Source organism: Arachis hypogaea, chromosome 17 (assembly GCF_003086295.3).
Source record: "Arachis hypogaea cultivar Tifrunner chromosome 17, arahy.Tifrunner.gnm2.J5K5, whole genome shotgun sequence".
Classification (NCBI taxonomy): Eukaryota; Viridiplantae; Streptophyta; class Magnoliopsida; order Fabales; family Fabaceae; genus Arachis; species Arachis hypogaea.
In genome coordinates, this window is record NC_092052.1 from 33323301 (window position 1) to 33386774 (window position 63474).

The 63474-nt window shown below is 35.3% G+C and overlaps 1 protein-coding gene and 1 long non-coding RNA gene across 4 annotated transcripts; both read left to right on the forward strand.

The window, feature by feature from the left end:
* The first annotated feature begins 50606 nt into the window (after positions 1–50606).
* Positions 50607–52314, forward strand: LOC112767338 (uncharacterized). 3 transcript variants are annotated; one of them, XR_003184870.1, is made up of 5 exons: positions 50607–50989; positions 51055–51117; positions 51261–51399; positions 51858–51976; positions 52297–52314. It is a non-coding gene; the product is annotated as an uncharacterized lncRNA (long non-coding RNA). The 3 variants fall into 3 exon arrangements; XR_011875126.1 differs by lacking the exon at positions 52297–52314 and having other exon boundaries at positions 51255–51399; positions 51858–52174; XR_003184867.3 differs by lacking the exon at positions 52297–52314 and having other exon boundaries at positions 51858–52174.
* A 707-nt stretch (positions 52315–53021) lies between these two features.
* Positions 53022–54368, forward strand: LOC112765172 (uncharacterized). Its single transcript, XM_025811049.3, has 4 exons — positions 53022–53080; positions 53542–53662; positions 53795–54016; positions 54125–54368. The coding sequence occupies exons 1-4, from the start codon at positions 53058–53060 to the stop codon at positions 54317–54319; spliced, it is 561 nt and encodes a 186-aa protein (XP_025666834.2). The 5' UTR covers positions 53022–53057; the 3' UTR covers positions 54320–54368.
* The last annotated feature ends 9106 nt before the right edge of the window (positions 54369–63474 follow it).

Consider the following 63474-nt stretch of genomic DNA (forward strand, 5'->3'; position numbering starts at 1 on the left):
CAAGCTCTAATTCATGCCATTCTGAAGAATGAGTTTATTACTGATGATGAATAGTGAACATTATTGAAGATTATTGAACTGTTATTATTATGAGTAATGATTTTTTTTAGGTTTTTCTGTTATGAGTAATTTAGATTATTTTGTTGTACAGTAATTATGGAACTGTTCTTGTTGTTCACATGTTGTATTTTTTTTTATTTAATTATGAAATTGTTCTTGTTGTGTTTATTCAGTATTGTGTTTATTTAATTATTCAGTGTTGTATTTAGCTTGATCAGATTTGGCCTAGTGCATCTGTGCGTGTAGGAAGTGAGCTATTATCTTGTTGTCAGAATTTTTCTTTTTCTTTTGTCCTAACTCTAAAGATGATCTTGAATTTCAAATTTATTATTAAGTTACTGGATAAGTAATCAACATATATTATATATTGTTATAATTATGAGATGATCGATTTTGTTGTCATCACATGTCAAATCTGTCTTATGAAACTTTATAGTATGATTCTATAAAAATATGAAAAGAATCAAATTTTGTGGTTCATCTTATTCTTATTTCCATTCTCATTTATGTTTCTATCAACCATCCCACTTTGGCTACTTTGCACCAAATGATAAAGAGCTTTTGTTTGAGGGATGGGGATGATTTACATTATTTGTTTACCTGAAAGGACTTTGATATTGCAAACATGTTGACTTGTGTGTTTCTTAGCTTTCTTTTCCTTTATTAAGTGTGCACTATGAAGCTTTGCATCTTGTCCCTATATTATGCTGCTTTATGATAAATAATTGTTACTGAGAATAACATGTTATTTTTCTTTTGATAGTTTGTAATATTATCTTTCACATCTTGTCCGTAATTTATCTACATATTTTTAACTTTGAATAAAATCTAGTATATATATTTTGTTTTGCATGAAAAACTCAGTACAAGAAAAAAGTTGGCTAGACTTGACATTATTTTGGAAGAGTTCTCAAATTGTGTTTTGTGTGGAGAGGTCATAAAAACTGTCCACTGTCTCTTTTTTCAGATGCAATATTTCATAGAGTATTTTGGGAGTAGCGTTGAAGCAGAAAAAGTCTGGTGTGGCTATGGTTAGGGAATGCTTTGTCATGTTTTAAAACATGGCTAGAACTAAAAATGCCAAATAAAGTAAAAGAGATATGATGCTTTGTCTTTTATGCTATAATTTGATGTTTTGACATGAATCTCACTTTCTTTGTATGGAACTTTGTGAGTGTAAAAACATGAAAAGCATTATTAGAGTTTACATTATGTTATTTTGCATGTTTGATCTTGTGTTCATGGTGTTATGGAGCAGAGTTTTTGTAATGTTATGATTGGGTTTATCTATTTTTTTGGGGGGGAAAATGTTGGACTGGGTTTCTTGAGGGATAAATTACTGCAATATGCGGTATATGAGAGTTTATAGGGAGGGGAGTTAAAGGATAGAATATAAGCTTGATACTATATTGAATTTTCTGTTGGTGCAGCATAGATTGAGATTGGAGAAGTATAAGAGAGATTTGCATTCTTTGCAAAAGAAAAGGAAAAACTTGCAGGCTGTGTGGAGCCCTGAAGGCAAATTAATCACCATTCCTGTAAGTTAGTGGAAAAAACTTAGTGGAAAAATTATAATTAGTGTTATATCTTGTTTCTAACTTTTTTGTTTCGATTTTTCTTATTTACAGGAGTGCTGAAATGGTGACCATATGCTACCTTGAGGGCTCAAGAATGTTTTGATGCATAGAGACACTAATCTATGTTAGAACTTTTATGTTTTGGTTGAACTTTTATGTTAGAACTTTTATGTTTTGGTTGAACTAATCAATGTACTCAATAGCTAATGTTATTTTGTTTCAAGACAATTTTAGCTAAAATGATCTTGTTTGACTTATGTATGTTTTTGCATATCATATACATGTAAACTTGTTTATTAAAATCGTTAATATATTAGTTAATTTAAAAAATAATTTAGTAAATTATGCATGTAATTTGTAATAAAAAAAAGTTACAAAATAATTAATTTGCTTTCGTAACTAAAGAAAAAAAATGTTACAAAATCATGTTATATTTTGTAACAAAATTTTTTGATAGGAAAAAAATTGACTGTCACAAAAAATACCTTCAAAATCAAAATTTGTTATCACTTTTGTAACGGTTTCTGATTTTTTGTATTAGAAAAAATTGTTACAAAATATGGTACTGAATTGTAATAGTTCCATTTTTCGTTACAAAAACTTTTTGTAACGGGACTTACTACAATGGACCATTTTTTTGTTACAAAAAACTTTTGTTTCAAAATTTTGACGTTTTGTAATAATATTTTTTGTTACAAATACGCCTTTTTCTTGTAGTGATAGCAGTGCGCAGTGACGGACCCAGAAAATTTTAGGAGTGGGGACAAAAATATATATACTAAAATAAATTTTGTTAAACATTATTAAGTATATGGAAATATAAAAATTTAAAAGAGTTAGTGAACACTTTCGTTTTTAAAATACTATTCATTATATGTAATTTATAAAAAAATATTTTTTATTTTTTAAAAATTAAACTTAAAATATTTTAATTAAATTATAGATAACTAATTATCCTAACTAATTTTTTTTGTACACATTCAATAATAAAAGATTGAATCAATTGGTACATTAACGCCTAATGATATACTAGTATTTATAATTTGAAACTAGAATCATATATAAATACTAGACAAATTAAATTTGTATATGCAGTGACAGACCCAGAAAATTTTAGGAGTGAGGGCAAAAATATATACATTAAAATAAATTTTATTGAACATTATTAATTATATAAAGATATAAAAATTAAAAAAGTTAATAAATATTTTTATTCTTAAAATACTATTCATTATATATAATTTATAAAAAATCATTTTAATTTCTAAAATTTAAACTTAAAATATTTTAATTAAATTATAGATAACTTGTTATCTTCACTAATTTTTTTATACATATTTAATAATAAAAGACTGACTCAATTGATATATTAGCAACTAATGACACACTAGTATTTATAATTTAAAACTAGAATTATATATAAATACTAGAAAAATTAAATCTATATATAAAAGTATGTTTATATAAAATAATATAACCTTAATTTACAATTTTTTTCTTTCTTTTTTTTTAAAATAATTAAATGTGTTATATATTTTTTAATTTAATTTTGATATAATGTTAGATAAAAGATTTTATTCATCTGTTTAATTATGTATTGTAATTAAAATATTTTGTCTTTACTATTTTTAAAAATAAAAAATACATTCTAAATTAGTAAATTAATTAATTTATTTTAAAATTTTATATGCATCACAGGTATATATAATAGAACAAAAGATAAAAAAAATAAGTAATAAAGATGAATAAATTGAGAATAAAATAAAATATATAAAGTCATGAAGAGAAATATTAGATTAATACCTAAACTATAATTGTTTGAATTAAAATTTGTAGTTGAAAGTATCAAAAAGAAAAACAATAAAATTGGAAGATACATATAGTCATAGAAAATTATATAAAAATAAATAGAGAATTTAAAATTTACTTTTTGATGAACAGAAAATAACTACTAGACAAGGAATAAAAAAATGTTAAAAATATAAAAATAAAAAAAGAGTTTAAGAGAATAAAAGAGTGACTGTATAAAAATTAAATTTAATTAGGTTAAATAATAGTCAAAATAAAAAAAATTAATATGGGACTTTCGCCAATTGAGTATAATTTATCTGTAGTGGGATCATTTAAAATTTAAAGTAGAAATATATTATTATATATAACTATTTTTTGTAAAAAAAAAATGAAAATCCAGTGGGGGCAAGTGCCCCCTCATGGCTCTTATTGGGTTCGTCCCTGTGTATATGAAAAGTATGTTTATATAAAATAATAGAAACATAATTTATAATTTTTTTCTTTCTTTTTTTTTTAAATAATTAAATTTGTTATATACTTTTTAATTTAATTTTTATATAATGTTAGATGAAATATTTTATGTATCTCCTTAATTATGTATTGTAATTAAAATATTTTTTTATTATTATTTCTAAAAATAAAAAATATATTCTCAATTAGTAAATTAATCAATTTATTTTAAAAATTTATATGCGACATAAGTACATATAATAGAACAAAAGATAAAAATAAGTAATAAGAATGAATAAATTGAAAATAAAATAAAATATATAAAGTCATGAAGGAAATAAAAAAACTTAACTTATAATAATTTTTCTCTCTTTATTTTTAAAATAACTTAATATTTTTTAATTTTTGTACATTATTAGTTTAAATATTTGTATATATCTAGTTAATTATGTATCATTACATAAAAGAAAATAATAATCTTTCACATTCATTACGTGAATAATTATAAAAAAAATAATATAATTAAATGATTACGTATAAAAATTTATATTGTCAATACATCAAAATTAAATTATATATTCTTAAAAAGTTACTTTATTACTAATTACAATTTTCAACTATTGATTATTTTGATTATCTCTCACAATCTCACTCAATTAAAAAATTCATTTGTTATAATATTTATGGTATTAAAAACGTTTTTAACTAAAAATCTATTACAAGCAAAATCATTTACGAATTAAAATAAAAATATTATATAATTTTGAAAAGTTAGAATAAAAAACACCATATAATTTATAATAAAAATATAATTAATAAATTTTTTATTTCAACTAATTTTTGAAATAAAAACACTAATAATTTCACTTATATTTAAAAAACTAAATTTCAATTTAGTAATTAATTAATTGCTTAGTTTCAAAAAATACATTTTCACTACTTATTATTTTTTTATTGAGTTGATTTAGTTATTTATTTATAATTTTGATACTAAATTAAATTTAACAAGATAAATATTTTTGCATGTTAAGTTTAATAAAATAATTTTTTTAACATGAAACTAAAAGAATATTATAATTTATTATGGGCAAAAACAATATAATAATGGAGGCAAACATTTACATTCATATATAATCATTTGCTTTGCAAAATTTTAGTGGGGCAAATGCCCCCTTAGATTTCAATGTGGGTCCGTCCTAGCAGTGCGATAGAATTTACCTTTAAGTTTTAAAGACACTTTTTGGTCACATATAAAATCAGATGCACTCCGCCATTTTGACCAGCCTGCTTGGATCCTATGATTTACATCCTGTTCAATCTCTCCATTATCTTGTATGATGCACGCAAGATACTTAAAACTTTTAATTTTTGGTAGGATGTTTTCTCCAATCTTCACCTCTATATTAGGGTATTCCCTTCTCAAACTGAACTTACATTCCATATATTCCGTCTTGCTATGTCTTATGCGCAGACTATACACTTCTAAAGCTTCTTTCCATAAGTCTAACTTCTTATTTAGGTCTTCCCTTGACTCTCCCATAAGGAAGATATCATCGGCAAAAAGCATGCACCATGGCACAGGCTCTTGGATGTGCTCTGTGAGTACTTCCAAGATTAATGTGAAAAGATATGGACTTAAGGATGATCCCTGGTATAATCTTATACCAATAGAAAATTTCTCTATCACACCACCTTGAGTTTTCACATTAGTTGTGTCCCATCATACATGTCTTTAATTGCACGAATATATGCGATCCTTACTCTCCTCTTTTCTAAAACCTTCCATAAGACATTTTTTGGCACCCTATCGTACACTTTTTCCAAAGTTATGATAAAATAAAAAAGAAAAATTTTAAAATAACTAAAAAAATAAAAATATTATTTTAAGCTTAATCTTAAAAGACTAAATATTTTTTAGGTTAAATAACATTAATAAATCAAGTGGAATTCAGTATTACCTGAAAATCCTAAATAAAAAAACCTTACGAGTGCATGTCACGTGCACAAATTTATATTTAACTTCTCTGGTACTAAATCGAATCAATATGATTCAAATTAGTAGAAGTAAAGGCAAATCGAAATGGGTATCTTCGATTTATAAATGAATAAAATTCGATACAATATAAATCGAATTAGGTTGTTTCGATTTAGCTTGATCACCAAGTAAATCAAATTAATCTGATTCAATTTAGTATTATACGGCATACACATAGTAAGTCGACAAAGCGGCTTAAAATTAATAAATACAATTAAATTAAAAGTAGTAAATGTCAATATGCTGTATAAGTAGTAAGTCAAATCAACCTGATTTAGTTTACTATGTATATACTGTATAATACTAAATCGAATAAGATTAATTTGATTAACTAGGTGACCAAGCTAAATTGAAACAAAGCAATTCGATTTACATTGTATCGAATTTCATTCGTTCATAATATATATCCTAATTAAAGTTTTGGCTTACGAGTCAATTCATTAACAATCGAGCCTATTTTCGAAGTTGAAGCTCGGGATACTAGAAGCTCACGACTGAGTTAACTAACAGGAATATAATATATAATTTGTAACACCCTACCATACAGAGTCTTATGCTTAAGTCATAATTCAGAGATGGCAAGGTATTACGACCTCTAAAACAAAAATTTAGTACGTATAGTAGTATGAATAATTGATTATAACTAGGAGCCTTTGTAGAAAAAGGGGTAAACAAAAACCGTAACTCGAACGCGCATCACTCCGATCGATAACGTAACGAGCAAAGGATAAGCTAACGCAAGATCATATATATAAAGAGTGTCAAAAACGGGAATATCAAGACTCAAAATCCGGCTGCGAAGATAACCGGTCCGAGCATAATAATATATACATATAATAAAATAAGGAAACCCCAAAGGAAACCCAAAGGGACACAAATACATACAACCTATTCTCCAAAATCCCCTCTAGAAGGAGTCATCACAGTTTGTATTATTTAATGGAGATAAAAGTATCTAAACAAGATATATAAACCAAAACAGAGTCCCAAGAACAAAGGATCTTCGCTAATCCAGAAGTCTCCAGCATGCCTCAACGAGAAGCCTCGCGTCCTGCATCTGAAAACCACAAAATCCGCATGGGTGAGAACCAGAGGTCCCCAGCACGGTAACAGCTTCCACATATATAATACATAATAATAGAGGAAAGCCAAAGGCAATCCTAGAACTTCCTCCAGATAATATCAAAGCTTATAAACAAGCTAAACCATATAAGGGTATCTGACTAAAGATTCTTCAGTCTAACTAATACTTCCCTTTCCAATTCCTTCAAACCTCCCAACCACCAGCAGGAGTATATTATAGCAAACACAGTTATATCAGACAAAGAATATACAAATAGGAGCAGTTAAGACATTTAGACAATTAGCAAGTAATATGCAGTCAAATAGGCAATCTCAAACAATTCACATAGTATGCATATGATGAATGCCTGTCCCTAGTGGCTGATGATATCATCTGTCGGTTATAGAGCCAACCCGACAAGTCCTGGTAGCTAACCATTGGACTGTCCCTCTGTCGCGCATCCCCAACTCGAGTTATACTCGTTATAAACTTGATCATAAACATGATCCATATCCATCACCCTCACTGGTGAATATTTCGGGGGCGAGCTCATCCGGGTCTTTCACAGTGCCCGGCCACACTTACGACATAGGGTCAACAGAGTCTCGAGCCTCCACCTGGAGCACGTGGTGGCTAGCCACTGCTTCCTCCCAGGGATCTCGTGCCTCTGATAGTGGAAGTGCAAATCTCAATTATCAATAATTCAGCATAAGCATGCATGAATTCTCATCCATGGATCAACATCCATATCAGCCATCCGGCTCACGGTTCAGTCCAGAACCAGCCAATATTCATATTATACACAGCCTTTCCGGCTCACGGTTAAATCCATAACCAGCCGTTTCATTAGCAATTATAGCCTTTCGGCCCATGGCTTAACAAGCACTTCCACCACCATCCTCCGCATCTCACATAATCATCTTGATCCTCATTGATCATTCATTTTTCCCTTGCTTCACTCGCAAGTTACCTCATTCACTAGCCCCTTTTTAATAGCTAGGCATGTCATAATGATTTAAGACATAAATGGTGAGATCGGAGGCTTAGAAGTATGAGATTTGGCTTTTAAAACTCAAAAATCAACTTTGGGATGAAAACAGGGCCACGCGTATGCGCACTCCACGCGCATGCGTGGATGGCCTCAAAAACTCATCGACGCGCAAGCGTCATGCACGCTAACGCGTGGATTAAAGATTTGCCAATCGACGCGCACGCGCCAACCACGCGTACGCGTGGGTGTTCTCGTGCCCCAGGCACAACACTGGCACAGTTCTGGCATAACTCTCTGGAAAATGGCTGGGCATTGGGTGCAGCACAATCGGCGCGCCCGCGCACATCACGCGCACGCGTGGATGGCGCTTTCTGGAAGATCGGCGCGTACGCGCCAGGTGCGCCCACGCGCAAGGGGTCATTCTGCTAAAAATTTTCTAAGTTAAAAGCTGCAGAATTCACAAATTTAAACCCCAATCTTCCAACGGACATAACTTCCTCATTTTAAATCGTTTTTCACCCGTTCTTTGAACGGCATGGACATCCCGGATCCAATTTCATTTCTAAACAGATTTGGTACAAAACAGAGATCCGTAGTCCAAGTTATGTCCCGCCAAAGTGTGCCCAAAAACCATATTTTCATACAAAACCACAAAGTGCCAATTTCAAAACAAGCCATTTCCAACTCTTTTCAAAACCAATCAAAACATGCTAGGTTCATCCCTTTTCTTTGAAATCAATCAAAATATATCAAATTCAACATCAAGCCTCCTCAACTCACACATTGACACACATTACCATAAATTACCAAAATCACTATCTCATCATTTTACCCCACTTCACCCAAGTGGCTCAAACTCAAACACATTGACATATCATATACTATTCCTCATGCCAATTCTCAACAACACCAATTCCAGTAAATTATTATTGTACACAATCAACATCATACTCACCATCAACATGGTTCAACCCACAATTCAACCATAACCAATCATCAAGTATATATCACAACATGCATATTTCTCATACATCATACCACTAAGGCCTTAATAATCATCATCACATATATGACCACATCATATATCTCAATCATTCAACAACATCAACAATTCAATGCCTATCTTAGGGCCTCTAGCCTAAGTATTTCCTACCACATTACATATTAGATACGGGAAACCGAAACCATACCTTAGCCGATTTTCCCAAGCTCCCCCGGAGCACTTCCAAACCACTTATCCACAAGCTCTCAAGGCCTCAACACCTCCAAGAACAGATTTTTCACCACCAAACCCTTTCCAAGCTTTTCAAAGTCACCAATCAAGCTCCAATATTCACATATACACAACCTAAGCCACAACCATCATACCCATACACAACATCTCAAAACCCAAACATCATAGAACAACAAAATCACACTAGGGTTGAGAATCTTACCACACCCAAGGTCCAAGGAGACAACATTAACCTTCTCCTTCAAGAGAGTTGGGTCCTATAACATCAAAGAACCCAAAATCTCAACATTTTACCCATGAAACTCGAAAATAAGGGCTGGAATTTCGAACAGAAACACGTGGCTTACCTCAAGATTAGTTGTATGGGTTTTGTAGAGCTCTCCGCGGTGAACGCGTGGCCGCAAACGGAGCGGCAATCGGAGCTCTAGATCAAAAGTTATGGTGGTTTGAAGATCAAGTGAGAGAAAGAACTTGAGAGAGTGTTCTTCCTCCCCTCTCTTCAATTTCAGCGTGTTTGAGTGTGTTGTGAGGAGAGAGAGTGCTGAAAACTAGGGTTTTGGTTTAGTTATGTTGGGCCAAGGGCCCACTTTGGGTCCGGTTGGCCCGGTTTGGCCCGTTCGGTCCAATCTTGGTCCGAATTCTATAAAATTGGTACCGAAATTCTCGTCTCAATTTCCTCTATCATATTAAGCCATAAAAATATCATTTTTGGCTTTCTAGAATAAATTCTCATATATGGGTTAATTAGCCGTTAATTAACCGGGTCTTACATTCTACCCACCTAATTGGGAATTTTGCCCACAAAATTCAAATTCAAATTCAATTACCTGAGAATAAGTGCGGATAATCCGTTCGCATCTCCGACTCAAGTTCCCAAGTGTGTTCCTCAACACCGCCTCGACTCCAAGCCACTTTGACTAATGAAACCTCTTTTCCACGCAACCGTTTGATACTAGTATCATCAATTCTGACTGGAGCCACTGGAAGCGTCAAATCTTCTCTTAACTGAACCGATTCGGGTTCTAACACATGGCTAGCATCAGGAGTGTACTTTCGAAGCTGCGACACGTGAAATACGTCGTGCAGGTTTGAAAGATGGGGTGGTAAAGCCACCCGATACGCCACTGGCCCAATCCTCTCCAAGGTCTGAAATGGACCAATGTATCGAGGATTCAACTTCTTTTCTTTAATCGCTCTACCTACTCCTGTGGTCGGAGTAACTTTCAGGAAAACATGATCTCCTGCCTCAAATTCTAAGGGCTTCCGCCTTTGATCGGCGTAACTCTTTTGACGACTCTGCGCCGTAAGCATCCTATCTCGGATCTTCTTGACTTGTTCAGTGGTCTCAGCTATCATTTCCGGCCCCAACAAGCCTTTCTCTCCAGCTTCATACCAACATAGTGGAGATTGACATTTTCTCCCATACAAAGCCTCATACGGAGCCATTCCGATGCTCGCATGGTAACTATTATTGTATGCAAACTCTACTAACGGCATATACCGATCCCAACTCGCTGGTTGGTCCAAAACACAAGCTCTCAACATATCCTCTAGTGTTTGGATCGTCCTCTCGGATTGACCATCTGTTTGAGGATGGTACGCTGTACTCAAGCTTAATCGAGTTCCAAAAGCTTTCTGAAATGCACCCCAGAACCTCGAAGTGAAACGAGGATCTTTATCAGAGATTATAGTAGCAGGTACACCATGGAGTCTCACAATCTCCTTTATGTATAACCGAGCTAGCTCCTCAAGGGTGTAAGTCATCCGAACGGGTAAAAAGTGAGCTGACTTCGTCAGTCGGTCCAGATCACCCAGATAGCATCAAAACCAGTCCTAGTCCTTGGCAATCCCGACACAAAGTCCATTGCAATACTTTCCCACTTCCATTGCGGAACCTCTAAGGGTTGCAACATCCCGGAAGGTCTTTGATGTTCAATCTTTACCTTTTGACAAGTTAAGCACTTTGAAACATATTCCGCCACATCATTCTTCATACCCGGCCACCAAAACATCGCCTTTAAATCATGGTACATCTTAGTACTTCCCGGGTGAATGGAGAATCCGCTTTTATGTGCCTCCTTTAAGATATCTTGCCTCAAAGTGCCAACATCCGGCACCATGATCCTACCCTTGAATCTCCATAACCCATCTTTCTCTTCCGACACTCTCCACTGTTTTCCTTGCTCGATAGCCGGTAACACCTTCCATAACGCTTCATCATTTTCATGAGCCTTTAGGAGTTCGGACTTAAAGTCGCTCGAGATTTCTAATCGGCTCAAACACAAGGTTCCAGATACTTCTCGAGCACCAATTTTTAGACTCTCGAATCCCTTGAGCAACTTCTCCTCTTGAAGCATCATCCAAGACGCATATAACGACTTTCGACTTAACGCATCCGCCACTATATTCGCCTTTCCAGGATGGTAATTTAACTCAAAGTCGTAGTCCTTCAACAATTCCATCCACCTTCTCTGCCTCATATTAAGCTCTTTCTGATCAAAGAGATACTTCAAGCTCTTATGATCAGAGAAAACTTGGAACTTAACCCCATAGAGATAATGCCTCCACACCTTCAAGGCAAACACAACCGCAGCGAGTTCCAAATCGTGCGTAGGGTAACTAACTTCATGAGGTCTCAACTGTCGTGAGGCATACGCCACCACATTATGGTGCTGCATCAGCACGCACCCTAGGCCCTTTAACGATGCATCACAGTACACCTCAAAAGGCTCGTTCGGCTCAGGTAACACTAACACAGGTGCAGTGGTCAACTTTTTCTTCAATGTCTGAAAGCTCTCCTCGCACTCAGGAGTCCAAACAAACGGAGTGTCTTTGCGAGTTAACTTTGTCAACGGCAAAGCTAATTGCGAAAAGCCTTTGATGAACCTTCGGTAATAGCCAGCTAAACCCAGAAAACTCCTTATCTCAGTTACTGTGGTTGGTTGCTTCCAATCCATCACAGCTTCTACCTTGGTTGGATCTACGGCTATTCCCTTCTTACTCACCACGTGACCCAAAAACTTCACCTTATCCTTCCAAAACTCACACTTAGACAGTTTCACATAGAGTTTCTTCTCCTTTAGAATCTGCAACACGGTCCTCAGGTGTTCCGCATGCTCTTCTTCAGTCTTGGAGTAAATCAGTATGTCGTCAATGAAGACAATAACGAATTTATCCAAAAACGGACGGAATACTCTATTCATGTAATCCATGAATACTGCAGGAGCGTTCGTCAACCCAAAGGACATTACAGTGTACTCGTAATGACCATAACGAGTCCTGAAAGCGGTCTTAGGGATATCCTCACCCCTCACCCTTATCTGGTGATAACCGGATCGCAAATCAATCTTAGAGAAAACCCCAGCTCCTTGTAACTGATCCATGAGATCATCAATCCTCGGCAATGGGTACTTATTCTTTATGGTGACCTTGTTCAGCTGCCTGTAATCCACACAGAGTCGCATACTTCCATCTTTCTTCTTTACCAGTAACACTGGAGCTCCCCACGGGGAAACACTTGGTCGGATAAAGTTCTTACCCAACAATTCCTCTAACTGAGACTTTAGCTCGGCCATCTCTAACGGTGACATCCTATAAGGAGCACTTGAGATTGGTCCCGCCCCAGGCACCAATTCAATAGCAAACTCGACCTCTCGGTTAGGTGAAAATTCCTCAATATCATCGGGAAACACTTCCGGAAACTCACACACTACCGGAATCTGATCCAACCTTTGATCATCACCCGAAACACCCGCGGTTAACAACAGGATACCCTGACATTCGGTTCCAGAACAGTTCACCATCATTGAATTCAAGTAATAATTATTCACCACAACCGGCCCTTCTGTATCCTCCGGCATAAAGTACACCGACTTGGTAGAACAATCAAGCAGGACATGGTTTTCGGATAACCAGTCCAATCCCAAGATAAGATCAAGACCGATCATCGGTAAGCAGATTAGATTATGGACAAAATCACGCTGCTTGAACCTAAACGAAACTTTCGGGCATCCTAGTCTAGTTACCATAGCTTCATGGGTAGCATTATACACTTTTAAGTCATAACCTAAGGTTACGATCTTCAACCCTAACTCATGGGCTTTCTCAAATGCAACGAATGAATGCGATGCTCCCGAATCAAATAAAGCATTTAAAGTTTGACCAGCCATTTCACAGTTACCTCGAATGAGTGTCTCGGATCCCTCTGCACCCACAGCTGAGGTGGTGAACACCCGACCCGTCTGTTGTGCTTTCCCAGCACCTTGCTTTTGCTTCTCTGGACAACTTGCGGCTTTATGCCCCGCCTTTCCGCAATTGTAGCACAAACCCCATCCGGCCTTGCATGGTACTCCCGGATGGTGACTCCCACACTTAGTACAAGCTTGTTCATTCTGAGGTTGCTTCCCAAACTTCTTCCCTTGGAAATTGTTGTTGTTGTTGGGCCTCCTGAAAGAGCTCCTCCTCTTGAAAGACGGACCTCTAGGTGCAAAGCCCTTCCCTCGGTTCTGTGGAAATGAACCTTTGTGACTCCCTTTCTCAGCGGTTGCCCTTTTCACACACTCCTCAGCAACCCTACACTTGTTCACTAATTCGGAGAAAGTCCTAATCTCCATTGGTCCTACTGAACTGAAGATATCACTCCGGAGTCCTCCTTCATACTTAACACACTTCCATTCCTCATATTCCACCGGAGTCCCTTGGCACATACGAGAGAACCTGAACAGCTCCTCAAACTTGTCAGTATACTCTGATATGGACATAGTACCCTGCTTCAGCTGTAACAATTCAAGTTCCTTAGCCGTCCTAGCAGAAGTCGGAAAGTACTTCTTATAGAACTCTTCTTGAAAGACATTCCAGGTGATATAGTCATCACCCTGCTGCAGAAGACGTCGGATGCCTTGCCACCAATGCGACGCCTCACCGGTGAGCATATAAGTGGCAAACTCGACACGCTGTCCTTCAGGTACCACTTGTGCTTGTAATGCTCGCTCTATAGCCTGAAATCATGTATCAGCCTCAGTCGGGCTAGTAGTTCCCTTGAACTTAGGCGGATTAACCTTCAAAAAGTTTGCCAAGGTCATCGGACCCTGAACTCCACCTCCATCATTACCATGGTTGTTCATCTGTTGACCAAGAGCCTCAGCAGTGGCTTGCATAGCAGCAGCCATGTTCTCCAACGCAGCCATAAAGTTCACCGGGTCATTAGGGTTATTCTCCGGTGCACGAGCATTCGTACGACCTCTCGCACTACCTCTACCGCGTCCACGAGGCGCCATCTGGTTCCTATACACACCCAACAATCGATATTAAGTTGATCAGTCTCAATATCGGAAGTCTAGTGCTTCAAAGTCCCAAATGCATGCTCATGAACGTTTATGCCAATTATATCAAGCAGATATACTAATAGCACATAACACACACACAGAGAATGCACAGAAGCATAGTCAGTCCATCCCTCAGGCTCTATAGGAACGAACTGCTCTGATACCATAATGTAACACCCTACCATACAGAGTCTTATGCTTAAGTCATAATTCAGAGATGGCAAGGTATTACGACCTCTAAAACAAAAATTTAGTACGTATAGTAGTATGAATAATTGATTATAACTAGGAGCCTTTGTAGAAAAAGGGGTAAACAAAAACCGTAACTCGAACGCGCATCACTCCGATCGATAACGTAACGAGCAAAGGATAAGCTAACGCAAGATCATATATATAAAGAGTGTCAAAAACAGGAATATCAAGACTCAAAATCCGGCTGCGAAGATAACCGGTCCGAGCATAATAATATATACATATAATAAAATAAGGAAACCCCAAAGGAAACCCAAAGGGACACAAATACATACAACCTATTCTCCAAAATCCCCTCTAGAAGGAGTCATCACAGTTTGTATTATTTAATGGAGATAAAAGTATCTAAACAAGATATATAAACCAAAACAGAGTCCCAAGAACAAAGGATCTTCGCTAATCCAGAAGTCTCCAGCATGCCTCAACGAGAAGCCTCGCGTCCTGCATCTGAAAACCACAAAATCCGCATGGGTGAGAACCAGAGGTCCCCAGCACGGTAACAGCTTCCATATATATAATACATAATAATAGAGGAAAGCCAAAGGCAATCCTAGAACTTCCTCCAGATAATATCAAAGCTTATAAACAAGCTAAACCATATAAGGGTATCTGACTAAAGATTCTTCAGTCTAACTAATACTTCCCTTTCCAATTCCTTCAAACCTCCCAACCACCAGCAGGAGTATATTATAGCAAACACAGTTATATCAGACAAAGAATATACAAATAGGAGCAGTTAAGACATTTAGACAATTAGCAAGTAATATGCAGTCAAATAGGCAATCTCAAACAATTCACATAGTATGCATATGATGAATGCCTGTCCCTAGTGGCTGATGATATCATCTGTCGGTTATAGAGCCAACCCGACAAGTCCTGGTAGCTAACCATTGGACTGTCCCTCTGTCGCGCATCCCCAACTCGAGTTATACTCGTTATAAACTTGATCATAAACATGATCCATATCCATCACCCTCACTGGTGAATATTTCGGGGGCGAGCTCATCCGGGTCTTTCACAGTGCCCGGCCACACTTACGACATAGGGTCAACAGAGTCTCGAGCCTCCACCTGGAGCACGTGGTGGCTAGCCACTGCTTCCTCCCAGGGATCTCGTGCCTCTGATAGTGGAAGTGCAAATCTCAATTATCAATAATTCAGCATAAGCATGCATGAATTCTCATCCATGGATCAACATCCATATCAGCCATCCGGCTCACGGTTCAGTCCAGAACCAGCCAATATTCATATTATACACAGCCTTTCCGGCTCACGGTTAAATCCATAACCAGCCGTTTCATTAGCAATTATAGCCTTTCGGCCCATGGCTTAACAAGCACTTCCACCACCATCCTCCGCATCTCACATAATCATCTTGATCCTCATTGATCATTCATTTTTCCCTTGCTTCACTCGCAAGTTACCTCATTCACTAGCCCCTTTTTAATAGCTAGGCATGTCATAATGATTTAAGACATAAATGGTGAGATCGGAGGCTTAGAAGTATGAGATTTGGCTTTTAAAACTCAAAAATCAACTTTGGGATGAAAACAGGGCCACGCGTATGCGCACTCCACGCGCATGCGTGGATGGCCTCAAAAACTCATCGACGCGCAAGCGTCATGCACGCTAACGCGTGGATTAAAGATTTGCCAATCGACGCGCACGCGCCAACCACGCGTACGCGTGGGTGTTCTCGTGCCCCAGGCACAACACTGGCACAGTTCTGGCATAACTCTCTGGAAAATGGCTGGGCATTGGGTGCAGCACAATCGGCGCGCCCGCGCACATCACGCGCACGCGTGGATGGCGCTTTCTGGAAGATCGGCGCGTACGCGCCAGGTGCGCCCACGCGCAAGGGGTCATTCTGCTAAAAATTTTCTAAGTTAAAAGCTGCAGAATTCACAAATTTAAACCCCAATCTTCCAACGGACATAACTTCCTCATTTTAAATCGTTTTTCACCCGTTCTTTGAACGGCATGGACATCCCGGATCCAATTTCATTTCTAAACAGATTTGGTACAAAACAGAGATCCGTAGTCCAAGTTATGTCCCGCCAAAGTGTGCCCAAAAACCATATTTTCATACAAAACCACAAAGTGCCAATTTCAAAACAAGCCATTTCCAACTCTTTTCAAAACCAATCAAAACATGCTAGGTTCATCCCTTTTCTTTGAAATCAATCAAAATATATCAAATTCAACATCAAGCCTCCTCAACTCACACATTGACACACATTACCACAAATTACCAAAATCACTATCTCATCATTTTACCCCACTTCACCCAAGTGGCTCAAACTCAAACACATTGACATATCATATACTATTCCTCATGCCAATTCTCAACAACACCAATTCCAGTAAATTATTATTGTACACAATCAACATCATACTCACCATCAACATGGTTCAACCCACAATTCAACCATAACCAATCATCAAGTATATATCACAACATGCATATTTCTCATACATCATACCACTAAGGCCTTAATAATCATCATCACATATATGACCACATCATATATCTCAATCATTCAACAACATCAACAATTCAATGCCTATCTTAGGGCCTCTAGCCTAAGTATTTCCTACCACATTACATATTAGATACGGGAAACCGAAACCATACCTTAGCCGATTTTCCCAAGCTCCCCCGGAGCACTTTCAAACCACTTATCCACAAGCTCTCAAGGCCTCAACACCTCCAAGAACAGATTTTTCACCACCAAACCCTTTCCAAGCTTTTCAAAGTCACCAATCAAGCTCCAATATTCACATATACACAACCTAAGCCACAACCATCATACCCATACACAACATCTCAAAACCCAAACATCATAGAACAACAAAATCACACTAGGGTTGAGAATCTTACCACACCCAAGGTCCAAGGAGACAACATTAACCTTCTCCTTCAAGAGAGTTGGGTCCTATAACATCAAAGAACCCAAAATCTCAACATTTTACCCATGAAACTCGAAAATAAGGGCTGGAATTTCGAACAGAAACACGTGGCTTACCTCAAGATTAGTTGTATGGGTTTTGTAGAGCTCTCCGCGGTGAACGCGTGGCCGCAAACGGAGCGGCAATCGGAGCTCTAGATCAAAAGTTATGGTGGTTTGAAGATCAAGTGAGAGAAAGAACTTGAGAGAGTGTTCTTCCTCCCCTCTCTTCAATTTCAGCGTGTTTGAGTGTGTTGTGAGGAGAGAGAGTGCTGAAAACTAGGGTTTTGGTTTAGTTATGTTGGGCCAAGGGCCCACTTTGGGTCCGGTTGGCCCGGTTTGGCCCGTTCGGTCCAATCTTGGTCCGAATTCTATAAAATTGGTACCGAAATTCTCGTCTCAATTTCCTCTATCATATTAAGCCATAAAAATATCATTTTTGGCTTTCTAGAATAAATTCTCATATATGGGTTAATTAGCCGTTAATTAACCGGGTCTTACATAATTCTATATCAATAAATTATAACTTAAAAATAAAAAAATTAAAAAAAAATTAATTTTATATATTGTCTATTTCTCAATTATAAATTTTTTTATTCATGTCCTATATCAAGATTATATATGAAAAAATGACTATAAAACTGTGAATAATTAAAAACATTAAAATATAAATGTATCTCTTTTATTCTCTTCTGTCCTAAACAATTTAAGTAGATTTGTGACGTTCTATTTCATCTTCCATTCAACCTACAATGAATATATTAAATGCATATAAGATATGTGTATTAATCGTGACATACGAACTAAAATTTTTTTTATAGTCGGGACAAAAATATACTAAAATGATTTTTTTGTTGAACATCAATATATTAATTTTTTGAAAGAGCAAAGAAATATTTGATTTCAAACTAAAATTATATATATGCATCGGGAACAAAATTTAAAAATTTTACTTATATTTATAATAATTATATATAACAGTTAAAATAAAGCATATAAATAAGAATTCAATTAAGAAGTTAAGAACGATTTTTAACTAATTTCAGTCAATATCAATAAATTTTTTAAATTAATTCTATTTATGTTAGAATTTTAAACCCCAATTGTCTAAAAAATGAGGACGTGGATAAGTAAGAGTGAGTTTCACTTATATTTAGAAAACTAAGCATAAATTTAGTAATTAACTAATTGACCAATTTTAAAAAGAACAGAATTTGATAATACAATATTTATTGAGAGGAATAAAATTATGAGAAAATCTCTACATACAAGTGTTTTGCGTTTACAAGCTTTATAAGTTTGAAGAGAACGAAACTCACTAAACGCGCTGTTTATGTTAGGTGCCTCTTTAACAGACTTTTAAACCAATTCAAATCAATTAACACGCAAATATATAACTTCCATTTTTCAAAAGATTTTGTTTCTTTTTTTAAGTTTCTTGCCAAATTTGTTGGATCTCCTTCGTGCGTTCTCTCTTTGCGTCGTTTTTTTTTATTTTCATGGTTTCTGAAATCAAGTTTTGAAATCTTTTTGAAGATAATGGAACTTCAGAAATACATCCAAACGATTATATAAATACACCCAAATGGTTACAGAAATACATCCAAACGGTTACAGAAAGGATTACATAAATATACCCAAACGGTTATAGAAATACACCCAAAATAAGGGGAGACAGTATATTTCTTCTTGAAATCTTTTAATGTTTTGTTGGTTAAGGATGAGGCACATGGCAGAGATAATCTAGAAGAAAAACCTAGAAGAACAGTAAAACAGTACCTTGAATAATGTTTCTTCATTTTTTCTGGTGATTTTTTATGGAGATTTGTATCTTTTCTTCTTCATTTCTTCTACTCTTCGCGAGGAGTTGGAATGTGTCTGCAGAATCGTAGTTTGTTTCGAATGTCCCTTGAATCTTGACGGTTTGCGTTTTGATTGAGGAAGAAGAGGAAGAGTTGAACGTGTTGTGGAAGGGTAATTAAGGCGCGTGCGTTAGACGCTTGATTCTAAAAGAGCGGTGCGCGTGTTTTTTTCTTGGACTTGGAGCAACTTGTATAGCTTGTAAGCCAAAAAAACTTGTATGTGTAGCAGGCTTGTAAAATTATGTCTTAATAATTACTTTAAGGAATGTGTTAATATACGAAGAAGTTACAATACCACATGAGATTTAGTTTTTCCATATATTATTGTAAAATAAAATTTAGATTTAGATATATCAATGGAATAATTTTCTTCTAACTATAACATAAGCTAAAAAATATTAAATTGCTTGATCTTTGATGTAATATACTGTTGGAAAAAAATTCGCGCCATTGATTTAATTTTAACTTTCACAATTAGCCAAGGTTTTCCAAGTAAAGAGTTTGATGGTATCCACTGAATCGATGTATGGGTTGCTCTAACGACGATCAAATCTTTTGTCTTTTTAAACACAACATTCAAACTGGGGAGGGGGGAGGAAATAACATTTGCCGGGTTTAGTGGGCACCGAACAAGCTAAAGCGGGTGCACATCAGATCACAGTCATCACGTCTTCTCTGTGGGCCATACTCTGCCGTACGCGTTTTGTTTGGAGAAGAAAAAGCTAAGGCACACAGAGCCAAACTTGCTTATATAGGGATCCCACATTGCATCTCCACGTTCATCCAACTCCATATCTTTTTCTCACTCTATATTTCCTAACTTCTGTTGCTGTGTTTCTCACTATGTCGTCAGCCATGGGAGATGAACAAGTTGTGTCGAATGATTCTCAATTGTCGAAAGAAGGACATGGGTACGTTCTCGAACAAAATAGAGATTCTTATTTTGCACTCCCACTCCCGGTTAGATGCAATTGTTAACTCTGAAGTAGTGTTCTCTTTGTTCTCTATAGGATGGTTCTCTCGACTCATTGCCCTACCAAGGCACAATCAGCCACCGACGTTGGAAACATCAACGTCAACCCAGAGTTGCCAATCGAAGTGGTGAGTATCTGAAACTCTTGGAAACTCGTGTTAATTTGTTATTTTTGTAGAAGATGTTGTTTGGATAATGGACCTAAGACCTTTTATGTGTGATTGGTTTAACATAGCAGCCACTTGAGGGAGTTATAATGACTACCGAGGGTTAACAAGGCTTCGAAGCATCTTGGACGCAGTTGAGGTTTGTGCCTGACACCATTGTTTCATCACTTGTTTTTGTAGAGTCGAGGGGGTTTTAGTGAAACAAAATATAAACGGTGATTATGCATGAAGTGTATATGGGGGTGGCACAAAAGTTTTAAATCTTAGCATATATTTTGGTCAACACTGGAGTCCAACACATGTAGTGTACATGATGTGGGAGTCTGACCTTGAAGGGCCCTTTTTAAGTAGAACCAAATTTTTTTTATCAAAGGCAACCAAAGAAAGTCTTCATGAAGTATGTGTGACGTCCGTACATGCTCAATCTCAATTAAATGTGTCTTATTTTGTGGCCTTGTAGCTTTAACAATTGGTGGAACCCATTAAGAAAAGTTTTTGTTTTTTCTTTTTGTATGCAGAGGATCAAGGCTAGATCAGTTACTCTGGAAGAAAACTTGGGTGAACTTCAGTGTTTGCTCAAGGTGCAGAATTCAAGTGGTGTGACCCCCTTGATCGTTACTACAGGAACCACCACCGTGACAACGTTTGCGGAAAATAATCATAATGTTGGACAGCTACATGTCGGCCCTGACACGGGAACTACTATCACCACAAGATGTCAAAGGGATCAAAAAATCCAAACCTACACCCACTTAATCAATACAGTTGACAAAAGGAAGGGTATTATCGAAAATAATTCTACGTACCTGTGCGATGTCATAATCCCCAACTCCCCTGGTTACGATGATGACGTTCTCATCGACGAGAACCTCTCTACCCCACTTCCAGTTGTTGGCGGTCAGCGGATGGGACTGCAAACTGGGTCTGTGATGCATTGGGAAGTTGGCACACCTAAGCTGCCTTGGCGGGAACACTACGCTCTGCCGTACCAATCAATGATCGACTGATAAGGTGTACATATATAACTCCCAACTTTTCTCCATGTGTTACAGTTGTGTCACCAAATTTTTTATACCACACCTCTAGCATTTGATTTAAGCTAATTTGTTCACAGATCTTGCAGGCCTTTAATGACCTCCCTGATTTTCAACAACTTGACTGCACAAGTGTCGTCTTTGAGGTGTTCTCGCATTTAGCTACACCGATGCGTGCACCCAAGATACCTAAAGTAGAGCAAGCAGGTCCCTTCTCAGACCATCCCAAGCCTCCGATAGCTATAGTTGATGCTACAAACCAGATCCAACTAGAGTCGGTGGGAAAGTCGATAACTATGCCAAGGCAGGGTGGGGGTGCTGTCAGGCATCCTGGACTGATCTCATGGCTTGGCTCCCCAATCTTTCTCATACCAATGGTAACAAAGGAAAACTGTGCATACCTTAATAATTTAGGTGTAAGTATGATCTGCCATACTATGCAATTTTTCTGTTGATTACAGAGTTATGAGATGGTTTTCAACCAAACTACTGATATGGATCTAACCTACAACGAGTGCCGCATCGCTGTGTATGTCTACGGCAAGACGTGTGCCGCATCGCTGTGTATATCTATGCCAAACTGGTGATGAATATCTTAATTAATTCCATTTTGTCGCAGTGAGGTAGCCTTCAAATTTTATGAGTTGGAGGTCGCCAGGGGCATGTTTCACTCTTTGATCCCAAAATTTGCTCCCTACTCTAATGTAAGTGACTCCAACTAAACATAAACGACTTGCTGATCGAGGTACTTTATCATAGCATATAATCTACAGTAGTATTTGTTTAATACCTAATTAGTTCATAAATCATAGAGCAATGGCACCTTATCATAGCTTACTTGAACTACCTCCAAATGAATCTACCTATACCAAGATTTCATCTTTTACACCATTTTTTAACAAGAAATAACAATAATAAATAGAAAATGAAAACCTTAATAGAGGTAAGTTAGGAGCTGAATTAGGCTAACAAGAGATGAAAAAGATAAGAAATTAGATAACATGCAAACATTCAAGAGGCCAGACACATTAGAGAGAAATTAATTAATTATCACTGCTATAAAAAAAGATACTAAAGCTTAAACTAGTAGAAGAAGGTACGAGCCAACACCAAACTCCCTTTTAGAAACACCAAAGGAAAGCAACTACAAATGTTTAAATTACTTAGATCTCCCACATCTGCACAGAAAAATTACCTATTTATTTATAATCATCGCCTCCAAATAAGACATTTAAAGATGCTAAAGTGGTCGCCTTTTAATTGGTGTTACTTATTCATGTTACTAATGGAGTTGCAAAGCTGAAAATATAAACAGAGATTACTCCATATACCAAATAGAATTATTCATGTTACTTATTCTTTGATTTAAATACAGTAAGAGTTATACCCGTTTAGTATATTAATTATTATATACTAATGATATATATTCAAAAGAATTATAAGGTAACTTGCAAACCAGTACTGTAGTAGCATGATCTCTGTCAAGATTACGGTAACTCTTCATTCCCCACATAGATGATAATGCGTTGAACATAATTCTAGACCATCAACTTTCCTTCCTTTTCCCCCTTATACAATAACAAATGATTTTCAACTGTAGCAGCATCACATAATAAATGTTTATATTCTAAATAATTACACACAGAACTATTCACTCTGAAGTTGGTGCTTGAGATACTACTTATTGTCTTTATTTATTTATTTAAAAATACTGCTTTTCCCTCACCCTCGATTTCTATTGAAAATTCAAAATTGACCTTTTTCGCCTTCTCCACAAAATGGTATTCGAAGAATAGCTTTATTTGAGTGAAGAAAATTTCTTAGTTAAGTGAAAAAGAATGAATATAGCATGGTTCATTAAACGTGTAACTGTAGCAGATGGGGGTGTGGAAAAGACATGTATCTTAATCGCTTGCACTAGCAACACATTCTCCATGGTATGCCAACAACAACATAGGTCATCATATCATCTGATATTTTATTTAACTAATTGTTTCAAGAATGTGTAATTCTTCAATTCTCATAAAAACAACAGGACTATGTGCCTACAGTATTTGACAACTTTAGTGAAAATGTTGTGGTTGATGGCAGTACAGTTAACCTTGGATTATAGGACAATACTGGAAACTACTTTTCTAATGTTCACACATAAGATAAATAATTTATTTTAATTGTTCAACGTCAAAGACACATGGAAAACAAGTTATCTTTTCTGCCTTGGCAGCAGCTTGTGAAGCATTGCCGTATAATTCTTCTCTGATAGATAGTTGAAGCTTGGGCTGCCTATCTTTCAAATACTGCAAATTAAGATTAAGAAATAATATAATTGGCTACCAACGTATCGATTCTAGCTACCATAATAATACTATATACCTCAAAAGAAGCAGCTACTCCTTTGGGATACTTCTTTATTTTTCAATCTAACTCATAAAAAATGTGCTGATAAGCAAAACATCATGTAAAGTGTAAAATGTAAAGAATAAAAAAAGTACATAACAAAATTCACAACAAACACCACGGTGAAAATTTTCCTAAATCCTATTGTACTAGCTTTCTAATATAGTCTTCCTTATCAGGCTCGTGATTCCTTGCCACATATTTGGATAATGAGTCAGTAACAATATTAGCAAACCGCAGCACCAAACTAATCAAAGCACGCTAGTCTCTCATAAGAAAATCCAGAAATTTTTTTGCAATACTGTCATCTTTGTCATGAATAGAGGCATTTGTAGCTTGAACGATATATCAACCGTCTACTTCATGGATTAGTAATGTTTGTAACTGAATTCACAAATACTTAACTATATGAACTAGTAATACGCATACGAGTGACGCCTAAATTTAAAGATTTTCAACATTAAGTGCTATATAACAAAGTTACTACAACTAGTCAAGGCAACTTCATCCACAAGAAGCGACAATATTCCCCATAATATACTAGTACCATTAAAATGAACATGTGCCACTCTGGAGCATCTCAAATGTTGCCAAGTGATACAGCCTCCGAGTTGTTGGAAGGAGCATCTTCTAGCACCACCTGCATGAAAAACATTTAGTCACATTTCAATCAAGGACGTGGACCAAGTGTTCATGGAATTAAATGTAATATGCTACAACAAAGAATGGGCCCATGCAGCAGAAAAGAAATGAAAACATAATCATCTTTACCTGTGTGCATCAAACTCTCTTATTCACACCCGCACACGATTGGCCTCCCTCCTGACTTGCACGATTTAGACAATGGGTCCTTCGATGATTGAGTCGGCCACATTTGCTGCACTTGCGCCTTTTTTTCTCAGTCAATGCCGATGCCTGACTGAATCGACCGGTACCTATTGCTCTCACGCTAATGGGGTCCTTCACTCGTTTTTCCGCCGTTACTCCAACGTGATCCGCGGGCCTAAGGCTGTTCTTAATTTCCAGGCATACTGTGTCAGTAAGTACCTTATGCGAGTAGTACTTGAAGTCCTCATCGCTCATGCATGCAACCCGGCCTAGTCGTTGACGGAAAAAAAATGTCGGTAAAGATTTTCACAAAAATATCGCGTTGCAAGTATAGTTCTAAACCGACAATTAAACCTCAATCAACGTTTAGATTGTTTGTCACAAATACAAACCCAATAAAATTAACCAAAGTATTCAAACCTCGGGTCGTCTCTCAAGGAATTGCAGGGAAGTATAGTTTATTATTGGTTATGGAAAAGTATATTTTTGGGATTTTTGAAATAAGGAACAAGAAAATATAGATTGTGAGAAAAATAAACTAATAACTAAGAAAGCTCTTAACAAGGATTGAGAATTAGAAGTCCTATCCTTATTATCATTGTCAATTGTGATGGTAAATGTGAATTGCCTTCACTTAGTTAACCTTTAACCAATGGAAGAAGGTCAAGTTTATACAATCAACTTGAGTTCACAAGTCCTAGTCAACTCATAGTGAGAGACTAGATTTAGTGAAGTTCAAGCTAATCGGCAATCTTCAATTACCATTCAACAAGAAACATTGATAATTCAAGAGTCTCTAATTAATCAATCCAAGTAAAGAACATAAAAATCTAATTTAAATTCCTCCCAAGCATTTTATCAAACACTTGGAAGGCACAAAATAAAAGCATAGAGAATTACTAAGAGATAATAAAATCTAAGATACCCAATTGCAAGAGAACAATAATGTAGCGACCCTCAATTTTAAAAATATAAATATAAATAAGTTATAATTTATTTTATAAAATTAGAATTCCTTATTTTTAGAAAAATTATTTTTATTATCGATAATTGAACTAATTTTATAATAATTTAAATTTAATCAAATCCATATTATTATTATTATTATTATTATTATTATTATTATTATTATTATTATTAAATTGCATTATAAGTTTATATATATTATATTCATTGCATTACTATTATTATTACTATTATTACGTTTATTATTATTATTATTACATGATCATCAATTACTATCGCTAATATTATTATTACTATTATTAATTATGAAGCATGAAAATCAAAGGCGGTTTTGATTTTACATTAAGTTACATATATATTAGTAATATATATATATATATATATATATATATATATATATATATATATATCTCGTAAGCCATATATATATAAAGTGTATTTATCTAATAAAGGAAGCCAAAGGCGACTTGCTAATTAATCATATATATATATATATATATGATTAGCATATGCGAGAGAAAAGGAAAAAGAAAACGGGAGAGAGAAGAATGTAACCGCGAAAGACCGTAAACCCATTAAACTTCCGACTTCGATTTCTTGCAATTTGTAACTTCAATAAAAAATCTAATCCGGTAAAAGTATTCGAATCCTCCTCTTCTATACGTTGGCACCACTTTTGACTGGTAGAAGTTGACGGTGACATAGCTCCTCTACCCCTTGAGTTTGACCAACTGGAGTTTTAGGAGGCATAGACGATTCTAGACATTTTCTTCTTCGATAGCTCAGTCAAAAAGTTTCTCCGGAGCTTCGAATATTTTGATTCCGTACGAAGGTATAGTTTTGATTTCTCGTAGTTAATGTTTAATGTCACGTGAAAACTTAGGCTAGAAGACCTTAAGATAGGAATGAAATGAATGAATAATTGATGGATTGTGTATATGGTATAAAATGTGAGGTTTAGCTATTGGCAATAATTTGCTGTTGAAGTTGGTCGGTTTGGAAAAAGATTTAATATTGGTATTTGTTTGATTTTGAAATAATTTGTTACCGGAAATGATTTGAAGGACTGAGAGGTGTTTGATTTGATAGTTGGGACCCTTGAAGGGTGGCAGAAATTCGAGCTTTAGAGGAGATACTGCCAAAACTTCTATAAGAATTGGAGTTTTGATTTGAGGTGGTATTTTAAAAAGAAAGAGATTATTATGTGGCTTGTGTATTTGAGACAATTTGTTGACCCTCTGTCGCAAGATGTGACCAGGCATTTTAACTCCCCGGATTCCCCCATGGGCATGCATATATATGAATATTGAATATTATATTTGAGATTGGAGTTCGACTCCATGGAATACTATATTGTTAAGCTTGGAGTTTGACTCCATAGAATACTATATTGTTGAGCTTGGAGTTCGACTCCATGGAATACTATATTATTGAGCTTGGAGTGTGACTCCATGGAATATTATATTTGAGCTTGGAGTTTGACTCCATGGAATATTATTGAGCTTAGGGATGCGCGCACAGAGGGACTGTCTAATGGTTAACTACCAGGACATGTCGGGTTGGCTGTATAACTGACAGATGAGACTCATCAGCCATAGGACAGGCATACATCATATGCATTTGTTTGTTTGCTTGAGTGTGCATTGTTTTGGTTTGCTTAACTGTTTAATTCTGCTTATCCGCTACTTGTTCTACTTGCTGTAAATGTTTTTCTATCTGTGTTTTTCTTGCTTGAACTGTATGTGTATGTTTTCTGAGAAATCCCTCTTGACGAAGGTGTGAGGGGAGATGGTTGTTCCACCAGTGATTCAGAGGACTGGAGGCGACAGAAAATGAAGTATTAAGTTAAAGTTAGATTCAGAATTAGAATACCTTAGATAACTTACCTAACTTTTGGTTTAGTTTATTTTATTTAAGAATGATTTTGAGTGTTGGAGTTCTAGGAATGCCTCTGGCTTTCCCGAGACCTTTTATATTAACTATGTGGGCACCTTTACCATATTGAGAACCTCCGGTTCTCATTCCATACTATGTTGTTGTTTTTCAGATGCAGGTCGAGAGACACCTCGTTGAGCATCTGGATACCCTCCTTTTAAGCAAAGAACTACCTTTTTGACTGTCATATCTTGATTTTAGGCTATGTATACATGTTTATAGAATCTCCACATGTACATTTTGTGTTTTGTCCCTCCTAAAGGTCGACTTGGAGATACAGAGGTTTATTTTGTGGTTTTAGTTTTATTTTGGGTTGTATATATATATAATCATATACTCTGGCCGGCCCTAGCTTCGCAGGTCGAGTCTGGAGCTTGCTATCTAAGTTTTGGAACTCTGATATGTATATATGTTTTCAACTTCCTTTTGATTTTTTCCTATCCGTTTTACAAATATCCATGCGAGTGTGACACGATTTTCTTTTTATCGTTTTTGATTAGCTTATCCTTCAAGGCTCCTAGATATGATTTCATCCAACTATATCTATGTACATATCCTTTTCTTTTAGAGGACGTAATACCTTGCCACCTCTGCTTTACGACTTAAGCGTAAGGCTCTGTGTGGTAGGGTGTTACATTATGGTATCAGAGAAATTCGTTCCTGTAGAGCCTGAGGGATGGACTGATTATGCTTCTGGGCATACTCTGGGTGTGTGTATGTGCTATTAGGATATCTGATTGATATATATGGTAACTTTTATGAGCATGCATTTGGAACTTGAAGCATTAGACTTGCGATATTGAGACTGATCAACTTAATATCACTTGTTTGGTGTGTAAAAGGACCAGATGTCGACTCACGGACGCGGTCGCGGGCGAGGTAGAGGGAGGAAAGACACCGTTATTCCTGGCCCGACAGGGAATGATCCAGTAGACTTCATGGCTGCCCTGGGAAATATGGCTGCGGCTATGCAGGCGACAGTAACAAATCAAAGGGAGCAAGAGTGCATCAACAATGAAGTAAATAAACGGAAGCAATAAGAAAGAAACTAAAAGAAGTAAGATGCTAGAACAAACAAGAGTAAAGGAAAACTAAATTAAAAAGGTGAAAATCTGAATCTAAGAAGAAATAAGATTAAAAACCCTAAAACCTCTCCTCTCTCTCTAGAAACCTACATCTAAAACCTAAAGTATGAATGAATGAAAAGCGATTGATGGATCCCCTCATTCGTCCCACTCTGCAGCCTCTAATCTTCATTTTCGGGCTTGAAACTGAGCCAAAAATAGCCCAAAAATCGCCCCTAGCGTTTTCTCGTAACTGAGGCACATGACGCTCGTCATGCGTATGCGTCAGCCACGCGTACGCGTCGCTAAATGAATTCCTGGTCATGCGTACGCATCATCCACGCGTACGCGTCGCTTGCCTGCTGAACCGGTTACGCGTATGCATCGTCCATGCGTGCGCATCAAGGCTAGCTTATCAAAACTTCAATTTCTTGTGTTCCTTCCACTTTTGCATGCTTCCTTTCCATCCTCTAAGCTATTCCTGCCCTAGAAAACTTGAAATCAGTTAACACACGTATCACAATGTCGATGTTAATAAAAGAGGATTAAAAATTAGTAATTTTAAGGCCAAAGAAGCATGTTTTCAATCATAGCACAAATTCAGAAGGATTTATAAAACCATGCAATTTACATGAATAAGTGTAAGAATAGTTGATAAAATCCACTCAATTCAATACAAAATAAACCGTAAAATAGTGGTCTATCAGTCGTGTACATAGCTAAGCAAACTCTCCTAGCCGAGAACTATATGTTGTTGTTTGCTCCTGTGTTTCATTTCCAGTGTAATTTAAGTCATAGTGCAACTTTGCTGTCTTCGACCATCTACGGATCACAAGTGTATTGGGAATGATAGTATATTCCAAACGCACCAACACAGCTAGTATGTGGACACAGGGGAGTCCGAATGATTCCATTTTCATGCAGGTGTAACTAAATTTATTACCGACAATTTGTCTCAAAACCTCCCACTCTTTTTCCAGCCTGCGATATTTTTGAACAATATATACTTCGCCGTCAGCATTTTCATTGCATCCATATATGTGAATTTGAACGCACCATTTAAGAGCTTCACGAAATCTCCAAAATATCTCCGCATGTACTTTGTCCACCTGTCCTTTTCAAGCTCAACAAACTTACTTTGCAAGACTAGAGTCCCATACCATGAACGAAATTCAAGCTCGTCATCATTGTCTCGCAAAAAATCAACGTATTTTTAAAAGTTCGTGACAAATTCAAGGACCCCATATCTACTCTGCACAAACCTACCCAACTTGGTATGTAGAGATTCACAACGGGATGTTATCCTTAAGCTTGCGAAAAATCAGCCTCTGCTGTATGTTGTCACCCTTTGCGATACAAATCCTTCACCCATTTGACTTTCCGAATCCCACACTCATCCAGCATCGCCTCCCATTGCCCTCGAACTCGTCAACCTCCATGTCCGCAAGCATGCAGTGTCTAAATAGCTGGGTGAATCGTGAGCCACATATATTGGAGGTCGCATTATGAAGCAAATGCCAAGCACATAGCCTGTGATGGGTTTCGGGGAATACATGACGTATAGCATTTCACATCGAGGTATCTCCATTTGTGATGACTGCCTTAAGAGCCTTTTCTTCCATGCATTCTAAAAACTATTGCAGAACCTAGATGTAGGACTCTTGTGTTTTGCACGAGACTATTGCACATCCAAAGACACATGTTTGGTTGTGGTGGTTAACTCCCGATAACATAACAACATGAAAATTGTACTTGTTTTGGCCGTAAGTAGCATCGAAGGTAAGAACATCTCTGAATATTGCATAGTTGAACTGACTGCGCCCGTCACTCCAAAATAGGTCACAAAGATTGTTTTCAGACCCAACCTTGTACCTCTAAAACATTCTGTTGTCTACACGGGATACACCTTCCAAGTATCAAATTGCAGCGCTTACATCTCCATTTTGCATTCCTCTTTATCGCCTTACCTCATTATACATGCCCTGTTTTGTGAATGTCACAAGGTTAAAACCCCCAACTTGTGTTGTGAAGGATTCATATATTTTAGGAATGCTGATACCAACCTCTCTCATGCCAGTCATTTGTGCAATCTCTACATCAGATATCCGCCTGTGCGATCTCAAGTAATCGACGAACTTGCCAGATGCGAGTTCATGATTATGCTCATCCACAAATCGAGATACGTACCATTTATCACTCCCATCTTTTTTCTTTATCCTCATCTCGGCAAGGCAACCACAACGAGTCACAATTTTGTGCTCCCTTTTTCGATTAGTCATCTCTACCCATTTCTTCTCCTAATACCCTTACCTATTGCACACGAATGTATATCGTACAATATTCCCTGCACTATTTGTTACCTTCCTCCTTTTCTTCGTAGCAAACCCCTTTAATCGGCTATAGTTATTATAAAAGGACATGGCTTCATCTGGAGTATTAAATTTCATTTGAAGGACATCATCTGGTCCCACTCCTTCATCCGACTCGAACCCCTCATTATGCCCATCATCTTTACTTTCATAGTCACCAAAGTATTCTTCCGCTTCAATTCTCATGTCATATAATACTTTCTGTATAATTAATGAAATCCATTATTCATCATCGGGTCTAGGGGTGTTCAAGAAAATCAGTTTAACCAAATTGAACTTAAACTAAACAAAAACTACTTTAAATAAATCAGGATTTTTAACTAAAATCAGTAAACTGAAACTACACTTTTTGAATAATACCAGTTTGTTAAAAACTAATTTTTATGGTTCAATTCGATTTAAACCGAATAAAACTGGTATCTAATTTCACTGCAATAATATCAAAACTAAGCATTTTTTTCCGATTGTTGGTACGTAAAATGATTATGATGTGATATACAAGTGTCATAGTTTATGATTTAATTTCATATCTCAGGTCTTAATAGTTTTAATATATATTTAAGGATAATTCACATGAACAACATAAATTACTTCCAATATTACATCAATGTTCTACATCTAAAAAGCTTACATGCATGTCTCGTTTTGGTATATAACTATGTAAATCAAAGAAAACAAATTTGATTTACACTCATTCTGTGATGTGCAATGATAAATTTAAGTAACTTAATTTGATTTACCAATAAAGTGTACGGTGATATAATTCGAAGCTAACTGCTTCGATTTACAGCTTTGATAAGCCAAAATAGATCATTACTGATTGATTCGATTTACTATGACTCTCAGCCAATTCCATGAATCAAATTTATCTAATTTGACTTGGCCTCGAACATTGGGCGTTCAATAAAATGGGACTCACAATGATAAAAAAAATATAAGTTACAAAAATTCTTCTGATCTTATAATCTAATAATATATTTTAAGCCCGCATGTTTAAATATTGCTAGCTAATTAATGACAAAAATATAACTATCATTACCTTTTAGTATTCCTTAATATATGCAAACTACTAAAGGATAAAAGAAAATTCTAGTAAATCTTTTTAATTTATGAGTACTCATTAACAAATACTAGTTAAAAGATTTAATTAATGAGTACTCATTGAATCTTTGTAATTAATGAGTACTCATTAAATCTTTTTAAAATAACGACTCTTTATATATAATATACTTTATCAAAATATTTAAGAATAAAAATTTAAAATGGCTTTCAAATTTTTTCTTTATCTTTTTAGTAGTTCATATACATTAGGGCATACTAGTAGGTAACTAAAATTTATTTTTTTAATTATTAATTTGCTAGCAACATTTAAAAGTGTGGAGTTAAAATCTATTATTGGATTATTAGACTAAAAGAACTTATTTAACTTATATTAAAGAAAAAATAAATGATGATAGAAAGACAAAGAAGAGAGGTCAAGAGAGAGGTAGAGGGAGGAGAGAGGTGGCCAGAGAGAAAGGGGGCGATAGAGAGGTGGACAAGAAATGGGAGAAAGGTTAAAATTAATTTTGGGTATGTTAAAAAATAGTTATAGCATATAAACCAGTTTAAACTGACTACATGATAAACTGATTTAAAACAATTTCTATGTGAGAAAGCAGTTTAGTTTAATTTCTAAACAATTTAACAGGATTTGTACAGTTTTAGTTCAGTTTATGAAAAAACTGAACCAGGAACACCTTATTCAAGCCAAATAAAAAATAACGCATATCACAAAAGATTAAATTCATTGCATTGCTATGGCTCACAACACCAGAAAAGACTAACCACATCACCAAATGTTACAAACACTTAAAGCAAAAATTTAATATTAAACCCGCCAATAACAACTGATTCAATTCATTAACAACACTGCTCCCAACCCTTATTTACTATACACATCAAATTTTCAATAAATGCATCTTACACAGCTGCTTTATCATTAGGAACTAATATTACCATCTAAATTGACAACTATAAAAACACATTATGTTAAAAGGCATATTTTTGCTAATTTTTCCCTTCCCCCCAAACACTCCCATAACTCTGACTACAAAGTAGTTGACCCATTTTTTCCTTTAAAACCAACATTTAAACCACAACATATATCACCAACCATGTCACATTCAGAGATTAAAGCGTAATTTCAAACACTAATACGAATATACATGCTTATCCAAACCTACACTGTTGCGTTGAACCCAATCATCCCTGCTCCTCACATTCCACTTGCACGTTTCCTCTACAACACCGCTGCAGGACCCCATCCTCTCTGAATAAATTGGAATTTTTACAACAATTAGCACAATTGAGTATACTTAATGTGTCGTACATCTTTTCCCTCATTCAACCAGGCTAACAACATCTACTTTACAGTACCTGAGATTTCAAAGTGAAACTCACCTATTACTTCAAATGCGATACACTTAGTTGCACCAAGTATTTATCCCACCAACTTTATCTGCCTGGCATTGCACCTGCCATGCCAGGAACCATTCAATACCTGGCTACATCGACCCGATGAACCCATTCAATCGACATAAACACATAAGTGGAAGACCCAAAAGCCACCACGTCGGTAAACCCTCTCTTTGTAAGTTCGTCTACTATTGCTCCAACAATCATATTCTTTGAAAAACACAATTTTTTTATTAAGACATTGGACTGGGTCGCCGAAGGCCGACTCGACCCGAAAACAAACCCAAAAGATAACTACGATTTAAAAACAAAAACACATTTACAACAACTACACTCCCTCCTAATGGAACCTACCTCCCCAATCCTGATGCACATAATCCTACAACACTCCTTGATTGAATCCAAGGCCCTACCAGATGCGAACCTTAGCTTGCTACTTTAATAACGGAGGGAGACGATGACGCAAGGGGTCAGCCACCGGAGAGAAGGTCTCCAAGGAGAGGAGTCAGCTGCTGGAATATCTTCAAATAAGCTCTTTTCCTTAGGAAGATGCCAAAACTCAACATAGCAATTATGGTTCTCAACATTGTGTTCCTTTGAGGAACATCCCAGGGGACACCAAAATTACACCTTCCTCTTAGACACTTTCCTAACCTTCCAATCTTCCATAACGGTGGACAACGTCATATACCCAATACAATACAAATTTGATTAGTTATTACTCTTTTATTTCACATTTTTTTCATTTTTAAACCCATAATACAGTTTGGGCTACAAATTCTCAACTATTAATCAAAAGAAGTAAGTTATTCCAAAAAAGGGCCCATATGAACAAAGCCCATTAGCCAAGAGCCACCACAAGCTTACTTTAATTCAACTACCTCACCAAATAAGCTTTCTTTGAGGATTACCTTTAGCCGTCTTTTGGGTGTCCTTTCATGGTCTTTTTGTCATTACATAATATTAAACACAACAAAATTTTAATTGGCTACCTAACCGTACTTGTCATACTAATGTATCAGTAAAGTGATTCAAACACGTGAAAATTTTCCAAAAGTATTTATGATGATGATTGTGAATGTACAGTGCTCTTTTGAATGCCGCCTTTGTTCAAAATGTTAGGGATTTTGATTGAGAGGGTGCAATGAATGTTGTTGGGTATGATTTATGATAGCACATTTTCAACTTCAAGACACAGAAAATGGTGTTCACATAAGACTATGAGAAGAAATATATATATCCTTCCACAGTATAGTAGCATCTAGTCTGAATAAATAAATATAAATTTTACTAAAATATGTCTTAAAAATAGAAATTATTTTTAATATAAAAAATAGTGGTGTTTTTATTGAATATTAATATTGAAGTGTTTTGTAACACCTTGGAGATTTAAAGATGACGGACACAACACACACCTTTCGTAGTGCTTTATTTCGATGCAGCTTTATCAGACATTCTTCGACGTGACACGACGACGCTAACACTTTCCTTGTGTGTTATTTTTTGCAGAAATTCATCGCAGAGATTTATTGTAGTTTTAGCAGAGATTTGCCACTTGTCATAATAGCAGCAACATGCTCATGCGTGTTGATTGCTTTTTTCACGGAGTCGTTGCAGCTTTTTTAAAGATTCTTCACAGGGATTCGCCACTTGGCACAACCTAAACAACACGTCTCTTGTGTGTTGACCACTTTCAAACTTGTTTGCATGCAAGAGACAAGCATGCTCCAGAAACAGCTTTGCAATAATGATTTGAAATCTTTAAAATAGGGTGGGGGTGAGGCTTTGGTATTCATTGTGATTGTGATTTCAGTAAATTTTTTAAGAGAGATTAAGAGTGTGTGTGTTGTGACTCTATCAGAGTAGTGTGCTAAGAGTGAAAGTGAGAGCAAATAGTATATTGAGAGTGAAAGTGGTATGCATAAAGACATTATAGACGTGTTTAGCAAAAATGATACAAATTATACGTTGCTGACAAAACATATTATCAATTATTTAGAACATCCTAATTATGTAAATTTATTATTTTCAGTTAGTTTGTTACTATTTATTTTGTTTATATTAGTTGTTATTGTTTATTTTGTTTATATTAATTTAGTAATATAAATTTCAGTTGTAAATTTTTTCGGTTACTATTATTTTTTTTATAAATTATTTTTCTGTCATGATATTATTTTAAGTTCATCAGTAAATTTTTGAGAAATAATTATTTTTCGGATTTTCTGTTATTATAATTTTATTTTCTGTGATCAGATTATTTTATTTGAGTTTATAATTACTAAACTTAATAAATAATATAACTAACAATAAATATTATTTTCTTAACTTTATGATTTTTCGGACAAAATAATATTTTATATTAATAAGTATTTATTAAAAGTAATAAATAATAAAATATTAACAAATACTTTTTTATCGGATTTTTTGTTAATATACTTTTATTTTTTGTCATAATATTATTTCATTTGAATTTATAATTATTAAAATTAATTAATAAATATTATTTTTTATATTTTTGTTATAATATTATGATTTTTTGAAAATAATATTATTTTATTTTAATAAGTATTTATTAAAATTAACAAATATTATAAATGTTAATAAATATTTTTTTTCTATTTTTTTGTTATTATAATTTTATTTTCTGTTTTAATATTATTTTATTTTAATTAATGATTATTAAAAGTAACAAATAATATAATTAATAATAAAATTATTTTCTGAGTTTCTGTTATAATATTATAATTTTTTAGATATCATATTATTTTATTTTAATAAGTATTTAATACAATTAATAAATAAAATTTTGAATTTATTGTTATTATATTTTTATTTTCCGTTATAATATTTTTATTTTAATTTATAATTATTATATGTAATAAATAATATTATTTTGTAAAGTTTTCTTTTATAATATTATATTTTTTTGAAAATAATATTGTTTTATTTGAATAAGTATTTATTTAGATTAATAAATAATATAATTGTTAGCAAATAAAATTTTCAAAATAATTAATGAATAATATAGTTGTTAAATAAATTTTTTTGATATGATATAATAATATTATTTTTCAAACATTAATACATGTATTTTGATTGGACTAGGATAACAAAAATATTCTGTCCCGTAAATTTGATCATCCGAAAATGTGGCATCTGACAGTTGATGATGCCTTACGGGTAACGGAATTCTACTAGGTCTCAAAAATTGAGTAGATCAGAAGACATGCTGCGTTGTTAACTACTCTTGTGTAAAGATGGAGGTCGGAGACTCACACTTTCGTATTGCCGGTGGGTGGGATTGTGGTGACTCTCGAAGATGTGACACATGTATATGGCATACTAGTTGATGGACATGTTATGACTAGATAAACGGATAGTAGTCATGACTTCTTGGTCAACTATAGCATGGTGATTTTTGGCTGCGAACCTACTGTTAGTAGTTCCTCGAAGTCTTACATAAAGCTGTCATGGGTTCGTCGCCATATTAGAGACAAACAACCTTTAGAAACTTGGGAGTCTGTTCAAAGATATGTTAGGTGTCACATCTTTTATTTGTTGGGTACCACCTTCCTCACTGATAAGTCGACGACCTATGCCCATGAGAAGTATCTATCACTGCTCCACAATTTTGAGAAGATTCACAGTTATAGTTGGGTTGCAGCAACTCTCACGCACCTTTACAGGTCATTGTGTCGTGCATTATGGTACGATTGCAAGGAGATAGATGACCTACCTTCATAATCTATTGTTTGTGTGGAAGTAGGAGTGAATGCCATGGCTTGTGTTCATCATTCCGAGACAGCAGCTTGCACCAGCTAAAATACCAGTTGTTCGGAGGTAACAATAATTAATTTAAACTGTATTTTACTCGTATTTTATTTATATTTTACTGACAACACATAATTTAATTCATTTTTAGTTGCTATGCATTATAGGTGGAGTTATTGCCCACAAAACAAAGCGTGGACATCGAAGAGCACAACTTCTTTTAGGCAGGAAATAGATTACATGAAGGAAGTCAGTACAGATATTAATTTACGATATTAAATTACGATATTAATAATCTAATTTTCTAATAATATGTTGCAGTTTGTTTAGCGATCGTATGAAGGGATTATCATACCTACCGACCTATGTGCACATCTTGATGTATGTGACATAGTGGGTTGTTGCTATCATTCGAGTGTGTCGAGTGGCACCCTGTGGATCGAGTGATGTGCCAGTACAGGTATGCACAACCCACCCCTGAGCCTGCATGAGTCATCATAGTGGATCAACATGTCATCGCACTTCGCGGAGTATAGTGCCATGACTGGAGCGGGCTACATGTCGGATGGATAAAGGAATGGGACAACGGTTTCAATAGTCGGGTATGAGAGAAGAATTTGCTTCCAATCACCGACTTTAGATCGTCTGCTAATTACTGGAGTTGGTACTTGGGTGCCTTTGGGATGTGGCTGAGATTGTCAGATGGAGTTTGTCAACCAGCTCATCAACCACTATAGCAACCATCACAACCACCATGGCATTATATAGTGTTTCAGCCATTTTCTTATTACCACCCACAGCCACCACGACCACCACAGCAATCACACCATAGCCAGCATCATAGTCACCACATCCAGCACAGTCACCACAACTAGCACAGTCACTATAGCCAGCATAGCCACTATAGTCCTTCGTACGCAGACTTTCCCCGAATCTCATCACAAATGCCTGTATTGGGGGATGATCAAATCGATCGATGGGTTGTCGCTGGTGTGGGTCATTTTTAGGATTTGAGCACATTTGAGGTACAACAACAACTGTCTGAACCACATTAGGTGTCGGTCAATGGTGCCTCTCATCGAAGTCTCGTTGCTTCTGACCACACCTCAGGTCGCATGTCGGTTGATACTCGAAAGAGTGGTAGCATTGCTCCACATATTCTTATCGATCGATGTCATGTCGATATGCCACCAGCTGTGCCAAGTGAGATTGACTTGAATGTGGCTATGCAGGAGATTATTGATGAGTACAACTCTGATCCGTCTGCTTCTGCAGAGGCAAGTGAGTCGGGTACGACAGATGTCGGTGTTTCAAGTCGGGTCATCCGTATAACCTTCGAACGGAGATCAATCAACTATATTACTCCATCGGGATGGGATAAATGGATGCACACAAGGTTGAAGGGGATGACTAGAAAAAATTAAGAAGGCGTTGTAGATTTTATGAGATTTTTGTATAAGTAAATTGTACTTTAATTGTAGTTTTCAATCAAGTTTTGAAAACTGGACCGGGCCGACCAGTTCGACTGGATTAACTGGGAACCAATCTTGTGGTGAGTTCGGTTGCTCTCCAAAATCTTCCTGTAAAAAATCAGTAAAAAAATTGATCAAACTGGCGGTTAACCAATGAACTGACTGAACCGGTCTAATTTTTTGAAGGTCCGGTTCGCTATTCAACATCAAATCGGTTCGTTTTGATCCCAAAAAAAAGAAAATCCTAAACGTCCCCTGACAATTACATTGAAAGACAACGAGGCCCTCTATAAAAAAAATAACCTTTTCTGTCCTTGATCTTTAGTTCTTTGAGACTGATTTGTCCCTTTGTCAATAATTTTTTCTGTTTTAATGAAATAAACCTATGTGACATGTTAAAATATTGATTTATCCATTAAGAGCCAAATAGGATTAATAGATTTTTTTTTGTTGGGAGTTTTGTTGTGTTTTGGGTAATTGTTAGGATTGTTTAGTTTTTAAAATATTTTTTGTTGTCTTTTCTCTCTCTGTTGAGCTTACTGTGAAAGTGCGAATGTACCCATGCCGATGTGGACTCTCTGCATCTGTGGACTCTTCGTCGTCTCTCTCTGTCACTGTGAGTTATTCAATCTTCAGTAATTAAGTTTTTTTATTTTATTATAATGATTCTGAATTGCTTTATTTTACTATTTTAGATTTTAGATTCTAGATTTGGTTGCTAAATAAAATAAATTCTAGTTGATATAATTATCAAAAATAATGATAAGTTCAATTTTGGATTCTGGATTTTGATGGCTTAAGTTTTTTTTGCTGTATGTAGTTTGTATTGTTCTTAGCGGTATCTTGTAGATGGAACAACCACAATATGACCAACAGCCACAAGACAATACTGTCCAAGAAATTGTTTGTGATGGAAACATTGGAACAGTTAATGTTTTTGTTTAGTTGAAAACTTGTTTGTTTAATGTTGTTTCTTTTGGTGGTAGAACATTTTGTGTATTTCTTTTATGTGTGTTTTGATTTTCTTTAGTTATAAACTTCGATATTTGAAGTTTTTTATGAACCTTTAATGATAAATTATAGACAATTTCTTGTGTGAAATTGTAAAATTTTGAATTTTATTAGCTTAGAAATCATTGAATTTAAATATTTAAAATTATATATTGAATTTTTTATAATTTTATTCTATATTTAATTAAATAATTTCAATCACAATTCAACTCCAGTTAAACCATTAAACCATTAAATCAGTCACTCGACCAGTTCAATGACCGATTCAATTCTCGCAATCTTGATTTTTATGATATTTTTGTATAAGTTATTGCACTTTCATTGTAGTTTTTATGAGATTTTTGTATAAGTTGAAAATGGAAATACATTAAAATATAAATTAACTTAAAAGTATAGATACATGAATTCAAATACATTAAAATATAAAATTAAATTAAAAGTGCAAATACATTAAAATAAGGACCTATGAACTAGGTGAAACTCCATCATCCAAATACATGAATTCTAATGCATGAATTAAAACTCTAGAATACCTGGTGAAATATCTTGACACCCTTCAACTCTTTACTCTTATTATACAGGGGTCGTGCTTCTAATTGTACAGTTGAACCATGTATCTTTTGAACCATTATCAAGAACCATAATTGCAAAGCTTGGTAAGATTCTTTCTAGCTACCGAAAATTTTGGCTCTCGACTTCTGCTTTACAAACCAAGTCTTTCAATAACTAATGGTGTAGTTAATCTTGACTGAACTTCCGCAATTATAGATTTCACATTTATGGATGAGTCAGATTCAACTAATGGCCTTATAGCCTCAACAACTATGTCCGAGTCCAATTTGGAGTGATCCTGTAAAATCGTTCTCATGGAGCATGTGTGTCTCTCGTTATATCTCTGCATCTCCCAACAACTTTTTTTTTATCAAGTTGACTCAGATAAGCCAATTGCACCCACGGCCATATGTCATGCATTTTGCATAGAATGTTTGTGGCTCCAACTCATAAACAACATAATCGACTCCTCTAGAGATAGTGTACCTCTGAATTGCCATGACGAATGACTTTCTAGAATTGTATTCGATTCCGATCCTGAACTCCCCTTCCTCAGGATCAGCAACCCCTACAAAAAAAAAAAATAAATTATCACTCAACGATCCATCCAAAATATAATATTAAGGAAAACGTATTACTCACTCCTCATGTACCTATGTTTGCATATTCGGGAAATTTTGGTACATGCATGATGCCAAGATCCAAACTACGCATAAAAGCTAGAACGTCCATGGGTTGGCTAATTGCGGTGAAACCACTACATTTTTTCACGACTGCCTCACCTCCTCCATCACCATCCTCGTCCTTGTCATCCGCTTCGTAGGTAGCTTCGAAGTCCTCTTCGCTATCATTGTTCATTCCTTCGTACACTTCAGTTCTGTCTCTTCCACTTGAGTTTGCTGGTGAATATGAAACATACGCTGAATACCTGTTTCGTCAATGATCGGCATAATATCAAATTGTATTAGATTTTCAAATACGATAATCGGACTCTTGTAGAGAATATTGCACACCCTCTTTAAAATATCACTCTCTATGTTCTAATACAGACCGTATTGTAGTTCCGTAAACGTCATAGCACGGAACCACAAACGAAAACAGATTTTCACACTCAAAGCTCACTCCCTCATGTGTATTTCGTATAATCTCACCATTGTGGTACATCACTATATTTGCAGTACCCTTCATCACATCAACAATACACTAAAACACCTCTTTTGCAATGAAGTAAAATGGTAACGAGTTACGATATTTATAGGCAGAGCACCCACCACGCAAGTCACGTGTTGGAGTTGCATTGAATCAACAGCTGACACATGTCCAACACGTCCTCCTGCATGTTGGTCCCGATCTGGACCAACATGCATACTACGTGCTGATTCAGCACGTGCCCTATGTGTTAGGCCTGCTCTACCTGTAGCGTCTATCCACCTGTAATTACACCAAAAAGATCCATTTCCAACAAAAAAAACTCAAATTTTTTTCATATAGAAAAAAATGAGCTTCTTAAAAGCATATTTTTGAAAATATCGTAATAAAAAATAATTTCTTAAAAATTATTGAAAAAATAAATATTTTTATATTTTTAATATATTAAATACATAAAAAAATTTAAATTTTTTATTATTATCTTCTTAAAATATGCTCTCAAGATAGTTAAATCCTATAATTATAAACAAATTTAAACAAGTTTCATTAGATTTTCCTACAACTTGTTAAACTATGTTAATTTTGATATCAATTTGTATAAGTCTCGTAATTAAATATTTTATTAGCTTTATTTTTAATGCATGGAATAAAATATATATTTTTTAATTTTAAATAATTATTTTTTTAATAAATTTATTTAAATTATGTCACTTTGATTCGAACTACCCTAACACTATATGCATGTATAATTCGAATCAATTTTATTCGAATTACCTTAACACTTATGCATGTATAATTTGAATGGGTCAAATTCAAATTACAAATATCACTACTACTTCGAATTGATCTCATTCGAATTACATGAGAAAATAGTTTTAGGTGATTCAAGTAATTTGATTTAATTGTATATTTTGTCATATATATATATATATATAATGATTAAATTTATCATTTTTTTTGTTCAAAAAATTATGGTATAGTATTATTGTATTATTTATTAATAATAATAATAATAATAATAATAATAATAATAATAATAATAATAATAATATTTTTTTTAATGGAAGACTGTTATATCTAACAAAAAAAACGTTAGACATTGATTTATATATTAATTTTTTTGACTAAATTATCTATTTTTAAAATTTTTTTTGGATTAATCTGATTAATTATTTTGTCAAAAAATGAACAGAAACTGATTTGTCTGTCGAAGTAAAATTTTAAGAATTGATATGTGTATTAATGTTTTTTAAGACTAAAATGTTCACCTTTAAAATATTTAGATAATTACTCTTAAAACAATGATAATAACATTAACAACTATAATAATAAAAATAATAGTAATAATCATTTTAATGATCAAAGTAATACTAGTACTAATTATAACAATAATAATGATAATAGAGATATTATAATAATAACAGTAATGATAATAATGACCTAATGAAAACAATAATAGCAATAATAAGTAAAATAATAATTATAACAATAATAAGAAAGAGCAGTATAATAGAACAAAACAAAAAAAAGAGTAGTATAGAAGCTAAGGTTAGTACAAAAAAGCTAATATTAGCTATGACCATAAAGTTAACTTATATTTAAATTTGTCCCAATTAATACAATTAAATATTTATGAACCGATCCTTATATTATTGGGTATCTTTATTTATTGCTTGGTGCTTCAAGCTCTTGATTATACTTTCCCCACTCAAGAAAGCTCCTACTTGTGTAATAACGAACTACCTTCTTATGCTTTTATTAGTGACTCATTATACAGGGTTGCTACCATATGACCATAATGGCCTATAGTGCCTCTCTGGTATCCGAAGCCAATAATGCGTGCATCTTTAATGCTGAGGAGTGGAGATTATTCATTTAAATGTTGGGTTTTGACTAAAGGGTCCTCACATTCAAGAAAGATGCACCTGTACTATACTATAGTTGGGAATCAATGATCGAATCGATCAAGTTATTAAATTACTAAATCATTAATTTAGTTGGGGTTAAAGTGTGTTAGAGAATCATTAGCATCAATTAGGATCAATTAGTATCGTCTATATTTATGTAGTATATCTGTATATTAATTATAGGATTCTATGCCTTTATTACTCTGATTCATTTAGCACCTATAAATACCTCTTGTATATTGTACTTTTGATCACAACTCAATAATACACCTTTCAGATTACTCTCTCAGTCTCTTGTTTCTAACATGGTATCAAGAACTTAGGTTCCTTTTTTTTTTCAATGAATATTAGTTCATAGCCTTATTGTTTTTATTCCTTTCCGGCAGTGTTCTTTGGCCTCTTTTTTCGTTCTCTTCTCGACGCTTTGGTTCGTCACCCCAGTAACCATCTTGTTCGCCTTGTCGCCGTGATTCCAACGCAACCAGACCCGCCGCCATCCGCAGCCGGACGCGCCGCCACGCGCCGCCGAAAGACGCTGCTACGACTAGGTTGTTCTTCCTTCCAGCTTCCACCCATGCCTCTTTGCTCTCGATTTTCGCTTTGTTACTGACGCTTTGGTTCGTCACCTTCGGCATCATTGTGTTCTCCTCTTCGTCGGCTTTCCAACGCCGTCGAGATCTCCGCCATCAGCCTCCGGACGCGCCGTCACGCGCCGCCGGAATTCTGCTGCCCGCCTCCCTTGTTTCTCCTTCAGAAGGTTCAGCAGCCGTTGGATCCGAGATTGAATCGGACGATCCTCGCGTTGCCACGTGTCGTGTTGCAGCTCCCTTGCCCGACCCGCGCCTGCCCGGTCTGACCCACCCGCGCCTCCACCTGGCAGCCAGTGTGTCTCTCTCCCTCCTCTCAGGTGATGCCACGTGTCCTTGTGTTGCTGACGTGGCGCTGACGTGGCTGCTGACGTGGCAGACAAGTGGGACCCTTCCTAAGGTTTTTTGGTGAGCTCTTTCCGATTTTGCCATCCGTTTCCTCATTTTCTGCTCAGAAATTATAGTTTTTCTCTCCTCTCCTTGTTCTCTATGACTACTTTTATGGAAAAGTCAGATGTCTTTGCTGCCACAGACAGAAAAGGGGCCTTCTGTCGCAACTGTAACCGTTTCGGGCACCCGTTCTCCAGCTGTCCCTCTGTTGAATGTCGCACATACCACCAGAAAGGGCATATTAGCTACCATTGTTCACAGTTGTTCTGCCGTTATTGCAAGCTCTCGGGACATTTGCTTACTACCTGTCCTACTCGTCCACCACGTCCTGCGTCTGCTTCTGCTGTTGTTGCTACTATTGAACCTACCACTGTCTCTCTATCTGATATTGCATCTCTTCTACAGCGTCTTCTCTCTGTTTCTGGTAATACCCCTGCTGCTTTATTGAGCCCTCCAGGTACTTCTAAATGGTACTTTGACTCGGGTTGCTTTAATCACATGTCTCCGTTGCGTAATATTTTCTCGTCCATGTCTGCAACTACACATGGACCTTCTGTCAATACTGCAAATGGCTCCCTCTTGCATGCAACACACAAGGGTTCTATATCTCAGTCATCTCTTAATCTTCCTGATACTTACTACATTCCCAAATTAAACTTCAATCTTATTTCTGTTAGTCAACTTGTTGATCTGGGTTTTGACGTCCCCTTTTCTGTTTCTGGTTGTCGTGTACAGGATCCTCGGACGGGACAGATCATCGGGACTGGACGTAAGGTCGGAAGATTGTTTGAACTCGAAAGTCTTCATATTCCTCCTGTACCAAATCTCTGTGCTGCTTCTTCTCCCTCTACCCTTCACTTATGGCATCAATGTCTTGCCCACACCTCCTTAGGAAAACTGCGTCCTCTTGTATCTCAGGGTGTTTTAGGTCAGGTTCCGAATGAATCTTTTGACTGCATTTCTTGCCAAACTGCCAAACAACCTGCTTTATCTTTTCACAATAATTCATCTCTTGCTTGCTCTCCTTTTGATCTCATTCACTCTGATGTTTGGGGCCTCGCTCCCACTCCCTCTATGGGCGGAGCTCGATACTTTGTCGTTTTCATTGATGATTATTCCCGTTTTACTTGGGTTTATTTGATGACTAATCGCCATGAGTTACCTCAGATCTATATCAATTTTGCTACTATGATTAAAACTCAGTTTTCCAAGGCCATTAAGGTTTTCCGACGTGATAATGCTATGGAATACCGTGATTCCAAACTCTTAGCCTTTCTTGCAGAACAGGGTACTCTGTCTGAGTTTTCTTGTCATGGTACGTCTCAACAAAATGGTAGAGCTAAACGTAAACACCGTCACATTCTTGACTCCGTTCGTGCAATGCTCCTTTCCTCTTCGTGTCCTGAGCGTACTTGGGGTGAAGCTGTTCTTACTGCTGTTCATGTTATCAATAGACTCCCTTCTTCTGTTCTTGGTAATGTTACTCCCTTTGAGCGTCTTTATCATACTCCCCCAGATTACAGTTCTCTTCGAGTTTTCGGTTGTGTATGTTTTGTTCTTCTTCAGCCTCATGAACATAGTAAACTTGAACCTCGGGCTCGTATGTGTTGTTTTCTTGGTTATGGCACTGAACACAAGGGTTATCGTTGTTGGGATCCTCTTTCTAAACGTATTCGTATATCTCGTCATGTTGTCTTTTGGAAGCACCACATGTTTTCTCGGTTCTCATCCTTTGAGTCGATTCCTACTACTCAGTCACCTTTGCTTACTAACCCCAATGTTGATCTTTTTCCTAGTGATGATTCTACAGGTTCTATCTCGAGTGACCCTCCACAGCCTCCTGTTCCTCCGCCTTCTCCATCTCCCGATGATTCCAGACCGGACGATGATCCTGCTCCTACCGTCATGCCTCCTCCTCCCGCTCGTTCTTCTAGGGTAAGGAATCCACCTCCTCATCTTCTTGATTACCATTGCTTTTCTACTATTCTTCATCAACATGAACCTAAGACATTCAGAGAAGCCTCCTCAAACCCAAATTGGCAACAAGCAATGCAAGAAGAATTACAGGCACTTGAAAAAGCACATACTTGGGATCTGGTTGATCCTCCTTCTGATCAGGAAGTTGTGGGCAGTAGATGGGTATACAAGATCAAGACTCACTCTGATGGCTCTATTGACCGTTATAAGGCCCGCTTGGTTGCTCAAGGTTGTACGCAAGAGTATGGTATTGATTATGAAGAGACTTTTGCCCCTGTCGCTCGCCTTATGTCTGTTCGAGCTCTTCTTGCCATTGCCGCGGTTAAAAAATGGTCTCTCAGTCAGATGGATGTGAAGAATGCATTTCTTAATGGGGATTTGAAAAAGACAGTCTATATGAAACCACCTCCGGGATATCCTTGTCCTTCTGATAAGGTTTGTCTCCTTCGCAAGGCACTTTATGGACTTAAGCAAGCTCCTCGTGAATGGTTTGACAAGTTCAGCACTACCATATGCAGTCTTGGTTTTACTTCTAGCCCTCATGAGAATGCACTCTTCATTCGTAAAAGCGAACGTGGAGTTGTTCTTCTACTTTTGTATGTTGATGACATGATAATCACTGGGGATGATGTTGATGGTATCTCTGCTCTCAAGGCCTCACTTCACCGTACCTTTGAGATGAAAGATCTTGGTTCTCTCAGCTATTTTCTTGGTCTCGAGGTCATCTCCACCGATGATGGTATCTATCTCTCTCAGGCTAAGTATGCTTCAGATCTTCTTGCTCGTGCTGGGATTACAGATAGTCGCACTGAGTCTACTCCTCTTGAGCCTAATGTTCGATTTACCCCTATGGATGGCACTGTTTTGGATAATCCGACTCTCTATCGACAGTTAGTTGGTGGTCTGGTCTACTTGACTGTCACCCGACCAGACATCGCCTATCCGGTTCATGTACTTAGCCAGTTCTTGTCAGCTCCTCGTACTACTCACTATGCGGCAGTTCTACGCATTCTTCGCTACATCAAGGGCACTCTCTTTCATGGTCTTTATTTTTCTGCCCATTCCTCTTTGTCTCTTCAGGCTTACTCCGATGCTGATTGGGCTGGTGATCCCACTGATCGTCGTTCTACTACTGGTTACTGTTTGTTTCTTGGCGACGCTCTCATTTCTTGGCGTGCTAAGAAGCAAACGTTCACTGCTCGCTCAAGTACAGAAGCTGAGTACCGTGCCCTCGCTGACACCACTGCTGAAGTTGTCTCGGTTCGTTGGCTCCTTGAAGATTTGGGTGCTCCTCAGTCGTCCCCTACTGATATTTTTTGTGATAACCGCAGTGCTATTCAAATCGCCCATAATGATGTCTTTCATGAACGCACCAAACACATTGAGATTGATTGTCACTTTGTTCAGCAACGTATCCTTATTGATGCTATTCGTCTCATTGCTGTTGAAATACTAGATCAGACTGCTGATATCTTCACGAAAGCTCATCACCCGACTCGTTTCCGGACTTTGTTATCCAAACTCAAGTTGGTATCCTTAGCTCCTACTTGAGTTTGAGGGGGGATGTTAGAGAATCATTAGCATCAATTAGGATCAATTAGTATCGTCTATATTTATGTAGTATATCTGTATATTAATTATAGGATTCTATGCCTTTATTACTCTGATTCATTTAGCACCTATAAATACCTCTTGTATATTGTACTTTTGATCACAACTCAATAATACACCTTTCAAATTACTCTCTCAGTCTCTTGTTTCTAACAAAGTGATTGATCCGATCTCACTTAAATAAAAAATTCAAATGTTATATATGATGAAGTCAACTTAAGAAAAAAATTCAATATTCACAAAATCTATTATTTAACTATAAAGTATATAGTATCACACTAACAAATAACCTACTAATCAATAAGTAGATTTCAATCATCTAAAAGAAAAAAAAATCAACAATTTACATAACTTATCATCTAATTAGTTCAGATAGCATACAACTACTACTGCATATTATTCCAATCAATAATAGTATATATATATATATATATATATATATATATATATATATATATATAAACAGTATCAATTAATAATCAATATAAAATTCAGGAACAAATTAATCCTAAACGACGACAACATAGAACAAAATCAACCCTAAACAACATCAATCAACCTAAACAACAATAATTAGAAAAAATATAGCAACATTAAGAAAAAACAGCAAAAAGCCAAAAACCAACTATTAAATCTACAATAGAAGATAAACAGCAATAATCAGCAATAATCACTCAAATCATTAAAAATTAATATAGAAAAACTAAAAATAAAAAATAGAAACCCTCACCTACGGCCTCCATGGCACCATAGGGATTGACGCCTTGACCGCATGCACTACGCAGAAAAGAGGGAGATAGAGAAGTGAGCCATGGTGAATGAGGACGACGTCACGACGAGGAGTACAGGGCCATGGTTGGAAAGACATGACACAGAAGGAAGCACGGTAACGCAAAAGAGTTGGCGAGAGGCACGATGACCTAGAGGAGCTGGCAAGCGGTGCAACAACGAGACGGCAACCATGAGATGTTGGCAAAGCTCTATGAGAGTGAGAAGGTTGAGGGCTTGAAGCGTTGAAGTTTGAACTCTGCCTTGGCCACTGGCTTTGCTGTTCGAACCAGTCTGGGTTTCACAAATTCGCTAGTTTACCGGTTTTCATCAAAACCGATCGGATCAAATTGGTTTTTACCCTTTTTTTCTTCTCCGGTCCTATGTTCAGCTCGATTCTAATTATTTGGTTTGGTTCGGTTTTTACAACTATAACCTATACAATACGTGGATCAATAAATTAAAACACATGCTATTCATTAATTTTACAAAATTAAATTAATGTAAGAAAACTTTAGACTGACTAGTGCACTAAGCTGCTCCATTTTTAAAACAATCCCGATTTCAAAATATTTGTCAATTTTAATAAAGTTCCAATGTAACAATAATTTAGACACATTGAAATTTTAGCACTAGTAAATTACTTAGATAACATCTGAAAGATCGAAAAACCAACAAAAAGGAATATGAAAGGAAAATAAAAAACAATAAAAAAACTCTAAAAAAATCTTTATAGTAATATAAATAGGGATTTCTTATGCTGACGTGGCATTTATATGTTGAGTTTGAGAATTTATTTACTTAGGTTGTTACATTTTAAATTTTAAAGTATGCTTTCTTAGGTTGTTAAGTATTTAGTTTTTAATATTGTTGAACTAATTATTTGTTTAGGTATCATCGTTAGAAATTTTTAAAAATTATAAATTATTATTTACTTAGGTTATTATTTTTTAAATTTTAAGTTATTTATTTAGGTTGTTACTTTTAATTTTAAGTTCAAATCGACTTCTTTTTGTTGAGGAGAATCGACCAAAAATTTTGCATTAATTATAAAATTATTTCGGGAAAAAGTTTAATAACACAACATAGGATGCTCGTCATTAATTTTTGGGTTGAGCAAAAGTTGAGGAAAAGATATCATACGAAAAATTTAAGGACGATGTGGTGGCGGATGAAAGGTGAGGAACAAAGAAACTTTGTAAGACGGGTAGGAGCACTACAAGAAAAATACCCATTCAGCCACACTTTTTTTAAGCTACATTTGAAAAGCGTAGCCTATTCATAGAATAGGCTACGCTTTTCTCCGTGTTTCCTTTTTATATGAGAAAAGGATACACAATTGTGGCATCATTTAAAAAGTGTAGCCTTAGGTATTTTAGAAATCACTTATAAAACGTAGCCTTACCTAAATATCTATAAATACACTTTTCTCATCTAAGGGAACGCTTGTAAAGAGTAGCTTATTTTTTCTGTTTCGGGTGCGCTTTTAAAATGTCTCCTGATATGGGAATCCTCAATAAACACTTAGTAAAAAAATTTGTTGGCCCTCCACCTCACTCACGCAGCAGTGTAGCACACACTCTTATCCTCACTCAACATACACAAACACGAAAGAGAGAAGAAATCAGAGAGAAGGGAAGGAAGGAAAGAGAGGACGACACCGTCTAGGGCTCTGCCGCCGTCGCCGTCGTCGTCGAGCGCCAGTGAGAGAGAGAGCTCGAGGATGAGAGGAAACGCGATGGAGGAGAGAAAAAGGAGGTGCTCCGTCGCCGCTGAAGCTCCACCACCACTGCTAGGGCTTGTTTAAGTCGTCGTTCTGCCACCGTCGGGCTTCTGTGCCCCCGCCGAGGAGCTCGAAGGGAGGAAGGAGGGATGTATCGCCGCCTTCGTGCTCTGTCGCGGCGCTGCCGTCGATTGGAGCTCGCCGCTGAGTTGCTGCACCGTCTCCAAGCCGTTGCGTCGCCGCTCATCTCTTCACTGTCACTGCTCAACACCATCGTCGTATCCTCTGTCACCAGGTAAGCATTCTCTATTCTGTATCCTCTCTTTCTTGCTCATTCTCTAACTCGCTCTCACTTTGTAGTTCGAAGGTGTGTATGATTTTGATAGTGATGATGAACTGCAATGGCTAATTGAGATACAGAAGGTATGTATCAATTTTCAATTGGTTCTGTGAATTTTTGGGGGTTTTGGGTTCTAATTTTAGGTTTTCTAATTTTGGGGGTTTCGCCTTCTGATTCTCAATTTGTTATGATTCCTTTCTGTGTTTGGCATAAACGGAAGCAATAGGTGCTGGAAATTTCATACGTGCGTGCTAAACTAGGGAAATCATTCTGTAGGAAAGTGTCGAGCTGCAGGAGTTTTCATTGGGTTCATGCCCTCCTAGTGTGGGTCTTCAAGGGATGCGTTGGTCAACTATGTTGATCAGGTTTTACTTCCTTCACATTTCAATATTATAACCTGAAAAATAGTAGTTTTAGATATTTTATTAAGAATATTTGACATGATTAGGTTTTAATTCATGATATCCCTATACCATGAATTATTTTTCCACATGGTTTGAGCTAAAGTTGTTCCTGTGAAATCACATGAATGAATTTTTATCCTAAATCTTGATGGTTCTAAGTGAATGAATTGCTCAAGTTTCCAACTGCACTTTGCCAGCTTCAATGAGTAATCAACATTATGTTCCATTTTAGTTTTCTTTTGCACCATCTTTTAAGTGATTCATCTCTACTAGTCCTAGAAGCTGTGCATTCTTTTATACATTGAGAGGGGTTTGTTCTTGTTTGAGATTCAATGTGTTGAATCTGAGGCATATGCACACAATTGACATATTTTTTTATGTACTTGGAATTAATCGAAATCCTCTTGAACTTGTTGCAGTATTCAGGTGGTTGCACGAAATGGCTAAAATCCACATCGCCATCATCTTATTGGGGCTCTGCCTAGTATGCAATTCGGCAGGTTTTGATTCAGACACAAATGAAATGAGCATTTTCTTGGTATTTCACAGCGAGTCCTAAAACTGGGTTTAGATTGGGACACAAATGAAATGAGTATTTTGATGTTTGCTAAGCTTGCAAAGCCATTGATCGGAACTGTTGGGATTGTGATTAATAGTCTTCATATCAAGGTTGATGTGTGTAAAAGCAATGTCCACATTTTGAATTTTGAAGAAGCAAATTTAGAGAAAAAGAAAACATGTGGATATCTTATCTTTACTTCTGGGGCTATGAACTATTGAACTGATTTTCATGCATTAATTAAAAACATGGTTTGGTACTTCATCTTTTTGTTATTAAAATTCATATTCATTTTGCAGCTTCTATTTACACCAACCCTGGATGAAAAAGCACTTTTGTATTCATTTGTATCCTGAATGGCTTGGTGTTTCTTCTTGGCTGGTGTGTTTCTACTACATTTGATTTAATATAATTGTTGTAAGAAAAATAATAAAATTTGAGTTGTGCTATTTTCCATAAAAGACTTCTGTTTGCGGTGCTTTTGTAGAAAGAATATGAACTTCGGTTTTGATGCAACTCTTAGAAATTGTAATGCATTGTGGATTATGAAGCTGATTCTATGTAAATGGATATCAGCTTGATGCCTTTCTTGTAATCATGCTTATTTTGAATTTAAATTTTTGTAGGGAAAGCTTTTTGTGAGAGCCATTCAAGAGCTATGGCAGTGGTGGTCGCGGTTATTGCGCGTGGTGGTGGATACAGAGGAGGAGGAGGCGGTGGTGATGGTGCTTGCTACAGCTGCGGTGGTAGGTACAACGGCGGAGGCGGTGGTGGAAGCTGTAACAACTGTGGGTATTCTGGGCTTTTGCAAGGGACTGCCCAACAAGCTCTCGCTGACAAATGTAAGTATACACTTTAATTTCTCTGATCATTATGTTGTGTTTGAAAAATAGTGGTTTTGCAGAATCTTGTGTCTTTCAAGTAGGATTGATTGAAAATTTTTGGTACCTTATTGGTTAAAAAATTGATTTTAAAATTGAATTTTTGGTTAATTGTAATGATTTTAAAACTGAATTTTAAGATTGAGAAAGTGACTCGTAGAGCACAGGAGCAATTTCAGATGGTTTTAGAGGAGAAAAGCAGGTTATCTCTCTTTGTTTTTATCTTTATTTTCTTATTATTTATGTTTTATTTTCTATCTTTAATCTTTTTGTTACTTTGAATATATTGGGTATTGGATTAGAGTAGCCATAAATAAGAAGAAAATAACATGAAGCTAGGATAAAAGATAAGATGCACAATAATTTCTGTACGTGTGTTATTCCCAAACATAATATGAAAATTGCACGAAGTATTAGAGACATATTCTCCTGTGTCCCGATCCAATTCTTTATTGCCTCTAACAAGAATTTCCAGGGTAGGGATCTTCTTGAACCACATTTCATGAGATGTGTAGTTTAATGCAGTTATTGTGCCCCAAGGGGAAATTTTCCACCGTTTTTAAGCAGATGAACAAACTTCGAATATCTTATTAAATTTTTCGGTTAACTTAGAAAGGCATAGAAGGCTCATTTACAGATTCCTGTTTCTTGTTTATCTTTCAGATTTGCATTCGATGTTGATCTTGATGCTCCAAAAGTTAGAATTTCTCTCAGATCTCGTGGTTCAGCCAGATGTGATAGTCATTTTCTTTTGGACTTTGGTCATTTTACACTACACACTGCGGTATGCTGCTTGAGCTGTGGGGAATTGAGTTGCACTTTTGAGCTGTGGGGAATTGAGTTGCACTTTTGTTGTTTGGCCTTTTTATTGACAACGTTGTTTGGCCTTCTCTTGTATGATTTGGTGTTTTTACAGGAAAGCCAGTCTGATGAGCAGAGGCATAATCTTTATTCTCGATTTTACATACCAGGACGTGATTTTGCTGCCTTTTTTACGGACTGTGGCTCTGATTTTGGGAGTTGCAGTTTGGTTAAACCAACTCATGATAGTCAAATAATAAGCTCACCATGGGCCAAAGAAGCTGATAATGTGTATTCTGTCATTGATAGGTGTGGAATGGCAGTACTTGTTAATCAGGTTTGTCTGTCGTGTACTTATCAAAACTGTACTACAGTAATGATTTGCATCGCATTTTTGTTGAGCATAATTTGTTCTTATCCTGTTTGTGCCTCTGGTTTTCTGAAGATTAAAGTGCCTCATCCAAGTTACCCATCGACATGTATATCCATTCAAGTGCCAAATCTTTGCATTCACTTTTCACCAGAGAGATTTTGTAGAATCATGGAACTGCTGAGCATATTGCCAAGACTATGGAAACATGTAATCAGCCTACACCTGATAGTTTACACTCCAAACTTGCTCCTTGGAGTCGTGATCTAGTTGTTGATGGTAGAATCCTAGTTTGGAAGGTACTTCTGCAAACCTTTTAAAAATGTTTCCGTTAGCGATTATATTTGAGGTAATAACTTTTTTCGTTAAATCAGAAACCTAAATAGCCCTCATCTTACATGGAATTGGGAATTCAGTTGCTACGTGGCAAAATTTCTGGTGCTTTCGGGGTCATATCTTTATGTATTTGAAACTGCAGAGTCTCAGAGTTACCAGCGATACCTAAGGTTTTAAACCCAACCCTCCTCCTCCTTTCCTATTTTAGAACTTTGATATTATTTCCTATTTTAAATTGAAGAGAAGAGAATAAGGAAACATTTATATGGAGAGTGAAATATAGAAATATACTCCAAAGTAGGATGGCCAGTCCATTTGCATGTCCGAAATGGGAACTTCGTTAAAAGTTCAAACAATCATGATGCAGTAATGTAAAGAGGACAGTTACTGATGAGAGAGGCATCATGGTTTATATTGGCATTTTTTTCTCTTTGAAAATGCATCAAGTGGTTTATTTTAAACTGCTTTGTCATAAACTTGACATTCTTTTCTGTTCACCTTATCCTTGATATATTTATTTATTTATTTTTGAAAAAATAAGAATTTCATTAGGAAGAGAGTAGGATAATACAAATTGGGGATAAGGGTTCCCCATACAAAAGTAAAGCAAACAAAAGATTTATCTATGAAGCATAGCTTTCCAATATCTGAACATGTTGGAGAGGGAAAGCCCCCTGTAAAGATTACGAGCTTTAATCATCCAAATAATGGTGAATTTTGACGTGAATTTTTTTTCTCTCTTAACCTTTTTGGCAGGGCATGGATTATAGGAAGTGGTAATGGTGAAGATAGAATTGCTCCACTGCTTGTGTTGAGTTCCTCTTTCAAAAAATAAAATGGTGAAGACAGAGAGGATTTAGGATACAATATTTTAGTTTTTGGTAGAGTATTAGTAGTAAATTCTAAGTGGTCTCATGTTTATTTTGATATAGCTATGCTTAATTTAGTGTGAGATGTATGAATATTAATACTTTTGGATCATTATAAATATATTTTATTTATAGATAATTTTTATTATATAGAAAAATTATTTAGTATAATTATGTATTTATTTTTATTTTATAATATTATTTAACTCATTTAATTAAAAATGCTGAATTATTATACATGTAATTATATTATTAAATATTATGTTGTATTAATAATTAGTAGAATATTATATATATATACAAAAAAAAGTGAGACCTAAGGCTACACTTATATATAGTAGTTATAGTATACAAAAAAAAAATGAGGGACCTAAGGCTACACTTATAAAAAGTAGCTATGGTATACAATGTGGCTACGCTTTACAAGTGATGCAGTAGCGTTGAAAAGCGTAGCCTATTCTGGCAAAAATGGAAGCTGAAAAGCGTAGTCTTTGGTTCTGGACAGGATCACTTGAAAAGCGTAGCCTATTTCCAAACGCCAAAAGCGTAGCCCTTGGTGCAGAAAAGCGTAGCCTTTGAGAATAGGCAACGACCGAATAGGAATCACCCCAAAAAGCGTAGCTGTAGCCTAGAAAGCGTAGCCATAGCCTAAGGCATCATTTTTTTTCACTTTTGGCTACACTTTTCAAGTGTACCTGAATGGGTGTTTTTCTTGTAGTGGAGAAAAGGCAAAGTGAAAAGGGGATGGAAATGTGGAGGAGGTGTAGAGGGAGATGACAGAAGTTATTAGAAGAACAACAAAAGAAAGTATTGGTGAATCTAGAGGGATAGGACCAAGAGACAAGGAGTCTTGGTGGTGGAATATGAGTGTACAAGAAAAGATAAAAACAAAAAGGGAGTGATTTAAAGGGTGGTATTTGTGCCGCAATATAGATAATTGAAAAAAATATAAGGCGGCTAAGAAAGAGACAAAAGTAACTGTAAGTGAAGCAAGAACAAGAGCATATGAGGGTCTTTACCAGTCTTTAGGTACGAAGAAATGAGAAAACGGTATATATAGAATCACAAAGAGCCATGAAAGAATAACGAGAGACTTGGATAAGGTTAAGTGCATAAAGGATAAAGATGGAGAGGTTTTGGCTCAAGATGAGAAGATTAATGAAAGGTAGAAGAGTTACTTCTACGAATTATTTAGTGAAGGACAGAAGACTCTTCCGAACTTTGGTCAGTTATGCACGAAGGAAGAAGATCAAAACTTCAACTACTATCAAAGGATTCGAGACTTCGAGGTAATAGAGGCTCTAAAGCGGATGAAAAATGGTAAGGTAGTAGGACCTAATAATATTCCGATTGATGTTTGGAAGGGCCTTGGAGAGAAAGGCATTAGTTGGTTAACCAAGTTTTTTAATGAGATTTTAAGGTCAATCAACAAGATGCCAGATGAGTGGAGCAATAACACCTTGGTACCTATCTACAAGAATAAGAGGGATATACAGAATTGTGAAAACTATAGAGGGATCAAGCTCATGAGCCATATCATGAAGTTATGGGAAAGGGTGATAAAACAGAGGTTAAGATAAAAGACACAAGTAACAGAGAACCAATTTGATTTTATACCAAGCAAATCTACCATTGAAGCTACATACTTGGTAAGAAGGATGATAAAGAGGTATTGTAGTTATAAAAGGATCTACATATGGTGTTTGTTGATTTGAAAAAAGCGTATGATAAGGTGTCAAGGGAGGTCTTATGGAAGTTTTGGAAAGGAAAAGAGTGAGAATCGCATATATTCGTGAAATTAAAGACATGTATAATAGGGCTACAACTAGTGTGAAGACTCAAGGTGGTGTGACAGAAAAATTTTCTATTTGTGTAGAATTATACCAGGGATCATCATTAAGTCCACACATTTTCATATTAGCCTTGGAAGTACTCACAGAGCATATCCAAGAGCTTGTGCCATGGTGCATGCTTTTTGCCGACGATATCGTCCTTAAGGGAGAGTCAGAGAAAGACCTAAATAAGAAGTTGGATTTATAGAGATAAGCTCTAGAAGTGTATGATCTGCGCATAAACTGTAGCAAGACGGAATATATGGAATGTAAGTTTGACCGTCGAAGAAAAAAAATCCTAATACAGAGGTGAAGATTGGAGAAAACATTCTACAAAAAAAGTTAAAAATTTTAAGTATCTTGGATGCATTATACAGGATAATAAAGAGATTGAACATGATGTAAATCGTAGGATTCAAGTAGGTTAGTCAAAATAATGAAGTGCGTCCAGTTTTATATGTGACAAAAAAGTGCCTTTAAAATTTAAAGGTAAATTTTATCGCACTGCTACCAGAACGGCTATGCTTTATAGTACAGAGTGTTGGGCAGCCAAAAGGAAGCACGAACATAAATTAAGAGTGGTAGATATGATGTTGAGATAGATGAGTGGTCATATGCTATTGGATAGAATAAAGAACGAAGATATAAGAGAGAGAGTTGGAGTAGTACCTATTGTGGAAAAAATGGTAGAATCGCGTCTCGGGTGGTTTGGACATGTGAAAAGAAGATTGATAGAGCACCCAATTAGGAGAGTGGATGAGATGGAAGATGGACAATGGGTGAAAGGCAGAGGAAGACCTAGGAAGACCATCAATAAGGTGGTCAAACGAGATCTACATGTAATCAGTCTTTCTGTAGACATGATACATGATAGAGCTCAATGACGTTGTTTGATCTATGTAGCCGACCCCACCTAATGAGACAAGACTTCATTGTTGTTGTTGTTGTTGTTGCTGTTGCTGTTGCTGTTACTGTTGTTGTTGCTGTTGCTGTTGCTGTTACATATTACTCTTTTAAATTTTTAAAATTTTATTTATAAATTATAAATTATTATTTGCTCAAGTTGTTATTTTTTAATTTTAAGTTGTTTTACTTGGATGATTATTTTTTAAATTTTAAGTTATTTTTTAAGTTATTACTTTTAAATTTTAAGTTATTTATAAATTATTATTATTTACTTAAGAGTTGATATTTTTAATTTTTAATTATTTGCTCATAATTAAAATTTTAAAAAAAATAATTTAAATTTATTTTAATTTAAATTTATTTCTAAACTAATAAATTCACGCAATCATTGTATGAGTCAACTTTAATTAATTCAAATTTATTTCTAAGCTAATAACGATAATAATTAATAATTATTCCATTAGTTTTCATATAACAATAATAATTTTGAGTTAGTTGTTAGGATTTTTATTTTAAATTCAAATCAAAATCAATTAGGTTTTCGAAAATCTTAGCTATGAGTCAACTATAAATGTACGAATTAGAGATACATAGTACCACACCTCCCTTACTTAGTACAATTAACTACTCCTTTTAAAATATTTTTATCTTTTAACAATGGCGATTTGTGTTCACAAAACTGCTAAAATTAATCTTACAGCTGATAATTTATGTATACGTATATGAGTGATAAGGTTATGGATACTATTGAGTTGCGAAAATTCTCCATTGTCATTCTCAATTGAGATGGTTTGGTTCGATGAAGACGTGAGTTTTCTACCACTTTTTTAAATAATATTAAATTCATATTTATATTATTGATATTTCAAATGTGTTTATTTACCTCATGTTAATTGTTCTTTGATTTTTGTTTGTCAATTCTAGGAAGAAAAAATACATGCTTCGGTTAAGAAGGCTCTTATATCTCGATTCGTGAATTTGCTAAGAGAAGGAATAACATATCAAATCACATATTTTAGTGTTGAATGCAATATGGGTAACTTCAAGACCATGAGTATGTGATAAATTTAAACCAGCGTACTAATGTGCATAGACTTCCGAAATCGTCAAGTATCCCACAATATGAATTTAGTTTTGTGAGTTTTGACACGCTCAATGCTTCTAAATTCGATTACACCTTTTTTGTTGGTAAGTTTATCTAGGAGGGTTGGGGGTGGGTGATGCAGTGGTTCAGAATGCGACACTACTGTTTAAATGGTGGTGGCGGTTCTCAAAGGAGGAATGCCCTTTATGGAAGAAGATTGTGTGCTCCTGTAATAATTTGAACCCGAACCTCTTGCTTTCAACTCAGTAATTACCAGAAAGAGGTGGACCATAGAGGGACATATGTCAAGTGCCAATAACGGAGCAACATGTAAGGCAAAAGATGATTGATAGGCTTGCTATAGAAGTAGGGGATGGTAGGTCCACCAGATTTTGGGAGGATACATGGCTCCAAGTGGGAAAGTTGAAAAACTCCTTTTCGAGACTCTTCTTGATTTCAAACCAACAAGGATCAATGATTGGGGACTGTGGATTTTGGAATGGGATAGAGTGGGTTTGGCACTTTCAATGGAGAAAAGAACTACGTCAATGGAAAACAGATACCTTAGATCAGATGATTCAAGTCTTGCAATCTGTTAGATTGATATCAGAAGTGCAAGATAGAGTGGTGTGAAAATTTGATAAGGAATGCGTTTATTCCACTAACTCATTTGTGCAGGTTATGCAGGAAGAGGCTATGGATGAGGAGCTTCTGAGATATAAATTTACAAAGAAAATTTGGAAAGGACTAGTTCTGCCTCGAGTGGAGCTATTCACTTGGTTTGTCTTGGTAGGTAGGGTCAATACAAAGGATCGGCTATGTAGGCTGGGAATTCTACCATAGAATGATAATTTGTGCGTGTTGTGTAACAAAGAAGTAGAAGATTTACAACACTTATTTGTTACTTTGAGTTCTCTTGACAGGTGTGGTGTGCCTGGATATCAAAGTTGGGACAGAAGTGGATTGCACCGAGTTCCTTGAAAGATCACTTTGAGAGCTAGAAATTGATGCCGCTGAGAAAAGAGTTGCGCAGGAGTTGGATAATTGGTTCTCAGTTGTGTGGAACATTTGGTTACGACGGAATGAGATTATTTTTCAGAGTAAGACAACAGGAGTTGGAGATTGTGTGGCTCAATCATTCTCATGTGCCACGACTTGGTGTGGTCAATAACTCATGTTGTTGATGGCTATGCCAGAGATGACATAGGAGTTATTTGATTGTTTTTATTTTTTCTGTATTATTTTGCTCCACTTCGGTGTTGAGCTTTTCTTTTAAAAAAAAGTTTATTGTTTTACAAAAAAATAAATTCATTGATAAATTTATTCATTTTATCAATTTTTTCTTAGCATTGTTATTAAAAATAAATTCTTTTTATCTTAATTCATTTTAGATATTATTGGATACTTGCTAAAATTGGAAGTGAGAAGACTCTTGAAAAGAATCACAAGTCTATCAAGTACAATATTATTAAATTAGAAGTCGATGATGGATAATAAATTATTTTTGGATTCTTTAGCTATATATTTAAATCTTTTATTTATCATAAACATAATTTTTGACGAATTAATTCAAATTTTTTCGAAAAAATTGTGCAGAGTTTCTAAAAATATAATTCATTTATAAGTAGTTCATTTTGAATTAATCCGAATAACGTGCGAATAAAATAGGTTTAACTTGAATGCGTATACATTAGTTTGTTTGAAATATTTTTTAAGAAAAAAATATTTTAATATTATAATATTAACTTTTTAACTGAATTTTTAAATTTTAGTTAGTTAAGTATAAAAATATATAAGGTATGATAAATTTTCTTGACTTCTATGAATATTGGCTAAACAACATGTTAAGATTATCGAATATTATTTTTACTTAATTTATTTAATATAGAATTATTTTCTGTAACTCAAGTTTATAATATTTTATGTTCTTTTAATTTGTAACAATATTTTACTCTTTCTCTTTTTATTTGTTTATAGTTAATATTTTGAAAATTGTAACTATTTTTTTTAATAAAAATACTGTTTTGTGTGCTTGAAAGATTTTTGTTAAAAAAAAATCATTTTTGATAGGTCTTTATAAAATTAATTAATTTGACATTTATTGTGATTGAACTTTATAAAATTAAAATAATTAATTAATTAATTGTTAATTTTCAAATAGTAACTATTTTTTGAACAAAAAAAGTCTTTATAAATTATGTTTAAAATTTTATGGGATCGTTAACTTTTAAATATTAAAATAAAATACATACGTAGTTTGATACAATTTTATAAGATTATTAATGTGTTGAATTTTAAAATATAAAATATATATATAATTTGTTACAATTTTATTGATTGTTAGTTTTTAAGTTGTAAGTAGTTTTTTTAATTATAAATTTAAGTCTTATATATCTAATTGCTAATTAAAAAAGTATACTTAATATTTAATATTGTATTTGATATAAAAAAATAGAGTGTGTACTTTTTGACAATTATGTATAAGAATTAAATATTTTTTTGGGTTTTGGCAATAAAGATGGAACTGTTGTCGTCCTATTGATATCTAATAGCGTTAGCAAACCAACTCGTATTTGAAATACAATTTGAATATTATTAGCTGACAGGATACTGTATGAGAAGAAAAAAAATTGAAAAATCAAGGTATTTCATTATGTCTTTTTTTATATCAAGATTGTATTCTCTTTTTACTTTTATTTTTATTAATAATATTAATGATTTTTATTTGAAATTACTTATTAAATATTTCATAAAATCATCATGTGCTTTTACTAGGACTAAACATGACTGACGACGAATTAAAAAATCTTTACCTTATTGAGATTAAGAAGATACTCAATAACAATGCGAGATCTTTAAGAGACTATCAATCAATGTCATATCCTGAGCTGTCTGATGTTCGTCTTTTTCAGAATAAGCTAATAGAGGAGGAGTTAGCATATGACACAAATGAATTGACTCGTACAAATTTATATACGGAACAAAAGATGATTCATGAACAAATGTTAGTATTTAATGAGATACTCAATACTGTTATTATAGATTCTGGTAATTTTTACTTTGTTTATGGGCATGGTGGGTGTGGTAAGACATATTTGGAATGGACTTTCTTCTGCTATTCGATTTAGAGAAAAGATTGTTTTAAATATCGCATCTAGTGAAATTGCGCCTTTACTCCTACCTGGTGGCAGAACGGCTCATTCTAAGTTTTCAATACCCATTACAATTACTGATGAATCTACTTACAACATCAAGCATAGCAATTTGAAGGATGAGCTGCTCATCTAAAGTAGCTTAATAATTTGGGATGAAGCTCCAATGCTCAATAAAATGTGCTTTGAAGCATTTGATCGGACGCTCAGGGATCTTATGTTAGTTACCGATCAATGTAAGACATATCAACTATTTGATGGTAAGGTTGTAGTTCTAGGAGGTGATTTCTGACAGATACTTCCAATGATTCTGAAAGGGAGTACACATGATATATTATCATCATCTATTAACTCATTCCATCTGTGGTCGTTCTGTAAGGTTCTGAAGTTGTATACTAATATGAGGCTTCTAATGTCTTCTTCAAATCAACATGATGGTGAAATGAAGAAATTTGCTAATTAGATATTTGATGTTGGAAATGGAAATATTGGTTCTGCTGTTGGTAATGAGTTAGAAGTTGAAATTCTAGATGACCTGCTTATTACAACTACTAATGAGCCTCTCTCTCATTTGGTAGAATTTGCATATCCAAATTTGTTGCAAAACATATCAGATTACATGTATTTTTAGAGTAGGGCAATTCTTGCACCCACACTTGAAAGTGTCGAGAAGGTAAACGATTTTGTCTTGACAATCTTCCTAGAAATAGAAAAGGAGTATCTAAATTCTGACATAACATGTCAAGCTGATGAGAATGAAGATGTACAACAAGAGTGGTTCACACCAGAGTTCCTAAATGATATCAAATGTTCGGGACTACCTAACCACAAGTTGACTTTGAAGCCAGGAGTCGCTGTAATGCTATTGCGAAACATAGACCAGACTTTAGGTTTATGGAAAGGGACAAGGTTAATAGTAACAAACTTGGCAACAACGTAATTGGAGCGATGGTAGTGATCCATAGAAATATTGGCGACAAAGTGTATATTCCAAGAATGAACTTGATTCCTTCAGATTCAGGATTGCTATTTAAGGTTCAACAAAGACAATTTCCATTAACAATGTGCTTTGCAATGACCATCAACAAGAGTCAGGGTCAATCATTATCATATGTAGGACTTTACTTGCCAAAATTAGTATTCACCTATAGACAAATTTACATTGCTTTGTCAAGAGTTAAGAGTCGCAGTGGCCTCAAAGTTCTAATTCTGGACGAAGACAGCAACCAAAATCATCAACAACAAA

Bases quoted from the DNA above. Each gene is read 5' to 3' on its own strand.
- LOC112765172 (XM_025811049.3), top strand. From the start codon at position 53,058: ATGGTTTTAGAGGAGAAAAGCAG. The intron at 53,663-53,794 runs GTATGCTGCTTG...GTGTTTTTACAG, and splicing joins ATTTTACACTACACACTGCG to GAAAGCCAGTCTGATGAGCA. The intron at 54,017-54,124 runs GTTTGTCTGTCG...GGTTTTCTGAAG, and splicing joins TGGCAGTACTTGTTAATCAG to ATTAAAGTGCCTCATCCAAG.